General features: G+C 36.5%; 1 protein-coding gene and 1 long non-coding RNA gene across 2 annotated transcripts; both read left to right on the forward strand.

The window, feature by feature from the left end:
* The first annotated feature begins 5,877 nt into the window (after positions 1-5,877).
* On the forward strand, positions 5,878-12,094 carry LOC121386131. The gene is made up of 3 exons (XM_041516931.1): positions 5,878-6,190; positions 8,825-8,930; positions 11,191-12,094. The coding sequence occupies exons 1-3, from the start codon at positions 5,878-5,880 to the stop codon at positions 11,237-11,239; spliced, it is 468 nt and encodes a 155-aa protein (XP_041372865.1). The 3' UTR covers positions 11,240-12,094.
* A 30,556-nt stretch (positions 12,095-42,650) lies between these two features.
* Positions 42,651-52,446, forward strand: LOC121386960. The gene is made up of 4 exons (XR_005959747.1): positions 42,651-44,209; positions 48,248-48,508; positions 50,692-50,797; positions 52,159-52,446. It is a non-coding gene; the product is annotated as an uncharacterized LOC121386960 (long non-coding RNA).
* The last annotated feature ends 19,643 nt before the right edge of the window (positions 52,447-72,089 follow it).

Below are 72,089 nucleotides of genomic sequence, written 5' to 3' on the forward strand. Positions count from 1 at the left end.
ACCTCGTAATCATTTTAATTTTAATACTAGAGACCTTCAACATCTTATTGACCAGCTTCCTACTCGCTTCATTGTTATTGGGAGAGTTTAATGGGCATTACACTTTGAGGGGATGCGAGGATATTAGAGGACAACAATTGCATGAGTTAATTTTCAAAAATGACTTACTTTTATTCAATTATAAAAATCTTACATATTTTCATTCTGCCACTGGTTCTTTCACTTCTATAGACTTAACACTTTGTAGTCCTTCACTTTTTCTCGATTTTTCCTGGAAAGTTGGTTCAGACCCTTGTGGTAGTAACACTCTCCCATTATTTTGGAGAATGATGGACCTCCATTCCTTGAAAGGGCTCAAAGGTGGAAGTTGGCGATGTCAAATTGGGGTCAGTTTCAACATCGTTGCAGCACTCGTCTGCAACAATTTGTCATTACTGATGCTGATGAACCCATGTCTTTGTTCACTTCCATCTTGAAGGACATTGCAGATGAAACTATTCCTAAGACTTCGGCAGTGCCAAAGCGTTTCAATAAACCAAGGTTTACTGATACATGCAAGGATGTACTTAAAGAGTGAAGCAGGTTTCTTGACAGGTTCAAACGTGAACCTACTGGTGATAACCTGGATGCTTATCGTATTGCTACGGCTAAGGCTTGTAGAGAGATAAGACAGAGCAAGAAATCATCTTGGAGAACTTTTGTCTGCAAGTTGAATTCACAAACATCTGTCTGGAATAGGATCCATAAAATCAAAGATAAACAATCCAGTAATACAGTTCATCATCTCTCTGTCAATCATACGGGTGTCACATTTCATTGTGACATTGCCAATGCATTGACAGACAACATTTCTCATAACTAATCTTCTGCTTTCAGTACACATGCTTTTACATCTGTCGGCAATAAAGCTGAAAAACAGTCCATTAGTTTTTCATCTGAAAATGCTGAAGTATACAACAGGCGCTTCTCCATGGAGGAATTGCAGGATGCTCTTTGTCAAGTCCATGATACTTCAGTAGGACAAGATGATATCTATTATGAATTATTAAAGCATTTACCTGGACCATCTTTGATGGTTGTTTTGAATAGTTTTAACAACATCTTAATTTCTGGTGACTTTCCTTCTGACTGTAGGAAAGCAATTATTATTCCTATCCCCAAGCCTGGTAAGGATCCAACCAATCATACTAGTTACCGTCCTATCACCTTGACAAGTTGCATTTGTAAAATCATGGAACGAATGATCAGTCGTAGACTTGAATCCCACAAATTGCTTACTGATGTGCGATGTGGGTTCAGATTTAGACGTAGATGGTTGATCATCTTGTTAGATTTGAAACGTTTTGCAGGGAAGCTTTCATCCATAATCGGTGTTTTGATTGGGAGAAAGTTTACAATACCACGTGGAAGTATGGGATTTTAAACGAACTCCATGGCATGGGCCTTATAATTCGACTTCCTTTTTTTTATTTCTCAATTTTTAAAAGATATAAGTTTTGAAGGGTGGGGTCGACATTGTCTGATATTCACCCACACGAGATGGGTGTACCTCAGGGTAGTATCATGTTTGTGAAAATTAACAATATCACCCAGTGTTTAACACCTGGTGTGGATTGCTCATTATATTTCGATGATTTTCAGATGTGCTATAGATCGTCCAATATGAGTATCATTGAACGTAAGTTCAGCTTTGTTTGAATAAATTTCAACAATGGGCAACTGACAATGGCAACAGTTTGTATGCATATCTGCCAGAAAAAGAGGTCTCCACTTAGATCCACAGTTGTTTTTCCATAAAACTCCAATTCCAGTTGTGGAGGAGACCATATTTCTGGTGGTTATATTTGATAGGAAGCTATCTTTTGTGCCTTATCTTAAATATGTTAAAAAGAAGGGCTTAAAAGCTCTCAATATTTTAAAAGTTATTGGTAATGTGGAATGGGGAGTAGACCGCAAGATTATGCTCTGTCTGTATTGATCTCTCGTGAGGTCAAATCTTGACTATGGATGCATTGTGTATGAGTCGGCATGCAAGTCTTACTTGCAGATGCTAGATCCTATACACAACCAGGGACTTAGGCTTTGTCTTGCTGCTTTTAGAATATCTCCTGTAGAGAATTTGTATGTTGATGCACACGAACCTTCTTAGGGTGCTAGGCGTGCAAAGCTTTCTCTGCAGTATGCTACCAAGATTAGATCAGTATCAAAACATCCTACACATAACACACATATATGAAGTTGTTTGATGCAAGGCCGAATGTTATTCATACTTTTGGTCGCTTTCCAACATTGATTTAATTGACACTTTGGAAACTCCTTCATATTTTGTTTTACCACCTTGGTGTATTTCACCACCTAAAATCGTGTTTCTTCTTGGGCATCTGGAGAAAGATCGTACAGATTCTGTTGTATATAAATACTTTTTTCATGGAAATTCAAGCCATGTATCGTGATTATATTCCTGTTTATACAGACGGATCACGGGCTGGGAATGTTGTGGCTTGTGTCATTAAAGCCTTGGAAGAAATAAACGATTCAGTTCATCCAAATTTATTATTTTTACCGACCCACTTTCGTGTCTCCAAGCTTTACGTAATATGAAGCTGGATCATCTCTTAATTGGGATGGTGATACGAAACTGTGTCTTTTTATTCACTGACAATAAAGAAATTGTATTGTGTTGGGTGTCCAGCCATGTTGGCATCAGGGGTATTGAAAAGGCAGATTCTGCTGCCAAGTCTGCATTGGATTTGCCTCATGCCAGGGTTGGTGTGTCATATATTGATTTTAAATATAGTATGAACCAATTTATCTTTTCGACTTGGCAAAATGATTGGGATGGTGCGGTTGCAAACAAGCATCATGCCATCAGGCTGGTCTTGGGAGAGTGGCAGCCCTCCTATACGCAATGCAGGAAGGATGGAATATTTTTGTGTCGTCCTCGCATCGGCCATACTTACTGGACACATTCATTTATCTTGAAGAAAGATCCTCCATCTCAGTGTGTGCACTGTCAGTGTCGTCAGCATTGTACGCCACATTTTGGTGGATTGTAAGTATCTGAAGTAAACTCTAAAAGATATATTTGGTCAGAGAAATGTGATGGAATCATTTCGCTTCTATCCAGAATTTTTATTTTCAATTTTTACGTGATACTGACTTTTACGCTAAATTTTAATTTGATCTATCTGTGATATTTTTATTTTTACACAGTTCTTTACACTGTGTTTTTATTTACGTGTTGAAGTTTTATATTGATGTTGATAATCACTTTAGTTTTGCCTTTACCATTGTTTGACACTCAATAACCGATGTATTTTGCATGCTGGGGTGTCATTAAACATTCATTCATTCATTCAGTCAGTCATCGATTCAAAAGCACGGAGAGAAGGCAGTCAAGAAATCAGACGAAACCAGGTATTGTCATAGCTGTGTGTCACGTGAACAAAAGCTTGATATTATCAAGCAGGAAAGCCTGTTAAAAAGCTATAGACATTTTAAGGGTGTTTTCATAGTGTGATATAATACTCCAAGCGAACAACGTGAACTCTAAAACTTGTCTCTTTTTTGTTAAAGCTGCATTGAATCAGGTGGAAGATATGGGATGGTACATATCTTCACTCAACTATGTATAAACGGAGTGTTTCCTTGGATAATTGGTATATTGTTTTTAGTTGCCTCCACTTGTGATTCCTTATCGGCAGGTGTATATTTGGTAGGTAACCAGACAAGGCAATTAATTACTGCTGTCTAGACACCAAAAAATATGTACTGTTATTATTAACATCACAGGTATTGTGAAATAACCTGTCACTCCTAAAATGGTGTCGGACATGACAAAAAAGAAACAAAATGGCTGCGCCCAGTTAAGAGGAATAATCACGTATTGTATTAATTCTAAAATAGCCCGTTTTTCATTTCTTAAAGTGCCAGTATGTGTTGTTGGTCTGCGAATGCATGTTTCCAACAGAAGGCTCATATTTGACTTGATTTTTCCATCAACCAAGATTCTTCCTCGTACAAATCCTGACCGTTCTTTTTTTATTTCTTTTTCCTTTTTTCTTTTTTAAATATTTATTTTCCCCAGTCCATTCTGACCATGTCAAGGTGGGGGAGTCTTGAATTAATGGCCTTACATTAAAGTGATATAATTTATATACAAGTAGATATATCCAATTTGTGGTATAATAATGTTATATAGGTCATATATAACAATTTGATACATAATTGTAGTTGTAATGTTTCTGTATAAATTAAAGATAATAATTAAATAATAATCAAAACAAATTGCTATGACGCATAGAATGGACTGGGAAATATAGGAGAAGAAGAAAGAAAAAAATACAATGGTTAAAACACATAATAAATAATTGATAAATAAATAAGTAAATAAGTAAATAAACAAACAAACCAACCAAATAAATAAACAAATAACATAAATAAATAAATACATGGGGGGGGGGGGGGGGGGGGGTAAATATATACTAGCGCGAAATGAAAAAGACCTGGAATTTGAAAGACTTCTCCAGCTATTGTTAGGAAATACGTTTCAGTCAAAGAGATTAAGCCATAGTGTCCATTGTTCATTAAAAAATTCGTAACTGTAATTCTTGTATAAAATAAATCTTTCTATTTCAAACTTGTTTCGCAAAATATTGATTGCTGTGTACTTTCATACAATAGATATAATATTTAATGTTGATAATCAACCAATTTACAAAGTTACTATTTTCGTTATTGATCATACCAAACATAACAATATTCTTTATGTCTTGATCACCGAAGGTAAATGCTCATTGTGTTTCAAACATACAAATGGACACAACAGAGGCTGTTAAAAATACAGTAAAACCCCTCTAAACCGGACACCCTCTGGACCAAGTAAAATGACAGGTTAAGTTTTGTACTGACTATAGAGGGTCCGGTTTTGAGAGGTTTCACTGTAGTGTTAAATTACATAACGGTAACGGTTTAGTCAATAGCATTTCCGTACACACAGTGACTTGTTTCCATTGATGTCCAGTGTGTAGACTGATCGATCGATGTTTTTTATTGTAAAAAAGTCTGCAGTTTGATTTAGCAGAAAAAATAAAGACATGAAAGCGGGACAGAAAAACGCAGTGAGAACGCATATGATACAATACAGGTATGTACATGACATATGCCATTGAGTGGTACCCAAACTCCAACCAGGACCCAAATGCCCGTGTTAAATACTGGCAGATAATTCATACAGGTTTTGGCCTATACATCTTGCCATTGGAGAGGAGTTTTACCGACAGCAGTAATTTTTATGTGGCAGCACAAAAGTGCCATTCGTGATGCCCCAGACCAACATCAGTTTATATCTCACTGATGGCAATGACCGTTGTTGCCGCCATTAAGTTAGAGACGAGACCTGTCTATGGATGCAACTATACATGTATGAGCAACACGGAATCAGTTGATCATAGGCTAGGCATTTAATACTGCAGAATGTGTGTTACTTTGTGGGGGCATGACGTATTCCAGTGACATAAAGCACCCGACTGGTGAACAATCAATCTAGGATGTATCCCTTTTGATGGGACCACTGGGCTATTTCCCATTCCAGTCAGTGTACAACAACTGATATAGCAAAGGTTGTGGTATATATGTACTATCCTATCTATGGGATGGTGTATAAAACAACATCTCTTGTTGCTAAATGAAGATTAACCCATAGAGTGGCTGTAGCAAGTTTTCACTCACATTATTTCTGTGGTATGCCATATAACAGTAAATTAAAAATGTATACTTAAGTAAGCGCATTATTAAGTTTAAACATTTCTTTCTTTTCTTCTTTTCTTGAACCTTTCAGCTCCTGTGTACAGCGTCAGCATTGAAATATCTGGATCAATGACAGATTCAGTTAACATAGCAGAAGGGGAATCGGTTGTTTTTACGTGTAGGATAATTGGTGCCAAACCAGCTCCCAGTGTCTCCCAAGTCACGTGGTACATAGAGGTGTCACCAGGCAATAACGAGTCACTGCCAGGTATTTCAGGAAACACGACCACCTCAGACAGAACCACATCAATCAATCTGACGTACACGGCTCGTAGACAAGACCAGGGCCAAGAGGTGTTCTGTACTGCAACAAACAGCTTGATGGTAAACCGGGGAGTCCCTGCTGTTATCTCAAGTAACACAATACAACTGAACATCCAGTGTAAGTATAAGATGATTTGCCCTGATTTTATTACGATATATTTTGTTCAAACACACCATTTAACAAACGAGTCTATAGGCAAGTGTCATATAAAGTTATGAAACAACATTGAAGGATTTCGTACTAAGAATAATTACATGCACATGCACATGTATATACATACATACATACATACATACATACAAACATACATACATACATACATACATACATATATACATACACACACATATATATATACATATATATAGTCAGACCTTGTTACAATGACCGTCGTTACTACGACATTTACACCATCCGACCACAAATTGTCAGGAACGAACGTGCATCAATGTGATTCTGTTCATTACACCGGAATTCACACCTTCCGACACCGACAGAACAAACGTGCAACCAACGTTTAAAAACACCTCTTTACAACGGCATTACATAATCACGGATGCCGTAGTATGTTGGCAGTACACACAGCCATTTGGCATCCTTGATCTCGTCGGAAGCCGACAGTGTCACATGATGTCTGAGTTACTGTTGTCGGCTAACTCTGTAGACATGTATTGCTTTTGAACATAAGCCTGTCGTCATTCAATTAAAGGATTAACTTCGAATAATCAACTCTACCAGTTTTATGACATTTTGTAAACGAAGTAAGTACAAATCGATTTGATTGACTGTGGATGCGCTTTGATTAATAATAATATACTTAGTATTTAATGATGGTCTGTGATTGTTATTAAAATAAGGCTTCTATATGTATATTATCATACAGGTTACGTTTGCTGAATACAAAATACATTTTAAAAGAAATGTAGGCTGACAGATTTAGTCGGATTACGTATGCGACATGGCAACACTCGGAAATGACTGAATGTAGCACAAATGCTGCAAATCATTGCCGTATTAGTATAGGCTCGGGGGGGGGGGGGGGGGGGGGGGGGGGGGTAGTTTGCGAACATGACTATTTTAGAAAGTTATCTGACATGTTCTTGTCCTATATGCAAAGGCTTTCAGAAAACATTTGGGTAAGACTTTCAGGTTAAGTACATTTTGCCAGCAGAGCACATTTATGGTTTTCGGTTGGCTGCCAAAAGTCTAAAATGAAGATATTGAAGTTTAGGTAATAAATAATTATTTGACACCCATGGATGATTCGTTTTCATTTATTTCAATTGTTTCGGTGTTACTGACTTTATCACGTACCATAACTAGGACACCACGGTCTACTTTTCACGCATGATTGCACATTAAAGGAAATCCTTCTGCAGGCATAGCTTCCTTATAAATTCGAAGAGGATCATCAAACCTTGCATGCATGTACAACTTGGGATGGTGTGTATAATTAGGTCATAAGGGATCATCAAGCCTTGCATGCGTGTACAACTTGGGATGTAAGAACAGCATGGGGTGGCGGTGTGTCGCATACTATTCCTAATTCACTGTGAACTACTTTTCACGGTCTACAGCAAATCATTGTCCGGACCATATCTTGCATACAGATGCATACAGGGCCACCAAACCTCACATGTAGGAACAACTTGTGATATCTGTGCGTCGCATACTATTACTAAGTTACTGTGACCTATTTTTCATGCTCTACTGCACATAACAGTAAATCCTTGTCTAGATCATATCTTGCATACAGATGCATACAGGACCATCAAACCACATGTAGGAACAACTTGGGATGGTGGTTGGTCAAAAACAAGCCGTTTATACATCCCAGTACAAATATTTCACATTATTAAAATTGGTACTCTTCTTCACAAAGTTATGGCCCTCGACCTTTTGAAGTAGGACAGCGTGTATGGACAGTAGGGGACATGCATTACTTCAACGGTACTCTCAGAATGTCTGTTTACATTAAATTGATTGTTGACTTTAATTATACTAACCATTAATTTTATTCGTAAGACTAGGATGATTAGGTACAGTTGTAAAAGTCATCACGTTTGTGTGGTTTAAGACTGAAAGTATATAGAGGCGTATCATGTACCTCACCGGTACTCTTGTTGTTGTTTTTCTTGTTGTGACATTAATTTATAGCAGTAGTGTGTCCGTAATGATGGAGAAAATCTGTAAGTTAAAATTTCTTACCTTTACTAATTTGTGTTCAGACCCTTTATTCTCAACTCTCTGACCACAATTTGTGCTAAACACAATGAGCTTTTTAAGTTTAAGTGTCTGTGAGCAGAAAATTAACATTTTACAATTTTATTTTTAAAACATCAATCAAAATATTCGTGCTGGGGTGTCGTTAAACATTCATTCATTCATTCATTCAATCAATATAGCAGAAACCAGTTCATGCAGCACAGAGCTCGTTTATAAAATTTGACTGCAGTATCACGAACGTACTGAAGTAAACTGAACATTTTTCATTTTAATCAGATACAGGACATGTCCGTCAGTTGGCCTCCATCATTGCCATCGTGGGAATCGTCATTGTTGCGGAATTATCACTGTACAAATAGTGATCCAGCAAAATGGCAGTGTATCTACAGACGACACTCGTGGCAGCAGTCACGTGTTGTCAAAACGTCACTCTGATGTGTGCATACATTGGTGGTTTACGTATGTGTAAAAGTTATTGCAGTGAATGGTATTACTTTGTTAATTGATAGTGTTGTATATTTCTAGATGCTCCAGAGCGCATGTCTGCCTTAAGTGCAGGTGCTATATCGGGAACTGTGATCGCTGTTGTTCTGGCTCTTGCTATTCCTACTGTGTGGATACTTTATAAGAGGTAATTAAATCATATCTAATTATATGTGTAATCAAATTTTGATAACTCGAATTTGAAAGGGGCGACGAAATAGTTTGATTTTCAAAAGTTCGTATATTGTTGAAAGGCGATTAATATATAAATGGCAGTTCACCCCAACCCTAGCTGGCGGCATCTTCCGGCTCCTTTTCTGTATGTTTTAAATATAAATAAAGAAATAAAGAAAACAGATTAGTTACAATGTCAATAGGCTACGGGGGTCCGAGTGACGGGTCAGACGACTAGAAATCGTCTCCAAGCAACTCATCTGTATGTTTGGCGACCATGTATTGTGCCACCTATAAAGAATCGCCGCGTGGTAAACAGGCACCAGTGGTGTACACCGAGTACATACTAGGGGAATCGTCGATGGTCTCGGGTAATGTTTTTTTATGAGTCCAGAATCACTTCTTCGATCAGTCGTTCCAACCAGTGCACCACAACTGGTCAAAGGTCGTGGTATGTCTATCTGTGCAGGTAAAAGATCCCTTGCTGCATTACCAAAAATGTAGCGAGTTTCTTCTGATGACTACAAGTCAGAATTAACAAATGTTTGACATCCAATAGCTGATGATTAATTAATCAATGTCTTCTAGTGGTGTCGATAAATAAAACAAAATGTTTCCTCGATAGGTGTGTTCGCGTTTGGACGTCCAAATGAACGCCAAGCAAACGTCAACCTCAGGCCACATGACATATTTGGTGGCGGTTCAATTAGGATGTGGGGTGGCATCACTATGACTGGCAGAACACCACTCCAAATTGTTCAAGGGAGGGTCACGTGTCAGTGCTACTGGAATAGCATACTGACACCGATTGTTGTCCTGTGTGCTCACCAGTGCTGGTCGACGGTTTGTGTTTCAAGATGGCAATTCTCTGGCCTACCGTGCACATATAGTAAATGACTACCCTCAGAAGAAAAAAACGTTACCAGAATGTCATGGCCAGCGATAAGCCCTGACATTTCCCCCATTAATATATAAAGTTTGTTTTATTTAACGATGCCACTAGAGCACATTTTTTTTTTTTTTATGTTATCATTGGCTATTGGACGTCAAACATATGGTCATTCTGACACTGATTTTTAGAGGAAAACCGCTGTCGCCACATAGGCTACTCTTTTATGACAGGCAGCAAGGGATCTTTTATTTGCGCTTCTCACAGGAAGGATAGCACAAACCATGGCCTTTGTTGAACCAGTTATGGATCACTGGTTGGTGCAAGTGGTTTACACCTACCCATTGAGCCTTGCGGAGCACTCACTCAGGGTTTGGAGTCGGTATCGGGATTAAAAAGTCCATGCCTCGACTGGGATCTGAACCCAGTACCTACCAGCCTGTAGACCGATGGCCTAACCACGACTCCACCGAGGCCGGTCTCCATTAATATATAAACATTTATTGTATTTTGGCATGTGTATTCTATTCTTTAAAAAAATACTTGCAACATTTATCATGCCGCTGCTGGTGTCGTGTACTAAAGAAATCACTTCGTTCTTGTAGATTATGTCTTCTTCTTATAAATATGGTGGTAAAGTGCTCGCCTGATACGCAGTTAGTCTAGGATCGATCCCAGTCGGTGGCCAATTCGTCAGTTTCTACTTCCAGCCAGTGCACCACGACTGGCATATCATCAGTGTGTGCTATCTCTGGTGGATGGTGCATAGAAAAGACCCCTTGCTATTAATGAAAAACAAATGTGTAGTTTCCTCTCTTAACATTATATGTCAGAATTTCCAAATGTTTGATATGCAATGGTCGATAATAAATAAATCAATGTGTTTTAGTGGTGAGTTTAAACAAAACAACATTTTAACAATATATATGACCGTGTGAATTTGACTTCAAATAAAGACATGCAAGCATTTCATTATTATTTTATTATTATTATTATTATTATTATTATTATTATTATTATTATCATTATTATTATTGTATATCAATGTGTGTGTGTGTGTGTGTGTGTGTCTGTGTGTATGTGTGTGTGACACAAAACAAGAATTGAGCAATTTTTTTTTTTTTTTTTTTTGTCATTAGTGAAATAAATTGTGTTCGTAATTTGCTACGGACAACGTCTTGATAACTCATTAATAATTTATTATCCTCTATTTATTTCGGTTATTTCAATACTAATCTATGGTATCATACCACTTTGATATTTTTTTTTATTATAACACAAAAGAAATATTACAATTTGTGTCATGTAACATTAGGAATAAATTATAGATTATATTTATTTCCAGGAAAATAAAGAAGAAAGCTGAAGATGTGCAGAACGAATCTAATAACTAACGGAAACCAAAATCAAGTTCACAACCCTACATGTTTCCGTAATTAGCACCTGAATATGGAAGACAGAAACATGCTAACGCTAGAACTCCAGTTTTCTTGTTCAATTGGTATGAAACTGTATCAGTAAACAAGGCTCTTTTTTGTTGGGTGTTCCAGTATTTTACTCCTTTTTTTTTTATAAAATTGCAGCTGAAAGTAGACTAAAGTTGAAGTACCATAGCTAGAAGTGCAGTATTTCACTAGTTGTATATTAGTTGTCCAAAATAACAGTTGTTTTTTTGCACAAAACGGTAACTGATGAATTAGCTTGTAACTCTGTAATTAGTTTTAAACTCATAACATTTTTACAAACAAAACGAGCTATACAAATTACCTGATCCCACATACAATATGTGTATAAATAACACGGAAATATCAGAATTGTAAAGTGCTTACATTATATGCAGATTAACGTTCAGTACGAGTATAGTCCGTCCCATCCTCCTACAAACAGGTGTTTTATTATTAAGTTAAATATTTTGTTCTACTAATAAATTAAACAGATTTGCTGTAATTATTTTGGGCATATAGGTGAATGTATAATGTGGAAGTTAATGAAAAAGCAAGTGTGTAAGCTGCCATTATTCAACTTTGACACTTCATCTGTAAGATGGTTTACGATGTTTAATGTTAATCTATATTGCAGTATAGTATTGTTTTATATTTTCTTTATTGTCATTTTCTTGATCATATTTCTATATCTATTTTTAGTTTACTTTTTATTTTTAACTTTTTGTTGTATTTTATTTTATTTCTAATTGAAGCTATTCTATTTTATTCTATTCTATTCTATTCTATTTCATTTAAAATATTTATTCTATTTTAGTTTTTCCCATAAATAAAACCATTCGTACAACAGTTTGTTTGTTCAAGTATCTTTTCTTAGTTGTTGGTTTGTTTTGGGGTTTTAAATTTCTTTATTGAGCGGCGTGGTTCGTGGGTGGGGGTTTCTTTTCGTGTTTTATTTTTGTTTTCTTTGTTCACCTTTCTTTTTAAAATAATAGCATACTCAAGTTATAAACTAAGAGCTGCATGATTACAATTTATTTCACTGTGTACGGTGCATTCCCAGTCAGTCTAGGATCGGCCCTCGTCGGCCCAATGGGCATAAGTGGTATATCAAAGACCGTGTATGTCTTTTTCTTGTCTGTGGGATTGTACGTATCAACGAGCCCTTGCTTCTAATGGGAAAATGTAACGGGTTTCTTTTCCAGGATAATAGGTCAAAATTACCATTACTTAAATTGAATGTTTCATACCCAATAGCTGATGATTAAAAAATCGGTATCTTCTACTGTTGTCGTTAAACCAAACAAACTTTAACTTTGTATTCATAAAAACAAGTAAAACGTGTTATTCTTTGTGTTTCCTTCACGTAAGTGTCTTACAAAATAAGAAAACAATACTTTTGACACTTTAAACGAAAACAAGGATGTCTCAAATTGACTTAATTTTAATGTTTTCAGTACCTACATTATACAGCAAATTATGTCACCATTCAAGACAACATCATATGAATTATTTCACTATTGAAGAGCCCACTCTTGCTCCTTTTTCCTTGTGCGCAAAACTAATTTTGATGCAGAATTTTCAGTATGTTTTATGACATTGAAATAGCATTTACTGAGAATGAAAACATGTAAAGTCATCATCTGATATTGCTCATTGCGCTATTTTCCTTTCAGCCAATGCGCCACGACTGGTATGTTAAAGGCCATCGTATGTGCTATCCTGTGATGGATGGTGCATATAAAAAAGATTCCTTGCTACTAATGGGAAAATGTAGCGGGTTTTCTGCCTGTCAAAATTACAAATGTTTGACCAGAACTTGACAAAACATTTCTATCTGGTTATAACTATTTAATATCAAGGTTAAGCTTTAACTTAAATGGTCTGTCCAGAATTTGCCGTCATTGTACCGTTTCTGACTAATTTACGCATATTCAAATGCATTTATTCAGCTTTAAGGTTTCGAGCACACGGTACAACTATTTTGCTCATAGATAAGTATGCCATAAATGCAGGTGTACCTCTTTAATATAGACATGGCGTGTCCATACTATGTATGAATTGGCACACACATACCACTACTATTTTACAGGAAACAGTACTTCTAGTTATCCAATAGCTAACTTGTGATGCGTTTAAATTGTCATATTACATGAAAATACATTCAAGTTTTGAAACTATATATCAGTGGTTACATGCCACTATTAGACATATATTATAAATGTGCACTAAAATGGAAGAATTCCATTACCTATATCAATTTTCTTAATGTATATAGTTAGATATGTCGCTGTTACGTGTGTTCATTCGACAGATTTTAGATGGTTTTCGTTTTAATTGTTACAATTTGTGAACTTAGTCCAGAAGCCAAGTTTTCATTTCATTAGATATTTTTCTCTCAATCCTTGATGTAAATCCTTTTAAAACCCGACCCCGTCATAAATAGCTACCCCTATTATTATCATCCAGCAAATGCAGGTTCCCAAAATAAACCAGCCTATGGCTCCTGGACTAGCTACATCTATTATTATTATCCAGCAAATGCAGGTTCCCAAAATAAACCAGCCTATGGCTCCTGGACTAGCTACATCTATTATTATTATCCAGCAAATGCAAGTTCCCAAAATAAATCGGCCTATGGCTCCTGGACTAGCTACGACATTTCACCGTTCATTTTTTCTTTAGCTAAATAGTGTTCGTATTTTTGTGCACATATTTTAAAATAGTTTCCAAACTATATAATGAATCGTTACATGCCATTATTTGACATACTATTATATTCTAATTCCATATATGAATTGCTTTCTTAATGTATATACATAGCTGTGTCACAGTTACGCATTTTTTAGATGGACTTTAGATGGTTTACGTGTTTTATTGTTACATTTTGTGAACTTAGTACTGGAACCAAGGGTTAATTTTATTACATGTCTTTTCTCAATACATCCAACATGATGTAAATCCTTTTAAAACCCGACCCTGTCATGAATAGCTATCCCTATTATTAGTATCCAGCAAAAACAGGTTCCAAAAAGAAATCAGCCTATGGTTCCTGGACTAGATACGGAAGTTTACCTTTTATAACCGGCCTCGATGGCGTCGTGGTTAGGCCATCGGTGTACATGCTGGCAGGTGCTGGGTTCGGATTTCAGTCGAGGCATGGGATTTTTAATCCAGATACCGACTTCAAACCCTAAGTGAATGCTCCATGGGTAGGCGTAAACCACTTGCACCGACCAGTGATCCATAACTGGTTCAACAAAGGTCATGGTTTGTGCTATCCTGCATGTGGGAAGCGCAAATAAAAGATCCCTTGCTGTCTGCCGTAAAAGAAAAGTAGCCTATGTGGCGACAGCGGGGTTCCTCTTAAAAACAGTGTCAGAATAACCACATGTTTGACGTCCAATAGCCGATGATAAGAAAAATATCAATGTGCTCTAGTGGTGTCGTTAAATAAAACAAACTTTACTCTTTTTTTTACCTTTCATTGTTTCTTTAACTAAAAAGTGTTCGTATTTTTGTGTACATATTTTAAATAGTTTCCAAACTATATATATGTATATGAATCGTTTCATGCATGGATCATTTGACATGTATTCTAAATCCATATACGAATTGCTTTCTTAATGTATATAGTTAGATGTGTCACAGTTAAGTATTCTTTAGATGGACTTTAGATGGTTTACGTGTTTTATTGTTACACTTCGTGAGCTTAGTCCTGGAGCCAAATGTTCATTTTATTAGATTTGTTTTCTCAGTCCATCCAACTTGATGTACATCCTTTTAAAACCCGACCCTGTCATGAATAGCTACCACTACTATTATTATCCAGCACATGCAGGTTCCTACCTCCCCCCCCCCCCCCCCCCTCCAAAAAAAAAATAATAATAAAAAATCAGCCTTGACTCCTGGACTAGCTACGGAATTAAACTTTCGTTATTTCTTTAACTAAATAGTGTTCGTATTTTGGTGTACATATTAAATTAAAGAGTTTATTTACCTATATGAATTGCTTTCTTAATATACATAGTTAGATTTTTCAAAGTTACGTATTATTTAGATGGACTTTAGATGGATCACGTGTTTTATTGTTATACTTTGTGAGCTTAGTCCTGGAGCCAAAGGCTTATTTTGTTCATTTTTATTATTTTATTTCATCCTAGTTGGGGTCAATATTTTAATGTGATTTATTTATTTATTTATTTGTGTTTGCATATTCCTTTAAGTGTACACCTTTAACAAAATTAATATGTTAGTGTGACCGGGATGAGGTTAATATTCATAAATTGTATCGAAATGGACTGTACAGTACAAACCTCATGAATAAACATTGTCATAAGCATGGATGAGTACTTTACTAGAAATGAAAAAAAAACCATCTGCATTGTTGAATATTGAATATATTTACAAAAACAAAAATAGAAGTACATATTTGAAATTGCCAAGGATTGCAAACGCCCTTACCCCCATACCCACCCACATCCCGATTTTTTTTTTAATTAATTAAATTTAAAAAAAAATTAAATAATGATAAAAAAAAAATATATATATATATACTCTTCAAAAGAAGAAACGCAAAACCACATTGTCGTAACATTTGGAGAATTGATTTAATTATTGAATGGTGAGTCCGATAATTACCAAATGTTGCAGGATTGTTCACAATTCACTCTAGTCCATTGTGAGTAAGTGATAGGACACACCACCAAGGTCAAGGTCATCTGGAGTCAATACCGGGTGTGGCCTCCGCGTGTGTTGACAACTGCCTGGCACCGCCTGCCCATTGAAGCAACCAGAGTACGGATGACGTCCCGGGGGATGGTGGCCCACTCGGCCTGCAAGGCTGCTGCCAGTTCGGGCAGGGTCTGGGGCTGTGGTTGTCGCTGTCGGAGGCGTCGGTCCAACTTGTCCCATAGATGCTCAATTGGGTTCAAATCCGGTGATATCGATGGCCAAGGAAGGACATTAATGTTGTTGTTCTGTACGAAAGCCGTTGTGAGACGTGCTGTGTGAGGCCTGGTGTTGTCATGTTGGAACACTGCGTTGGCGTTGGCCATAACTGGAACGATGTGTGGCCGGAGGATCTGGTCAATGTAGCCCTGTGCATTCAGGTTGCCCTGCACGTGGACCAGGTCAGTTCTGCCAGTGTGTGAGATGGCTGCCCACACCATGACACTACCCCCGCCGAATCTGTCCACTTCCTGCACGCAGTTTGCCGCATAACGTTCACCACGACGCCTCTACACGCGACATCTTCCATCATGACGTCGGAGCAGAAATCGGGACTCGTCACTGAACCACACCTGTCTCCATCGCAGTTGAGGCCATTGTCGATGAATCTGGCACCACTGCAGTCGGAGTCGACGGTGTTGTGGTGTTAAGATGACACCTCGAACTGGACGTCTGGCACGAATTCCTACCTCACGTAGGCGGTTCCGTACGGTCTGGTCGGATATCCTGCGCAAACCTGGTATTGCTGCGGCTGTGGAGGTGGCAGTAGTCAATCGTTCCCGAAGGTGGCGTACCCGGATGTAGCGGTCCTGCCCGGGGGTAGTGACCCGTGGTCGACCGGATCTAGGGAGGTCACGTGTTGATCCATGTTGCTGGTAACGTTCCCACAGTCTGAAGATGGTGCTTCACATGGAATGCCCTGGCAACGGCCGTTCTGGATTCGCCTGCGTTTAGTCGGCCGATGGCATTGTTTCTCTGCGGTTCACTGAGACGTGGCATGTCCTGGATTGTCAACTGTCGGCCAGATACAGAGGCCAGGCAAGCGAACACCCTGCACTTTTATACTGTCGGTGTTCATGTTGCACGTGCAGACAACGCACGTGCAGTGGTGACATGGTTTGCAAGTGGCTGCGTTTTTCCGAATATTCACATTTTGGAACTTTATTGTACAGTAGCTGCGTTTTATCGAATGTAACCGTGGGAATGTGTTTGGGACATGCAATGACCTTATATTCACAAAGCATGAACCGGAAGGAAACATAAAATCGGAGTTATAACCCATTTGTACCCTTTTGCGTTTCTTTTTTTGAAGAGTATATATATATATATTTTTTTTTTTATCTTGAATAGCTATCCTACGACATAACTCAGCACAGAAACAAAACGTATCCGGCAAACCCAGGTTACCCCGAAATCGGCCTATGGCTCCTTGACTATCGCCAGTATTTACCTTCCATTGTTTCTTTAATTCTGACCAATGTTTATTTCAAGATCACGAGGGCAACAAGGTCAAAGTGAAGGTCAAAAGGTCATCACACTTTAACTTACATCTACCCAGAAAATAATGTCATTCTCATCAGATTGGACCAGTGGTTACTTACGTATGGACGTTCAAATATAGGGTCCCTCCCAATTTTGGTGACTTTTGTCAAACTGTAGCACCCAAACCGCTGTTCCGAATGAGCTCACCTGAAAATTAAGCTTGTTCAGCCAAAACCACCCAAGAAACAAAATTCAAGACAAATCTGAGGGGGAGGGTTTAAAAATTGCTCTTTTGTGAGGTGATTTGACACGGTATGACCCTATTGGGAAATGAAATGAAGTTAGGCTAGCACAAACCTTAAGAAAATCAGAAATACACTGGATGTCTAATACTGAAGAAAAAAAAATTCAGTCGTCAACAATGGCAAAAAAAACACTAAAAAACCCACTCAAAATATAATATATATTTAACACCGAAACTATCAAAGTATATATTGTTTGAGTGTTTTGATATTTCTGAAACTACGAACAGTCTTCACAAACAAGTGGAGAGATATTTTAGAAATTTTGAATTGATTTTTTTAAAAATCAAATTGTAAACAATTATGTCCAGATTTCAAATTCTATTTTCCCAATAGTTTTGATTAGTTTATTCTGAAACTTGGTACAAGGAGCCTCTGGGGAGGTTTCCACGCACTAATAGCGACACGATAAATCATTTTATTTATTTATTTATTAAAAAAGTCTAATTGAAAATTAGAAAGTCTGCTTTCACCATGAATGCTGATAGAATAGCTATGGAACTTAATACTGCGATTCTCTTACAATATCAACAAACTAACAGAGATATAGTTTGGAAGTTTACAATTTTAACACTCAAAAGTATCTTTGAATTATCACCTACTAACGACAAAATTGAAAATAAAATAGCGTAGCTCTCTTGACTGATATAACTCTTGTTTATTTAAATAAGCAACTCATCTCAATGATGTGTTTACTGTATATAGATATTCCAACAAACATGCTATTAGCTTTTGATTAATATGGTTTCCAATTGTTACACGTTGTTTTAACTTGTGTGTTCCAGTTTGTTACTTCGTGTTTCTTGAAATAAATTTTAAACTTCAGTAGTGTTTGTCTTTTTGTATGATTATATCTAGAAAACAACTATATCTTTATTTAAATATGTTTTGGTGCCGGGGTGTTGTTAAACATTATTTCATCCATTCATATCTTGCTTAAAGAAAGTACATGTATCTAAGAACAGTGATACAGTTATCGTAGGCTTCGTACAAATTAAAGGGGGCCGGACTAGCCCAGTGGTAAGGCACTCGCTCGTTGCGCGGTCGGTGTGGGATCGATTTCCGTCGGTGGGCCCATTTGGCTATTTCTCGTTACAGCCAGTGTACTACGACTAGTGTAACAAAGGCCGAGGTATGTACTACCCTGTCTGTGGGATGGTGCATATAACAGATACCTTGCTGCTAATCGACAGCGGGTTTCCTATCTCAATATCTGTGTGGTCCTTAACCATATGTCTAACGCCATATAACCGTATATAAAATGTGTTGAGTGCTTCGTTAAATAAAACATTTCGTTCTCTTTTTTTTTCTCTCTTTTTTTCGTACTAATTAAATATATCCTGCATATATATAATAATATTTCCATATGCTTACCATTTGTGACTCCCAATAACCGATATGTATTTTTGCGCTGGGGTGTCGTTAAACAAGCATTCATTCATTCATTCATATATCCTACTGTATGCTTTTGGCGTTTATGTTGTTGTTTTTTCAATTACGAATGTCCGGATGTCGTTTTGCCACTGTCCCTCTACACACTGCGATTGTATTTGCGTTAGGTAAATTTGTCTTTATTATGGGCGAATCCAGGACATAATTTGGGGGGGGGGGGGGGGGGGGGGGAGGAAGGGGCACAGTGGCTCGTTAAAAGGGCGTCTTAGTAAAATATTTAATATTTGCAGTTAATATGGATGTGTTTGTGTATAGGCTATATCACAGTGTACGAACTGAAGTGTACACTAAATGACTAGCTGTTGTTTTCTGTAGCGCTAGCGGCATTAGTAAAGGTTATTATATGAGCTTTGAGGCCCGTCGGAGCATTTTTTTTTTTTTAAACGTGTGGTGCGCTAATATTACAAATCGTGTGTTTTTACTCGTATACCACTCGCTTTCGCTCGTGATGTACGAGTAAAAATAATTCGTAATATAAACGGTCTCACACCCCTGCGTGTGCTGTAACCTCAACGTGGTGCAGGGGTGTAACATTCTCTTTGAGAATGGCCAATACAGCACAAAATTGAAGTTTTTAGTAAAATTCAGTATCCGTAAAATTCTGTGATATTTGTGTTTTTGTACTGTTCTTTACACTGTTTTTGTTTAAGTCTTGAATTTTTATATTGATGTTGATCATCACTTTATTTATTTGCATTACCATAGTTTGACACCCAATAGCCGATGTATTTTTCGTGCTGGGGTGTCGTTAAACATTCATTCATTCATGCGGTCTCAGACGGGAACTCGTTTAGTATATGTAACGCTCTGTAACGCTAGACCATAGGCCCCCAAAATATTACATGCCGTTTGGACTCCCCCCCTCCCCCCCCCCCCCGCAAGTCATGTGGTGGGTGTAATGTCGTTTTAACGTACTGTTTCGCAATTTGGGGAAGCACAGACATGGATTTCAACTCGATTTATAATCCTATGTTGAGTGTATACGTCTAGCGATAACCAACTAGGCCTATGTTAAACATTGTCGCTGTGACAGAGCGTTTATGAAAAAAAAGAAAAAGAAGAAGAAAAAAACCCCGCAAAAAAACACAACCCTGTGCGTTACATAACGGTGTTATATACGCCCACCCACCCTGTAACGCCACATAACATTTGGACCTACCCCCACCTACCCCTACCCACCCCCTAAAGCGTTACGTAATATTTGAATGGTCCCAATGTGCATTTTGAAATAGTGTCTTAAAATAGTCTTAAAATAGTATTGGATCTGGCGGAGGATGTATCGCACAAAGAGCACATGTAATAATCTGAAAAAGAAAATGAAGGGGATAATATAAGAATGATGTTTTTTACCAATTATTTCTAGACGCACATGGCGATCACTAGTTATGTGGAGACAACTACAGCAGTTGCTCTCATCCTACAGTTACGCTCATCATTGTAGTTACCCGTATCCCTTTTTTTTTTTTTTTTTTAAAGGGATAAAGTGGTTTCAGTGGGGTTTTAAAAAAAAAAATGTTTTATTGGTTTTATTGTCCCCAGAAACATAAGCAAGGTCAAGGTTGGGGCCTTGAATGATTGCTGTACATGGTATTATTGTATATACATAAACGATACATAATTAAAGCTATACACTCGTATATAAAGCACTTATTAAACAATATGTGTATACATATGCATGTGTGTGTGTGTGAGAGAGAGAGAGAGAGAGAGAGAGAAAGGAGAGAGAGAGAGAGAGAGAGAGAGAGAGAGAGAGAGAGAGGGAGAGAGAGAGGGGGGGGGGGGCAGATAGGGGGGGGGGGCAGACAGACAGACAGATAGACAGACAGACACGGACGTGTGGAGCAACAGGGATGAAGCCGAAGATAGACGAAAGGGAACACAAACGGCGTGAGCCCTATGCACACATACATAGTATTCAATATTAAGATGAAACAGATAGGCTTAACATGATACTGTAAAACAGGATATTAGCAATGCAAAAGCCTTACATAACTGAAGAGGAAATATTCTGGAGACTAGGAAGAAGAGTACTAGAAATAGAAACAAAGAGTGAGAGAAGAAGAAGAAGAAAAAAACTTTCTTGAAAGATAAATAAGATCACCGTATCCCTTTTGTCAGATAATCACATCCCATCTGAAGCTGACTAGACAGTTACCTACATCATCGCTTCGAAGTTACCTTTATCATGCCTAACTTACGGATTTCATTATCAGCCGAATTATACAACTTATCCTTAGTGCATCGATTCAAAATATATTCATACTAAGCCAGCTGCCGATACGCTCTATTAAAATGTGAATGTAATGCTTAGAAATACGGACATTCACATCGATTAATACTCATCATGTGCGCCCTCAGCCATATTGGATGCGAGTATCTACAGTTACCCGCATGCGGTTATCCCCTGTGATAGGTATCTACAGTTACCCGCATGCGGCTATCCCCTGTGATAGGTAACTACAGTTACCCGCATGCGGCTATCCCCTGTGATAGGTAACTACAGTTACCCGCATGCGGTTATCCCCTGTGGTAGGTAACTACAGTTACCCGCATGCGGTTATCCCCTGTGGTAGGTAACTACAGTTACCCGCATGCGGTTATCCCCTGTGATAGGTATCTACAGTTACCCGCATGCGGTTATCCCCTGTGCTAGGTATCTAAAGTTAGCCGCATGCGGTTATCCCCTGTGCTAGGTAACTACAGTTAGCCGCATGCGGTTATCCCCTGCGCTAGGTAACTACAGTTAGCCGCATGCGGTTATCCCCTGTGCTAGGTACGTTCCTTTCAGTTTGCGGCGTTGGTACAGCGCTTGGTTCTTGTGCAATCAGTTTGCGGCGTTGTTACAGCGCTTGGTTCTTGTGCAATCGAGATTTAAATTTCACCATAATCGGCCTTGCTTTATTCTTTGTAAATTTGCCCAAGCGATGTGCAATGCTGATGTCGTGCCTACTTATCTTCACATCGATGCCAGAGGCGGATCCGAAGCGCTTGGTTCTTGTGCAATCGAGATTTAAATTTCAAATGCCCTCAAAATGTTCAAATGCCTTTTTTGTTTGTATAAAAGATGTTTTGCACGTAAGCATTGTGCGTGTATGCGCAAGTTTGCAGATGTGCGTCTGTGTTACCGAGTCTCAATGGGGTTCACCAGATTGTCTAAAGTGAGTAATGAGCGCCTTAAAGAATGAATGAATGAATGAATGTTTAACGACACCCCAGCACGAAAAATACATCGGCTATTGGGTGTCAAACTATGGTAATGCAAATAAATAAAGTGATGATCAACGTCAACATAAAAATTCAAGGTTTAAACAAAAACAGTGTAAAGAACTGTGCATAAATAGAAATACAAATATCACAGAATTTTACGGACACCGAATTTTACTCTAAACTTCAATTTGTGCTGTATTGGCCATTCTCAAAGAGAATGTTACACCCCTGCACCACGGTGAGGTTACAGCACGCGCAGCGGAGCGCCTTAAAGTTGCGTGACCAAAGTTGCTTAATGATAGCCTAATAGTTTTTGTTTTAAAATTGTATATATTTTCAATATTACTAATGAACAATAGGCTCTGTCAGTTTTATGTATATCTGTCCTACCTAAACAGCTGTCTCTAGAATAGTGCCCTTTACAGCTATAATTTACAAATGTCCCTTTGTATAGTTTTTATGTATAACTGCCCTACCTAGAATAGTCCCCGTTCTCCAGCCCCCGGTCAACTCTAAAAATCACGATTTATTGATTGAGATCTAAGAGTAACGGGTTTGAACTCTTCTAAATAATGATGTTTGTTATAAAACTCCAAAAGAGGAAGTGATCACTTTCTGAAAATGGGTAAGTTTGCTATCAAGATGCCAAGGGGGGGGGGGGGGGGGGGGGGGGGTTGGAAACTAAAGATTCTTGGGTTATAATACTATGCAAAATAATGCTTAAAATAGTTTTAAAATGATTGTTTAAAATGGCTAATTTTGTGATTCAGATTCCAAGAAAAGGCATTTAAAGCCATCCATTTTTTTTAAATGACCCTGGGGAGCATGCCTCCGGACCCCCCCCCCCCCCCCCCCCCCCCCCCCGCACACATACACATATCGTGTCATGCTTAACGACCCTGATCATTAGCCCATTCCACTTTTTAAAAGTGCTCCGACGGACCTTAAATCTCATATAGTAATCTTTATTAATGCAGCAAGCGCTACAGAAAACCACAGCTAGTCATTTAATGCACAGTGCACTTCCGTTCGTACGCCGTTTTTTTGCCCCCCCCCCCCCCCCCGAAAATATGTCCTGCATCCGTCCATGCAGTCAGTACATCCACCACGACGTATACAGTTTAACCCGTTTATAGCCATGATTAATAAATCAATGTGTTCTAGTGTTGTCGTTAAGCAAATCAAACTTTAACAATTAGGAGCGTTGACGATACACTTACGGAACGGCGTCTGAAAAACCTCGCTATAAACATTTTGTAGATGCGCTGCTGCGCAGGACAGGAAGAATGATATACTTGTTGGTGTAGCCGTGTTTTTAAAACGATCAACTGAAAAGTAAGTTGGCATAATAATAAGATAAAACACAATGCAATTAGCATTTAATTTTATGTGTTAGTGAAAGCGTGACTGCTAAATTATGTTCTTGTAAGCCAGAAACATGTAGCAATGAATTACAAGTGACCAAATTACAGAATGGGGCCTACACTAAGACTGGCAAGGTCGATGACTGGGTGTTGGTAAAACGCGGACTGGAACGCAATAAAATATACAGTTGAGTATTGTAATGTTGAGACCTTAAGGTTTGACTTGATCTGAGGGTTGAAAAATTAACATGAAAGCCATGGTCGGCAGCAGGGTCAGTTCTTACGGGCTCTGCTCAAATTCAACTAGCCCTCCAATTTTCACATTCAAGTTTAACTGCATAGCCAAATTCAATTTTAACTAGAATGTTCTTTGTTGAATAATAACCATGTGCTCATCGTATATTGACCGTCTGCTTCCGGAAACCGATCAATTGGCGTGCAACTTCGTAATGAATAAATTTTTAAAAAATCACATGTTAAAAAGTTTTAAACCCATAACTCAAATAACACTTTTTGAACAAAAGAAATTCAATATAAATAAAAAAAAAATCTTTACAAATTAGTATTGAATTATACACATTAAATTTCATTTTAATACAGGGGTGAAGACATAACATTAGAATAGCTAAGGTATGCAGCTTGACTTGCGTTGTATCTGAAGTAAAAGAAAGAAAGAAAAATATAATGCAGTACAGAGTAAAGGAATCTTTCATATGTGGCCATGTGGGACAGGGCTATTCCACCCGAGGGTACATACTCTATAAGCCTCGTCATAATCATGCACCCGAGGGTGGAATAGCCCTGTCCCACATGGATACATAATGGAGGATTATTTTTCTCCCATGCAATAGATGAAAAACAAGCATTTTGGGAAAACGTGAAAAACTTAGCCTACATTTTTTACTTTTGTCTTACAATAAAATAATCATAACCATTGAAAGGACGTACCCAAAAATGGTTTATACTAGAAGTCTAAACCGAAAATAATAGTATTATTATGACAGCAGGTTTCCTTGTTTTTATAAAATAATATTAACAAGGTGAAACCTAAAAGCGAGCGCAAGTGAGATAAATTAAATACGTGTCAGTGTCTGTGTGTGTGTGTGCGGGTGCGCGTGTGTGTCAGTGTGCGCGCGCGCGTGGCTAGGGGCGTTCGGTTCCAGGTGGGTGATTAGGGCGGAACATAGCCCAGTGGCAAAGTGTTCTCTTGATGTGCGGTTGTTCTAGGATCGCTCCCCATCGGTGTATCCATTGGGCTATTTTTCATTCCAGCCAGTGCTTCACAACTGGTGTAACAAAGGCCGCGGGAATGTACTATCCTGTTTGTGGGATGGTGCATATAAAAGATCCCTTGCTGCTAATCGAAGAGAGTAGCCCATGAAGTGGTGACAGCGGGTTTCCTCTCTCAATATTTGTGTGGTCCTTAACCATATGATGACGCATTATAACCATAAATAAAATGTGTTGAGTGCGTCGTTAAATAAAACATTTCCTTCCTGGTGGGTGATTAGTTAGTACCACTCATGGAATGAGTCATGCGTGTATGCTGTATTGTATATATATATATATATATATACTGTTATAGTCAATATATACAATACATACATACTTGTATGTTGTATTGTATATACTGTTATAAATAGTGAATATATACAATATATACGTACGCACATGTCTCGTTCCATCGAGTTATAGTGTATTAATTACGTCACACTGTTTGAAGGTGTCACTCCTCTTGATAAGTATTCCATGGAAAAAAGCAAAAAAAGAAAAAAAGAATCAAATTGGCAGTCGGCGAAAAACTACAGGCTTTTTCTCCAAGAGATCTCAGCGAAGTCGAGATAGATGACATGGTTACAATTTAGTATTTGAAAGCTTGTTCGAAGGCTTCCACCCCTCTTGAAAAATATTCCATTAAAAAAAGTAATAATAATAACAAAAAAAAAAAAAAAAAAAAAAAAAAAATGAAGAAGAAACTTGACAGTCGACGAAAAATAACAGGCTTTTTCTCCAAGAGATCCAACCGATCTGCGGATTACGTTTTTGCCTTAATCTATTTACAAATATCGTTGTTTAAATAAAAAGCCGATAAGAGGAGACATTCAAGTATTTCACTACAGGGTACATTTACGATGACAACGTGATTTAAATCGACGAAACCATTTTTACTTCAGTAAATCGAAGCACAAGAACACGGAAGTGACGTTTTTTTTGTTAGGACTGATAAATTAAAATGTCTTGTTTGTTTCTTTTTGCTTCTTCTTTTTCATCTTAATTTTTGTTGTTGTTGTTCGACTTTTATATTAATGGAATCCCGATATGCCGAGGAACAAGAGAATAGAAGGCACTGCTTGAATCAACCGATATACGGCACTTGCCCTATTTATGAAACCAAAGCCATACACGAAATAAAAATTTTAAAAAAGCCAGAGGGTGGGTTGGTGGGGACCACATCTTTGGCCCTCCAGTTATGTATACTGACATATTGGCCCATCTTCGTTCTGACAAGACATATTAGGGCTGTTTACGTTTGGGTGCCCCATCCCCTCTTCCCATAACTGATGACTTTTATAATAACCCAAGGAATATGCACACTTTAACAGCAATTTGTGGCATTTTCAAACAAACAAAAAAGTAAGAAAAACTAAGTATTCTGAAGAAAAAGTAGGACAAATAGGACAAAGACCAAAAAGTACGGAAAAGTAGGATAGCTGGACAGTCTGTAAAACATTTGCCAATCAAGCCAGTACAACACAGTGTTTAAATAAATTATAAATTCATGTGTCGTGGCAACAACTGTTGGAAATCAAATTTGAAGCTCCCCCCCCCCATCCCCAATCTCACACACTCCGCCCATTAGTTATCCTACTGTCACACAACATGTACTCACAAAGCTTTATCTGTTCTAGAGGCATAGGCAGATAAAAAATAGTAATACATATTATAAGACAACCCATGCCTACAGAACAATAATAATAATACAAAATAAAAATTTAATTTAAAAAATGTATATATATATAAAAAAGGGCAAATATATATATATATATATATATATATATATATATATATATATATATATATATATAACATGAAACTAAACCACAGATTGCAGTTCACACAATGTGTTTAATATTTATTATGAGAATACTTCCTAACATTTTCTTTTTTCTCAAAGAGAGGGTCTTTACATATTAATCCCCATGCAGTCTGGTACAGGTAAATATATTTATTAAAAAATGTATCTTTCTGTGGCATCCATCTTCAAATCATTATCCTCGAAACTTGTACAGTCAACTGAACAATTAAGGATTACCATTTGATGGGCGGTGTCAAACTGAATCCCAAGTCTTGGAAGTCTGAATTACTCCTTAGCAGCAATATGTCAAACACAAAATAAACAATAAAATATTGTATTAAATGAAATTGCTGAAAGTGTTTCATTTTCAGCAGCAATTTCACCCCCTGCCCCAGTTTTTCTTTCACATATCAGTTGAAACTGTTCTATTATTTCTATCATTCTGTTCTCAATATCAAGATGTAATTTGTTTAATAGTTTGTCTTCAGAATCTCATTTTCGACATCTAATCAATGACTCCACATCCATTGGTCCAGTTGCTGAAATATATAAAACAAACATGTTAAGTATTTCACATCCATTTGAAGAAGTACATTAGTGTGTAACTTAATTACATATTGTTGTATTAAAGTTTAATTTAATTTTAGGAACACATTTTAACAGGAAACATAATCAATGTGACTAAACAAAGTATAAAATTAAAAAGTATAGCAGTAAATTAAGAAAAGTAGTAAACAATGTATTTAACTATGATGATGTTATTTGATTTCTATTAGAAAGTTGCACAAAGCTACATATAAGATGACATGTGGAAGAAGAAAAATGCCTATGCTTTGCTAAAATTTGGGATATAAAATAATGATAAAAAACAAAACTACTGTCTCCAAAAGAAAATCATATTTAGGTTAGGTAATAAAAACAAAACAGATGTAAGTGCCTCATCTAGGTGGTTATGGGTTTGAAATGTTTTGAAATTAGGGTTAAAGGCATTACATTTCAAGCACATGACCATTTATAAACAGCAGTTCTTTTACTATCATTTATCTAAACATTAAAACATATATCTATTTCCAAGATTTTAGGGTACATAAGTTTAACCTCAGTACCCTCTGGCAGAAACCATTAAGTTGAACATTCTAAGAATAACAATAAAGGAATAATAAAATGTCTTACCAGTATTTATTATAAATTACCCAAGATTGGTAATTGATCTACTGTCATCATTATTAACACTTGTCAGCAGAAGTATATATCTACTATGATTATAATTCAGTTGGAGGAGACAATTATTTTAACTAATTTTAATGCTATCTATACAAAAAAATGTTACACATCGAACAAAATTATGATGTCTAACCTAATGGCGTTCAAGCAAAGTTGGGCCCGCGGTTTTTGAACCGCGAAACATGATTGGTCCAGCGCGGTTGTCAATCACGCCGTACGGAGGGGTCAATTATTGAATGGCGGGAGGGAAGCGTGTGACGTAATCTAACACGTAATGACCAGCGCTGATTATGATAATGCAATCGGGATGACGTCACATTAATTACGTCACATACTTCAGAGGCTTTCACCCCTCTTGAAGAGTATTCCATTAAAAAGTATAATGGCAGACAGCAATCAATTACAGGTTTCTTGTCCGAGGTAGGAGATCTCAGCGATGTGGATATCAGGGCCGTAGCTTGGATGTTTTGGATGTATTTTGTGTTGTTGTTGTTTTTTGTTTGTTTTGGGGTTTTTGTGACTTTTTTTTGGGGGGGGGGGGGGGGGGGTGGGGGGGAGGGCAAGTTAAGAATAGGATTTGCTTTAAGTTTTTACATGATTAGTTTCTCTCCCACTCCCCACGGTAGCTACGGCCCTGGATATAGGTGACATGGTTACAATCTCGGATGTGGAATATGCCATTGTAACTGGGGGTTTTCACGATTCCTGTCTTATCAAAATGTCAGGAAAACAACTTGATAATTAAAAGTAGGAGAGTAATTTATGGTAATTGTTAACAACATATTGGGCTATTTCTCACAACTGGTGTATCAAAGGTGGAGGTGCATATAAAAGATCCCATTGCTAGTAATCGAAAAATATAACGGATTTTCTCTCTGAGACTATATGTCAACATTATCAAATGTTTCACATCCAATAGCCGATGATTAATAAATCAATGTGCTCTAGTGGTGTCGTTAAATTAAACACTTTTTTAACATGATTCGGACTTTAAAGCGTTACGTAATTGTTGAACGGTGCCGTATATATGTTTATGTACATAATAGTTTGTAATGGCCACACCTAGGTAAATTACTATTAGTTTTAATTCATTGCATTGTGTATTGTGATACTAGCTGTATGTCAGTGAAGAATGGTCTAGAATCGCCAAGTAATTTGCAATGTGCATATCTGACTAAAATAGCAAAACGCTGAACTGTATACGCCTTTTTGTGTCACACTGTGGAATTTACTAGTTATTTATTTCTGAACCTGTCGATTTCTAAGTTCATGGGCGTACATGGTGTGTGTGGGGGGGGGGGGGGGTTTCGATGGGTTCGACCGAACCACCCCCACCCACCCTGAAATCGCTTTTTTTTATAATTTATTATATCTGACATTGATATCTCACATTATTATATTTACTCAACATAGAAATATATGCCCAATATCTCTGCAATCTCTTTTGGAACCCCCCTTTTCAAAATCCCTGACATTATTATATTTACTCAACATAGAAATATATGCCCAATATCTCTGCAATCTATTTTGGAACCCCTCTTTTCAAAATCCTATGTACGCCCATGAAGTTGCACATACAAATACTTGTTATTTCCAAAACACTTTTACTTTTCTTCTTACGTGTAACCAACTGCAATTATTTATATTAAAACAAACCCAACCTCCCCTCCTCCAATAAACCAAACTATTTTGTTGGAGGATGGGATGGACTAAACCTCGTTCGCTGTATTGTTAGTGATGTTTTTGATAGACGTTTTAGTAATAGAGAAAGTAACTATACGGCAATGATTCATCTTATTTATAGATCTACTTAGCCAGTTATTTGGCACGTTTTTTGTGTTTTTTCTGAATCGCCGGTGTGCATTGTAGAGTTAATTTCTTACTTTGACAGTTGCCGCCATTTTAGTTGAATGAATGAATGAATGAATGAATGAATGTTTAACGACACCCCAGCACGAAAAATACATCGGCTATTGGGTGTCAAACTATGGTAATGCAAATAAATAAAGTGATGATCAACATCAATATAAAAATTCAAAGGTTTAAACAAAAACAGTGTAAAGAACTGTGCAAAAATACAAATACAAATATCACAGAATTTTACGGACACCGTATTTTACTCCAAACTTCAATGTGTGCTGTATTGGCCATTCTCAAAGAGAATGTTACACCCCTGCACCACGGTGAGGTTACAGCACGCGCAGGGGCCATTTTAGTTGAGGACATTACAAGGACAGGTCAAAGAAGCGTTAAGCAAAATGGTTATAAATATAATTTATGAATTTTGACCAGCAATAAACATAATTGAACAATACAATGACTAGAAATAGTGTTCAGATTTAATATCAGCGATAAATTAGGACATTCGTGTAGTTTGTCAGACTTATTTTGATCGGTAACATTGTATTGTCGTGTATTTTTGAATTTTATATAAACGACCGCCGTGTATATTGACTTGGCAAACGAGGGCCGACTATATACATGGCAACTAATAAAACATATTATTTCATGACGAAAATAACTGAATACGCTGAAATAAAATAATAAACAGTCGGAATATGAACTCACCATTAATTATTATTATTATTATTATTATTATTATTATTATATTATTATTATTATTATCAGGCGCGTGTGCATGGAATTTAGCATGGATAGAGTCTAGACGGCCACAACGCTATAATGCTTGGTTCAAAAACGGCTAACATGTTTTCCAGTGTCACCAATGTGGCATACGACCAGTTAGTCGTTTTTCGTTAAACGTTTGCAAACTATTTTGACTAATTCGCAAAGTGGTCATTCAGTTTAAAGGGACAGTCCTGAGTTTGCTGCATTGTAAGATGTTTTCGACTAATAAAATATTTCTACGATTAAATTTACATATTAAATATATTTTCTTGTTTAGAATATCAGTGTCTATATATTCAATATGTTTCTGGTCGTCTTAATATTTGTAAGAAGCCCAAACTGGATGTTGTCTTCAAATAATTTGGTACGTACGAAAAAAAAGAAGAAGTATTTTAGGAAATAAAATGAAATTTAACACTGTACAAATATTAGAACGATCAGAAACACGTTTAATATACATTCACTAATATTTTATGCAGAAAAATATGTTTGATATGTAATTACAATCGTTAAAAAGTCTCTGTTAGTCGATAACATCTTAAAATGTGCAGCAAACTCAGGAATGTCCCTTTAATGTATAGCGTTAAAAAAAAAAAAAAAAAAAAATGAGCCTACTGTCGCATGTATTGCCATCCAAAGGTTGGCTTAATTATTACTTAACCCAGTTGAATCCAGTTCTACGTGCAGGGACAAGTTCAGCCTGCCGTTTGTGCGTGTGTGCAAGGACGTTAAAGGGACATTCCTGAGTTTGCTGCATTGTAAGATGTTTCCGACTAATAAAATATTTCTACGATCAAACTTACATATTAAATATATTTTCTTGTTCAGAATATCAGTCTCTCAATATTAAAAGCGTTTCTGGTCGTCTTAATATTTGTAAGAAACCCAACCTGGGTTTTGTCTTCAAATAATTTCGTACGTACGAAAACTAATAGTTTAGGAAATAAAATGCAATTTAACCTAGTACAAATATTAGAACGACCAGAAACACGTTTAATATGCAGCCACTAATGTATGCAGAAAAATATATTTGATATTTAATTACAATCGTTAAAAAGTCTCTGTAGGTCGATAACATCTTTAACATTGCAGCAAACTCAGGTATGTCCCTTTAATCTTGCATTTTTATAGCCCCCCCCCCCCCCCTAGATATAACACCGGCCCATCCACCCCAAAACGGTAGTAGTAGGCTAATAATAATAATAATAATAATAACTGTGTATTATTATGATTATGATTATGAATATTATTATTATTGTTGCATGTTGGCAAAGTCACGTCGCGGTGGGGTGGATGGGGGCGGTTGTTACAAAAACATTACATAAATTTAGAAGGGAACCCGGGAGTCGTCTCAGCGTTACTGGTATAAAACATGTATTTTGAGTTTATTGCCCCTTGCAATTTTGCGCATTTGAAATTCAGAAAATGTACTGTTCGTACAGTACTTAGTATGTATTCTTCCTGTTCCAGATGGTTCGGTAATATGGAACAGTCGAGTACTTATTTACCGCCTATATACATGTTTTGCTGTGATTATAGCCAGCCCTCCGTTGCGGTGGCTATATACACGGTCGTCGTATATATAGTCACATCGTATATAAACACCGTCTAGTTCAGAGTATTTTTTAAAAATGTAACAATTCCTATTCCAAGTCAGCTTTTATAAGGTGGAAAATGAAGGTGTTTGTTATCTAGATGTTTAGAGTCTTTTGCATACGACTAACGATAAATTTACCTGTAGATGCAAAGGCCTAACTAGTCGGGATTGTCGACGTTTAACATGCTTCTGTTAATAAAATAAATTAATATATAAGCTTATTATCATTCAGTACATGTTTTTCTTAATTTTTATTAACTTATTTTCATTGTTTTTTTGTTTTTTTTCTATTTAACCTACGTCGCAGAGAACGGTCAAGCGTTCTCGTTACACAAGCTTGGCAAATTGTTTTGACACTGCGGTTATTCGGGGGTTGCCCATCACGTGACTACAAAAATAATACGTCACACCTCTTCGCCCCAAAGAGCCGCTGTTTCCTGAATTATGGACCGTTGACATAATTCAATTATTTTTTACAAAATATCAGTAATAAGTGGGTAATGTTATTTATGTAGATGGAATAAAGTACTTTTAGCGACAAATCAAATGTATACATTTTCAGATAATACTTTCTTAGGTCAACCATCCGTGACAGAGCACCTTTAAAATGCCAAGTTGCCTTACATACCTGTTACCTCAGTTGAAACTGAAAGTTTAAAGAACTAATATTGCAGTAACAATGAACATAACCAGCTGGATATCACTAGACAGTGCTATGTTAAAAAAAAGAGAATGGATTGACTGCATAATGAATGATGAATTAAAAGTAAGTAAGCTTTCAAAATGGGTCTTTGAATTTTGAGAACAACGGTCTTGAACGTTTGTGAAAAGTTTGTGAGTTTTTAAGTGAGAAGTTTGTATGAACCCTGGTACTACATGGTGTGGGATCCCTGAGATCTATGTATGTGTCATGTAGTTTCCTTGGATCTCATCTTCCATACCCATCCCCAAAACCGACATGTCGCATCAAAGTCTTGCTTATACTTGCAGGTATGGCCTTTTTAAAGGTCACCTTTGGAACTATTCTGGTTATTTTTTTCACGACAGTCAACACTGTTAGAGGTAAGGATTCAGTTTAATATTTTTAATAACCGAGCCAAAAAAAAATAAAAAATACCAGCAACAAAAACCAAAACAAATCCTTGCAGCATTTTATTCTTACACACTTTTCAGTAGTTTAAAGTGCATCAGGATGGTATTTGTATTCTTGTAATATTGTTCAAACAAACAAATTATACTAAGGAAGGAATGTTTAATGACACAGTTTAAACAACAACTAAAATAAAAGTAAAATGGTCAGTTTTTCTTTTTAACTTCAGGTCATTGCTATATAACTGCAATCATTTTGCCTGTTGAAGTACAATGGCAAGAACTCTGCTGGTTTCATTAATATTTAATGAAACATTGGAACTACACTTGTGTTCAATGAATATCACATCTATACTTTAGCAAAATTTACCTTTCTCATTCCTACTCCATAGAGTTTTGTTGGTGGCTTTGTGTATTGTTTCTCAACATGACTGTCAAAGATAGTACCTTTTCTGGTAGAACCATCAATTTTTCCCAAAACTATGTTGACAAATGTGTTTGCAATTGGTCAGTTAAATGCGTAGATCAGAGCATAACCATCAAACATGTAAGGTAAGCAAACATGTCAATCTACACATTATCACTCTATAAAACATTGGCTTGCCACAAGCATTATTCCAGTTTATCATGCAAAATCAGATTAACAAATGTTGTTGTTGGCATATTCATCCAGATTGGAAACTATGACGCAGCTATATAGACAAAATGTTTCCTCTACACATGAAGCATATTCTCGGGTTGTGGTTGAACGCTATTAATGGTTTGCTATCTTGGTCATTCTAGAGACGAAGTTTTGATACCATTTGGGTTGTCATCAAATACTGTGCAGGACATACTATACTTCAATCACACTGAACCAGTTGATAATGTGTAGGGTGATAAGGAGTCATTGACAAGGCCAGAAAGGATAGGAGGCTCTGGAGGTGTGTCCACCTATCAAGAATGTCTCAGCTACATTTGAAAATAGCTAATTTCTAAACATACTTTCTAAACATTCCATAATTTGACAGTCATCTACATCTTGTTTAAGGAGATTGGAAACATAATTTGAATATAGCAAAAACAACGTAGATATGTATTCCAGAATATACATGATCTGCGCTGCTATGTATTAATCATAATATGAAACCTGTTCGTTGTATGGCAATTGCTCATGTTGAATGATAGTTTAATCATAGATACCAGTTTAAGATATGCCATTTTCATTGTTGCTAGAATAACAGTGATATTGTCTTTAATTAAATAATAACATTATACGATAAATATTGATGATATTCAACCCATACCCCCCCCCCCCCACAAACACACACACAACAAAATAAATAATAATAATGTTCCTTAATTTGTACAAAATGACTTTAAATTATCTTAACACGATGGGATGTCTACCATCTTTGTAAACCTTAGCATTAAGCATGTGTCCTCATTTCTAACAAATGTTCCTGAAATTATTTTTGCCCAGTTGTTTAGAAAGAAAGATGGGATCTGTTTAAATTCCTAATAATATTACAAGAAGCACATTTCATATCATTCTACACCAACGCCAAAGATTAAACAAAGCATATATGTATAAATGTATATTTATATTTATATTTATATTTTCATAAACATATTTGGAATTATAGTGTGCATACTAGAGCTGGAACGATTCACTCACGTAATCGGTGCATCGAATACAGACTATCTGCGATACGTATTCGTTATTCGGTACCCAAATAACGAAATATATTCGAGGGTTGTTTTGGGTTGTTTGCTTTTCTTTTTAAATATTATTAGTTGCTTAATATATAAATTTAGAGAGATCACAGTTTGCAAAAGAGTATTGTAAGCAGTCTATTATCCCTTAACCAAGGTATCATGAAGAAGTGAACTCACAATGGCTAAATTACACCAGTCACGTTATTGTTTTAAACTGACATGCGATAGTACACATGACATATATTAATAATGTGTTAAACGTTTCGTCATTGCTCTGTCTTAAACGCCAGCAATATGGGTTTTTGAAAATACTTCAACGGACTTTGTTTTCCAAAGTTGTCTGAAACTGTCGCGAATAAAAAAAGCCATGCACTTTGTCGTTTAAAATATGTAATAACCCGACGGATGAGTAATTATTATATTACATGTATGATGTATTATTATTATTAATGGTCAAACTAGTTATAAATATTCCACAGGGTCAACGCATGTTATACTGGTAATTAACTAACCAGCAGGAGAATTCTTCAACAAACGTAACAGCAGAAATTACTGCAGCCTGAATAACCGTCCAAAATTTATTTTGGCAAAACCATGTGCGATGCCCAATGAAGTAAGAGTTGACTGTCTATTGCAACCTTTAAAATATAGGCCTATCATTCATTATTCTTATAAAAAACAAGAAAGAAAAACTCTTGTCAAGTCGAAAAGATATATTAATATATTTAAAATCTCTAATGTGTAAGTGTAGCAGTATCAGATTTTACACTTTTTTCAGAATACAGGAAGGAAAACGTAACAGCTACGGGTTGGTTCAGACGATTTATTCAGTGTCACAACAAACTGGATGAGAAGACAAGGGAAAATACCCTACAAGAACAATAAAACAACAAACATATCACATCATAGAATACATATAGAATTCATGTACATGTCATCAAAGTAAAACACCACAACAAACGTATGCATATAACATTTATATCACAATTTAAGCAAATGTATATCTTTAATCATATTCATCCCATCATAAAAATAATGTAAATTGAATTACCCTGCTTTAAATCCTAAGTATTTAACGCCAAACTATAAAACGCATTCGATAACATAAAGCAATGAATGAATGAATGAAAGTTTAACGACACCCCAGAAAAACATAAAGCAAATGCATGTAATAAATACACTTGATGAACATGCCAAATACAAATAGGCATATACCACAGTTATACATGAAAAACTGATATTTGACAAACATAATACATAAAACTCATACCAGGTAGATGACACCTGGGTGTGAGATAAAGTAGATTCTCCAGCACACAAAAAGAGAACAGGGTGATCTATAATTCAAATAAAAGACGTATAAAGGAACCCCTTCACAATTACCCAGTTAATACATCACATATTGTTCAACAAGATGAACTAAAACGCATACACATACCCAAATAACATGACATTCGGGTTGTAGATCTATTTTAAGCAAGCTATCACAAATAAATAGTTATACAATGCAAGTTAATCTATATACCCAATATAAATAATCATTACTTTATACATTCACAAAGCTATTAAACAAAAACTAGCCACAATAATGTCTAATGTTGTTAACTAGCAATGTATGTAGGCAAGACATACATATACTAAATAAAACAAAATACACAGTATAACCTTTCAAGTAATTTTCACCTTCAATTAATATTTTCAGTTCTAACTTTAAAAATGAAAACTGGCCTGAAAAAAATCTTAGCAGGAGAAATGCTTAAGAATAAACCTGAACCCTAGAGACAGGTTGTTTTATTCCCTGATGGCAAGTAACGTGAGTTAGTCCAGTGTAAACTGAAATAAACGATTACCACATTTACCAGTTACCAGTCTATTGTTTGACATAACCTGGCGGAGGATCAAATGAAACATAAGTTACACAATAAGCTGACAGCAGGCAAACTGTAAATAAAAGTTACATTAATTACAAAAGCTGATAGCAGGCAATATCTGCACACAAAACATTAAATACAAACCCTAACTAAAACAAATGCCACATACTTCCACATAAGTGACAAAGAATATAGTTATAAATGCCTACTTAAACTGCTGTAAATAACATGTGGGTATTTTGGGTTTTGTTTTCCATTCTGGTCTAACTTACCTGTCACTTCGTGTGTCAACAAGCGTCCGACTTTGCTACATGTGATTTTTCATTTTCATTTTGTATCATTTCTAAATAATAAAATCCTAGTTTTAGAAAAAAAGAAAAAACATTTTCCAAAGGGAATGACGGCAAACCAAGTAATGCAGCGCTGCATTTGTCTTGTCATCGACACTGATATTTTAGGGGCATAACGGCAAGTAAGGCGAGCAATTGCCGCTGGTGCCGTGGTGAAATTTGAACCCTGCTGCCTATCATCCTTTCAACTCTGCATTGTTTCAGAGATACGATTATGATATCGGAATTTTCTTTTGTCATCAGATTGCATACTCTCAACTATTTAGGCAATATTAGCATACCTCTTTCACGTTACAAATCAAGCCAAGCATGCTATGGTCAGCAGCAGTGTTGGTCTACGATAGAAGCCAATTATAAAATGATTGGAGCATCACTTAAATTGTGCACCAATGCTTGCCTATCTTCCTCCAACTGATGAAGCCTCTGGTGAACAAATAAACCCTTTAGAACCATATCCACAAACATTAGATCCAACTGTATATGGTTGATCATGAGAAGTGACTTGAAAATATCTTATACCCACCATTGTCACTGATACATTATTGTCTCCAGATGCGTTGCTAAAACTTGATAAGATACTCATGTGAAAGTCAATATGCATGTAGAACACACACATGTAGTTGCAACAGTTCCAAATTGGTATGTAAAGTGTTTGGTATGGGAATGTTGTCAGGTTTGTTTCAGTGATCAAACGATGCAATTGATTTGGCAGAAAATGAGAGGATGAAGAATTAATAGTAAATCTAGGCACAAGATAAAAAATATGGCATTAAAATTATCAAAATGCATTGTGGTACAACATACGTACACTTTAACTATAGTTTACTAACACATGGTTTCTAACTAATAGACTGAACATTTGGTTGTGCTAACAGAGACATTGATGATATGTTAACTTTGATGACGTCCTTTCTGGTAACAGAGTATCTTAATGTTTAATACATATTCACTATTTCTACTGGTGCCTCAGATAATTGTTCAATTATTTATCTTGTAAAAAAAAACATAATTGATATTTCTATATCATGCCTGGTTACAGAGCAATAGCACTTTGTTGGCTTTGACGTTCCTTGTAGGCCATATGGTGTCCCTTGGAGGCCATATTGAATATTGCATTTATGGTGTCTAAAAAGATATATTTGGACAAACAAATGCGATGGAATCATTTCGATTCCATCCAGAATTGGTTTTGTAATGTTTACGTGATACTGACTTTTACTCAAAATTTTAATTTGATCTATCTGTGATATTTGTATTTTTGCACAGTTCTTTACACTGTGTTTTATTTGACACTTGAATTTTTATATTCATGTTGATCATCATATTGTTTTTTCCATTACCACAGTTTGACACCCAATAGTCGATGTATTTTTTGTGCTGGGGTGTCGTTAAACATTCATTCATTCATTCATTCATTCATTCATAATGGTGTCTACTGCGTTCTTCAGATAATTATTTCATTGAATTGCTTATATTTTAGAACATACAAAAAGATATATAATTAATGTTTTCATCATCCCTGGTTACAAATATATATCACATTGTTGATTTTTAGACCCAATGTGATCTTCTTGAATATTTTAAATTGCTCAACGGTGACACCTGGATATTATTATATATGCTCTAAAGATAAATAAACAACATTAAAATAAAAATAACCGAGAATTGCAGATTAGGCCAAAAATCGCCTCTCTGGTGCTGGACTAGTAAGTTTATGATTTAATTCCATGGAATTTTGTTTTATTGAGTACATTAAAAACCTCTATGTTGTATTTGCAGGTGTGTCTCTGAATATGACTGGTTCATCTTCCCATGCAGTGCTCAATGAATCGTTTACTTTCACCTGCACTGTCACAGACGCTGCTAATCTTAAGGATGGTGTGGATTTTTATATCAATACAACTCCACCACTTGCTCCAGTAGGTTCTCTCTACCAGAATATGGCTACATGTTCAGTGTTTAATACTCCAATTACTACAAGATACACTATAGCTTGTGGAAGTGGAACAAACAGTTCCTTGGCTACCACTAAGATCTATACGTTGGTGATCAGCAGTGCTACATTCAATGATAATACAACCTGGTGGTGTCAACTGGCAAAAAGAAAAACAAAAAGCAACATTTTTACACTGTCTGTTTACAGTAAGTGATGTCCATTACTTTTGGTGGGGAGGGGGGGGGGGGGTTGGTGTGTTCGTCCTACCCCCCCCCCCCCCCGGCATTGATAATATTTGTTGTTGATTATTAATTAATAGTGAGTGAGTGAGTGAGTATACATGTATTTGAGGGCCCAAACATGTTTGTGGGTGTTCGGAGGCATGCTCACCCAGAATAAGTTTAAATATCACATGTTAATACAATATAGACCGAATAGTGAGATGTGGTGTGTCCATTAAGGCGTTTTTTTCTTTTTTCTTGAAACCGACCCTACCTAAAAAAAATGGCTTACCCTGATTATTTTTCCCTATTTAAAAATGTTTTATTTTCATTTAAAAAGCAGGCATAACATTCTTCCGCGGATTTGAAAGCTATTTAGGTCGTTTCTATGAATCGTCCAAATCCGAGGAGTTTTTCTTTCTTTTCTTTTTTTCTTTTTTTTTTTGGGGGGGGGGTGGGGAGGGGGTGTAGGTACCTATAGTTTGTAACTCAGATGGTCTAAATACATTGTTCTCAATATTTATAATCTGCTTTTGTGCCGTGTTGGGTTACTTCACGCATTAGACCTGTAATCGAGACCAGCCACTTGTAAAAACAACGGGCTTTGGTTCGACACTATAGCAGGCTATACGTAAAATCACTAGCCATTGGATGGGCATAATGAAATGAAACAGATTTGACCAATCACAAGAGCCATAATGATTGCACTACTTAAAGCTTTTCAAGCGTCTGGACATTATTAATTAGGCTAAACATGGTAAAATTATTGGCTAAGGAAGAGGAATCGCGAGTTCAAGAAATCAACAAATTAGTGAAAAATAAGTTTAAATGGACATGGCTTGAAAAAACGGTGAAACTTGACATCAAAATCGGAAAAAAACATTGGAAACATTGTTGACAGCTTGGGCAATTTTGTTTAGAAAATGTGACATTCTTGGTAGGGCACTGTGTGTTTACTGTAATGACTTGATTAATTACGGTTCACGAGGGTGTGTTGCACTCGTAGAGCATGCTACCAAAGTAAAGAAACATTCCTGGTAAGGCATTGTGTGTTTACTGTAATGACTTGATTAATTACGGTTAACGAGGGTGTGTAGTATTTTTCGTGAAATTGTGTCCTTTACTAAATTATAATTACAAACGGGTTGGGGGTTGAGGAATGTGGGAATTTAAATAGTGACAGGTTTAAAAAAAAAATACTTTGTTGAAAGGAGTGCTGTAAATTTGACAAGTTATTCCAAATAAATATTGTTATTTTTATACATTCCTCCATTTTGTGCATATATCTTTCTATTTTTATTATACAATTGTTTATATAACTAATTTGTATGTCATTTCTCTTCCTCGAAAATTGATGTAAGGATTTGTTTTTTTAATTTGTAAATTGGTGTTTGGTTTCACTTTGGTGATGGTTGTGTGCTATCTACAAGCATTTCTGCTAATACTTATTTTCTCCAAGATACTAAATTATTAGATTAGCTATAGTGTAGCGTGAAATTATGTATTTGTATATGCTGCTTTTTGTGCTATCTATTTCTGCTAACACTTGTTTTCTTCAACATGCTAATAGTAATTTATTTATGTATAAAGCTGGCTAACATATCTACATTGTACTGTGTAGATGATGCCAAAAGCATCAATATTAAAGTATAATAAATATGTATGAACCATGTGCTACATAACATCCCCCAGCTGTGGTCTTATCCCACACTCAAATGTTGGTGGTCTTAACTTTGTTTTACGTATATACTTTTCAAGCATATCAGATTTTTAAATATAAATGGTATATACATTTGAACATTTGTGAAAAGAACATTTAAATAAATCAATCATATGAGCAACTTGTACATGTATAATATACATCCAGTAGTCGAAATTCGCAAAAGCTGTTGCAAAATTGATTTGCGACAGCATATTGCACTCACAAATTTATTTTTTTATAAGTTTTCATTTCCATGTCACTCGGAACAATTGATTTCTTATAGTGTTCTTAATGTTATTCAATATAATTAGTTTTTTTTTCTTCAGTATTTTCTTTAAAAGTGCCGCTGCAAAACTACATGTACATGTAATTTGCGACAGCAATCATGTGCCGTCACAAAATTGTTCAAATTTCATGGGCTATGCATGTATACCATTCATATTGTAATTGGTTAATTAATTGGTCCTGGTTAGCGTCATTTAAACAAAGTAAGTTAAAAGTAATTCAGGCACTTGTCTTTGGCATTATTTCAGAACACAGTCTTCCTCTGAGTTTTGCGCCTGCCCTTGTCAGTGCCGCCAAAGAACTTGCAAAAGACCCAAGAGCCTTATATCATGTGAAGTTGGACAGAAAGACTGCAGCTTACAAGATGACATATGGAATTGGAAACACTTTCACTCAGAAAACTGTTGATGCCCTCCAGATAAGTACATTTTCCATGAATATTGATGAAAGCACTAGCAATAACAACAAGAGGATCCTTGCTATCTTGGCTAGTTATTTCTGTATCAAGCAGAAAAGAGTGGTGGTGGAACATCTGAAATCAGTTGAACTGATCAAAGTAGACACCAAATGTGCTCCATGATACAGATGCAGTGTTTTCAGAACTGTCTATTCCTTGGAATAACTTGGTATCCATACTTATGGATTCCTGCGCAGTAATGCGATGCTCGAAAAAAATGGCTTGAGGTGAAGATCCGGCAAGAAAAAGCACCACAGCTACTTGACATTGATGGAGATTAATGTCACTATATCCACAATGCTTGTAAGAAGTGTTGTGGTCCATTCGAGGGATATGTTGAAGGATTGGCAACAGATCTTCATAACGACCTGAAGTGGTCTGCAGATCTCAAACAGTTGCTTGTTGAAGTTTGTGAAATGCTTGATATTCCTTTCACTACACGGCAGATATTCCTGGCTCATAGATGGCTTTCGTGCTATGATGTCACAGCAGCGAACAACATTATGATGTATGCTTTCAGAGAATTCTATTATGGCTTTCTGACCACTGAAGATAAGAAACTGTATAAGTCGCCTGTCCATAATCTACTATTAATGAGAAATGTTTCTACTAGTGGTATGGATAGGATGAAAGAAATCTGGCATGAACTCAGTAACAAAAAACTAACAGAAGATGGACAACTGAGAAAGGAAACAATCATTGAGAAAGTCATTGTAAAACACAAGCAAACATAATTGTGCGCATCCTTTTATACCGCTGTTTTACAGTTGCTGAAGGACTTTGTCTTGTTATTTCAAAAGAAATCGCCAATGATTCATCTGCTTCATGATGCACAGGACCAGCTACTGAGGGATTTCATGGCCTGCTTTGTGAAGGCTGAACTTGTGGTACACAAATCAGCTGCACAACTTAAAGCTATGAATCTTGGAATTGATGAAGGCCAATCTTCTAGGAAGTCAGATATGTTTGTAGGAATAAAAGCTGAGATTTCCTCAAAAGAGCCAGCACATCATATATTCAATGTACTACACAGATGCAAAAAAGCTACCCTTGGATAATGCCATGCTGAGAGCTGTTTCTGCCATTGATCCAGATGCACGGGGCCACAATGAGACTGTGAAATGTATTAAAACCCAGAGAGATAGTCTTAGACATTTTCTCAGTGATGAAGATGTTGAGAAGTTATCTTTAGAAGTGCACAGATTTCAAGTAGATACTTCTCTTCCTTCTTCGAAAAAGCTTAATGTTGGAGAAAACCAGAAATATCCTGCTCTAACCAAGATGATCATGCCAGTTTTGACATGTTTTCATGGACCCATGGTCGAGTCATCCTTCAGTTTGATGGGGAACATTATTGACCCCAAATCCTCGAAGATGAATGTCAGCACCTTCAATGCTATACAGACAGTGAAATATGGACTGAATGCTAGGCAGACACCTTCTCTTGAAATGTTCCACAAAGAAGATGTGCTACACACCAGAGTGGACAAGCAGCTATGTCTGAACATGAGGAGTGCTGCAAAACAGCAAAAGCAGCGATGGAAAGACCTAGTTCTTTTGAAACAAAAAAGACTTGACACATTTAAGGACAATTTGACCTATGTTCCACCAAGCAGTCAGGCCAGACTATCAGTTGCCGAAGCTGAAAAGATTGCAAGAATACAGCACCAAAAATCACAGAAGAGGAAGGCCATAGAGAGATTACATCATGTATGTGCCGAAAAGAAAGCCAGAATGTAACCCATGTGCATTTAAATATCTTCATGCATTTATACTTTCTGTAACTAGGACATTCACCACATTGAAATTATTTGACATTATTTGTCATCTAATAGTGGCATTTGCCATAGTTTGACACCCAATAGCCGATGTATTTTTCGTGCTTTGGTGTCGTTAAACATTCATTCATTCATTCTAATAGTGGAAAATTGTGAACAATCATCTCTGATGTACATGTTTCTTTTAAACAATTACTGGATTATATTGATCAACAAGAGAACTTCTACTGCTTAACATTTGTTGTTGATCAACTGAACTAAAGAACTGCCTACATATTATTTCTGATGTATCAACAAAATAACTTTTACTACTTAGCATTTATTATTGAACTGCCTACACTTAACATTTGTCATTGATTGATCATCTAAAGAACTTGCTACTACAGTACTTGTGATTGGTTTATCAACTGAAGAACATCCTAGTTCTTACTCAACTAAATTGGTCCTGACAATACTTGTTTGTCACTTTAAGGTATGGTTAACTCAGTTTTACTGTCTGCCTGTCTGTATTGTTTATTCGGTGTTTGTAATTTTGAAAACTTAATGTGATGAATATTATGAATTTATCTTTTAAAAATCTATTGTTCTGTTCTTTTTTTTTTTTACTCTAAAGTGCCAAGAGAGAGCCCCTGAGAGCATCATTTTTTTTTTTTTATCCTGGGGGGGGGGGGGGGGGGGATCCCCCCTTCTCGACCCTCCCCCCTCACGGCCTTTGACCGTGTGCTGTCCACTTTGCGCACAGTTCGCAAAGCTTTCAGCTAATTTCATCAAGTGTCATTGTCATGCCTGAAAAAGAGTACAAATGTTGTTTTTGTAAAAACTAGACTGGCCCTACCTGATATTTTTTAGTCATGTTCCCAGAATCATTTTTAGGTACAAAGCAGAATAAAATTTTAGTTTCTTGATTTGTTAAACTCTATATTTGATTATTCATTTGTTAATCTGTCTATCTCTTTTGTAAGATGTAATATGTATGTAGGATGCATGTTCCTTGTATACTAAGCATATCTGAAATTACTGAAAAAAAAACAATACCAAAGGATGCTGTGATGTTGGTGTAAACAAATAACTCCATTGAAAGTGAAAATGCTGAAATTGAAGTAAATGGTAGGAGTAGCCTGTTTGGTGGCCATGGGTTTACCTTCTCAGTGAATCAGTATCTATGCCAAGTGTCAAAACCATGGATGTAAATTATGAAGGCTGGGTTTGTTTTTTTTAAACACAGATGTTTAACACCAAATGTAAATTGTGCTGATATGTTGTAATAAAACTATTCATTTTCTTTCCGTTACTTCTATAGAGACTGCAGAACTTATTTTGCAATGTGAGGTTTGATTAAATACTTGAGCCAAGAACAAACTGTTTGGGTTTTTGCTACTCACCCCAAAACAAACTGGCCATAACAAAATACTTTCCAAATTATAATCTAGAATTTATTTACTTAAATATACTGAAACTGGAAATTTTAATATTTGTACAGTTAATACTTTTTAAAATAAAGGTGGGGGTTTTCTCTTCCTTTAGTTTTTTTTCTTTTTTGTTGTTGTTGTTGCCTAACTAGACTATTTTGGACAAATGTAGCAAAAACCCAACATTTTATTCTGCAGTGACTGTAAAATCGTATAAAAGTTATAGTACTTTTACTTTTGGGGGGAGTATGTTGACTACATTATGATAAATTCTAGCATAGCATTGAAAAAAGCCACACTGTTGGACTGAAAATGTAAATACCAGATAGTTACTATTTATGTACTTATCAAATACCGTACATGTACATGCCAAGTAATTTGTGATCATATATTGAACATGAAACAAGCCATGCGTGAATACTGCATGTAATGCATCTCTTGAAATTAATGTTGAGTGAGTCATAATTATTTCTTGTTGCATCTGGTTTTAGAAATCCACATTTGTAAAATACCAGTATTTTGTTTCTTTAATTTATAATGTGTTATACTCTTACAGCCTTCGTAGAGAAAAAAAAAGTATAATGTCTAAAGCGGTTTTCAATTTGTGTTAATTTTATTATCAGTGGAAATCATGAAAAGCATTTTCTTGGTATGAACCATGATTAAGATAATTTACAGTGGACTTTTCTTGATATAAGTACTGAAAAGTATAAAATTTAGATACTGGTATGTCAAACACATTTATAATAAAACAAGCTCATTGAAGACAGAATTCCAATCAGATTATGTCATTTTGTACACACAAATTAAATTATTTACATTAACAAATTATAAATGTTGCAATACAATACCACTATCATTTCTAATTTTATAAAAAGGTGCATAAAAAGCATTGTTATATTTCTACTTACATGTAAAATAGAAAAAGAAAATTAAGAACAAAAAACAGTATATTTAATATTTTAAATGTCCTACCTTGATATTTGTGTTGCATTATACGTTTCCCCACTGTGGTTTTACACAATTATACACATGTATTCATATACTTACCTTATGTGACACCCATGTGTATGTTTGTGTTGGGTGTCATTAAACGTTCATTCATTCATGCAATCATTCATAACAGGCTTTCCTACCTGTTTTACTGTTCCTACCGTTTTGCATCCATCCTGGGGGTTTTTTCTTCTTCTTTTTTTCACTTCTTTTTTTTCAAAATAACTAGTTTCTCCTACCTTTTCCTACTTATTTTCTTTTACTTTGTTGCATGCAATTTTAAAATGCTGAGAATTTCACTAAGTGTGCATATTGCTTGTGTTTTAATTTTTATAAGTCTGTTTTTCTTAAATTGGTAACAAATGAGGCTCTTTTTTATGACACAAGGGTGGGAAATTGGTTCAAATAGCAAATCAGACATGTCATTTCATATGTAACACCATATATGATGAAAAACCACAGCAAGTATGGAGATATACTAATCGAAAACAAAATACCACAATGATTTAACATTTAACGAACTCCAAACATTTTATATTTCATTTCTACTAAAAGGGTCCTATTTGTTTCAAACCAAGTAAGCAACACATGGATGAAGACGGCTGTATGATAAAATGTTTAGGCAAAATTAACCATATAGTTTTGGTTTTCTTAGCAATACAGATCAAAATGGCAAAACCTTTGCCTCAATATCTCCACAAACAGCAGCGCCCATATGGCACAGATATTTAATTTCAGTACTTCACTTTCAACTTATTTCCGTGCTTATATCCAATTAAGGTTCAAGCATGCTGTCCTGGACACACATCTCAGACAGTGGGTTAGTTGTTAATTGTTAGTGGTTAGTGAGAAAGAAGAGTGTGTAGTGGCTTTACACCTACCCTTCAGTCATTAAAACTCGCTCTGAGTGGGAGCCGGTACCGGACTGCGAACCCTGTACCTACCAGCCTTATGTCCGATTGCTTAACCACGAAGCCGCCTAGGCCGGTCAGGCGATTAAAACACGCCTATCACGAGTCAGGTATCTTATGTTATCAGCGGCCTGACTCGGGTCAGCAGGTAGTTATATAAGTGGACAATTTAGAAAATTTTAATATTACCCCCCCCCCCCCCCCCCCCTCCCACACACGCCAAAAAAAGAAGAGAAAAGTGTTCTTAGAGACGCACCAGAAAACAATTGTATTATATTATATGTTCAAAGGAATTTTGTCATATATGGGTGCTTTATTTTTAATGGGCTGACAGTGTGACACATTTTGAGGGAGTGTACTATCTCAAGGAAAAGATATATTTTGTCAAAGAAATGTGATGGAATCCTTTTGATGGAATCCAGAACTTGTATTACAATTTTTAGGTGATGCTGTCTTTTATTCTAAATTTTAATTTTATCTATCTGTGATATTTGTATTTTTTTACGCAGTTCTTTACACTGTTTTTTTAATTTATCTGGATGTTGCGCATCTGTTAAATTTTGTATTTACCATAGTTTGACACCCAATAGCTGATGTATTTTTCGTGCTGGTGTTTCGTTAAACATCTATTGTATTCTATATTAAATATTTATTATAAAAATCATTGAGAGCTGATACCTTTAGTAAATGTAGGAAAGATTAACATTACAGAAATAAGAAGTTGAAAAATGCCAATCGTAATCAGAACTTGGGCATGGCCAGAGGAGGGATGGGTAGAAGGGTAGTTAAGATCAAACGACCTATACCTATACCTTACGGCTCTATAAAAAAACCCTAACTTCTGATGTACCAGTCTTGTGTCCATTGAATTGTTTTTTGGTTAAATTATTATATGACACGTCTTTAATCTGATATTTAGTATGTAAATAGAACCATGAAAAAAGTTCAGCTAGGTAGTATCCGAAAAATAAGGGATATAGTAACACTTTTTAAATCCAATATAATTTGACAATTACTCTATAATGCATTGAACAACATGTGCTCTTTCAGTCCTACTTTGTCCTACTGTTTCTCTCTATTTTCCTACTTGTTCTATATGTTTAATGAAGTCAGCTGACCGAGTTGTAATACGTTTTGTTTCAGCTGTTATTGTGATAGTTGGCTTAGATATAACAATCTCATTTTCTGGTTTGTCAGATGGCCCAATCCCAGGCAGTATTAACTTCAGTTCTACTGCAAGTGTCGAAGAAGGACACGATCTGACTGTGGACTGCACTGTTGACTGTAACCCGCCATGTGACTACTCCTGGACACTGGGTGATAATCAAACCACAACAAGTCCTCTGTTAAATCTGACAGTCATCAGCAGGAATCAGGACGGGAATGTGTACAGCTGTACAACGACAAACATTGTTCTACTTACATCTATAAGTAAAAACTTTACGCTGACAGTCACTTGTAAGTATTTTGTTTTACTTGTTAAACGTTAAATAACATTGAATTGATTTGTACCTTGATACTTTAAATGGTATATAATATATTATATTGACACCTGATAATAGGATCCTGCATATAAACTTGGCAAACCAAAATGGTGATCTTTCTGCTTGTTTTATTTTGGAAGAAGTTTTTTTTCGTAATTTTTAGAGTGTGTGTGGGGGGGGGGGAGATATTGATTTTTGTTTTACTAGCCGTCGGGATTAGCCCCAAAATATTTACTTGCCCGATAGTGAAAAACTCCTACCAACAGGCGTAAGCCTATCGTATTCCAGAAGTATTTATAATTGTATAGTGTGTATGGCAAATATGCAACCGTATTGAAAACCATATGCCTATTGGTTAAGATGATTTACTAAATCAAGTAGGGAACCCATCCCCTCATCATAGTCCATTCACGCTCATATTGAAAACCATATACTTACTGGTTAAGATGATTTACTAAATCAAGTAGGGAACACATCCCCTCATCATAGTCCATTCACGCTCGTATTGAAAACCATATACTTACTGGTTAAGATGATTTACTAAATCAAGTAGGGAACCCATCCCCTCATCATAGTCCATTCAAGCTCGTAGTGAAAACCATATACTTACTGGTTAACATGATTTACTAAATCAAGTAGAGAACCCATCCCCTCATCATAGTCCATTCACGCTCGTAGTGAAAACCATATACCTACTGGTTAAGATGATTTACTAAATCCAGTAGGGAACCCATCCCCTCATCATAGTCCATTCACGTTCGTATTGAAAACCGTATACCTACTGGTTAAGATGATTGACTAAATCAAGTAGGGTACCCATCCCCTCATCATAGTCCATTTACGCTCGTATTGAAAACCATATACTTACTGGTTAAGATGATTGACTAAATCAAGTAGGGAACCCATCCCCTCATCATAGTCCATTCATGCTCGTAGTGAAAACCATATACCTACTGGTTAAGATGATTTACTAAATGAAGTGGGAACCCATCCCCTCATCATAGTCCAACTTTAACTCATAGTGTAGGGGCATATGTAGCTAAGATAGGTCCCGTGGGTATGTCATGTCAATTGTGTGAACCAATGGTATTTATCACTATTGCATACAGATTCGGAAAACAATATGGTTCCATTTTTAATGAATATCAATATCATTTTGCGGTCACCAATGGTCACGTCTATAATCTGATCAAGTTCTAAAGTGAAATAAGGTGTCTCTGTATAGTCTTTAAAATATTGACATGTAACAAAACCATGAGTAAATGATTACTTTGTTGTTGTTAGGGCGGATATAGAAATGTTAAAAGTGTGGGGGGGGGGGGGCGCAACATATTCTAACTGCTAGATGTTATGTCAAATTCACGACACAATGTGCACAGTTTCTGTAAAAAAAAAAGGGTATTTATTGTCTCTCAAAAATAGTCTGTTCAGTGTAAGTCAAACGTAGGGGGTGCGTACACCTCTCTGCTAGTGTGTACAACGTGGGCATTGACTAAGTGGAAGTAAGTTTGCTGAGATATGTGTGCAATCTTGTCACTGTGAAATGGGTAGCAGTGTCTTTCAGACTAATTGGGGGCCATATATAACATTTATTTTTCAAAATCAGGGAATGTTTCATGACCTATCCCAACTGTTTGTACATTTGATCATTACACACACGCGCGCACGCGCACGCGCACAGGCACACGAACACGAACACACCTCTCCGCATGTTCAGATAGTGGCTGCAAAAACTAGTATATAACAAAATGTATGGGTCTGCTTAGTATTCATTTTGGCTTCATAGTATGCAGGGATTTTGACTGGAACTTACTGTTTAGGTGGGTTTGTAATTTTAGTTACATGTACGTACTGCAACACAACAGTTTTTATCAGTCACAATCTTTGTTATGAACACTGGACATTGTAAACCGATGAAGGACCTGTCTGCCTGGTTTATTAGTAACGTTGTGGGTATCGTCATTGTTGGGAAATTTTTCTTGTACAAATAGTGAACCAGCAAAACGCCAGTGTGTCTACAAACGGCACTCGTGGCAGCAGTCACGTATCGTTGAAACGTGCCTCTGATGTGTGCAGACATTCGTCGTTTACGAATGTGTAAAAGGTATAGCAGTGAATAGCATTGCTATGTTAATTAATAGTGTTGTATATTTCTAGATGATCCAGAGCGCATGTCTGCGTTAAGTGCAGGTGCTATATCGGGAATTGTGATCGCTGTTGTTCTGGCTCTTGCTATTCCTACTGTGTGCATACTTTATGAGAGGTAATTAAATCATGTATAATCATATGTGTAGTCAAACTTTGATAACTCGAATTTGAAAGGGGCGATGAAATTGTTTAATTTTTAAAAGTTCGTATATCACTCCTCAAAACTGAAACAGTGTTGCAGATGGATGATTTCATTCAATTTGGTAATAAACGTTTGGTGCACTGTCCCATCCCAAACATTTGCAATGCCTGTTGAAAGGCGAATTAATATATACTGGACAGTTCACCGCACCCCTAACTGGCAGCATTTTCGGGCTCCTTTTCTGTATGTGTTAAAAATAAATAAATAACTGAAGAAAACAGCTCGGTTACACCAGGCTACTGGGGTCCGAGTGACGGATAAGTCTGTTAAAAATCGGTTACATGCAACTCATCTTCATTCATTTCAACTTATTTTCGTGTTTTTATCTAATTAAGGTTCAAGCACGCTGTCCTGGGCACACCTCAGGTATCTAGGCTGTCTGTCCAGGACAGTGGGTTAATTGTTGGTTGGTTAGTGAGAGACAAGAAGGTGTGATGGCCCTTACACCTACCAATTGAGCCCTTAAGAACTCGCTCTGTACCGACCAGCCTGTAATCCGATGACTTAACCACTGCGCCACCGAGGCTGGTGCAACTAACCGGCATACTCTGCGACCACGTATTGTGCCATCGTCAACAAATCGCCACATGGTAAACGGACGCCAATGGTGTACAGAGCGTAGATACTGGGGAATCACTCTGGACCTCTTGGATAGGCGTTGTTGCGTTTGGAGACGTCAGAATGAACGCCAACCATAACATACTGACACCAATTGTCCTGTGAGCTCGCCGTGATGGTCGACAGTTTGTGTTTCAAGATGACAATGCTCGGGCCCACGATGCACAGTCAGTAGCAAAACCTTATCAGAATGCCATGACCAGCAATGAGCTCTGATTTCCCCCATAAATATATAAACATTTATTTTATTTTGGCATGTGTATACTATTCTTTAAAAAAAACAAAAAACAAAAACTTGCAACATTTAGCATGTCGCTACTGGTGTCACGTACTAAAGAAATCACGTCATTCTTGTAGATTATGCTTGCTTGCTATAGATATGGAACAAAAAATTAGATTGGGCACAACTTACGAGGCCCTCTCCTAATAACATACAATAATGAAATTATGGCAATAACTTGTGTTCATCATTTGCTAAGGAGAAAATTTTCATAACTCTTTAAAAATTATTATGTCCTATTTATTTCGGTTATTTCAATACTAATCTTTGATATCATAACACGTTGATATTTTGTTGTGGACATAACACTAAAGGAAATATTACAATTTGTGTCATGCAACGTTAGGAATAAATCACAGATTATATTTATTTTCAGGAAAATAAAGAAGAAAGCTGAAGATGTGCAGAACGAATCTAATAACTAACAGAAACCAAAATCAAACTCACAACCCTGCATGTTTCCGTAATTAGTACCTGGAGATAGAAGACAGAAACATGCTAATGTTAGAACTCCACAGTTTACTTTTTCAATTCGTATGAAACCGTATCAGTAAACAAGACTCTTTTGTTGTTGTTTTTTGTTGTTTTTTTGGGTGTTCCACTATTTTATATATATATATTTATTTGTTTTAAACTAAAATTGTAACTGAAATCAGACTGAAGTTGCAGTGCCATAGTTAGAAGTGCAGTATTTCACTAGTTTTACAATAGTTGTCAAAAATAACAATTGTTTGTTTGCATCAAACGGTAACTGATGAATTGGCTTCTAACTGTGTAATGAATACTATTAAAATTCGTATTGTTTACCATTTTTAATATTATTTTTATTTATCTTGCAGTATATTATTTTTTTATATTTAATTTATTTTCATTTTCATTTTTCTATTTTTATTTTTACCTTTGTATTTTATTTTATTTTGTTTAAATTTAAATTAATTTTATTTTTAATTGAATCAATTCAAATGAACTCAATTCTACATTCTATTTTATTTTAAAAGTTTAGTTTTGTCCATACATAGAACCATTCAGTACAACAGTTTGTGTTTGAGGAGGTGGTTGGTGGGTGGGACCTTTTCCTGTTTTGTTTTTGTTTTCTGTGTTTATCTTTTTTTAAAGAATAACATACTCAAGTTATGAACTAGGACCTGCATGCATGGTTACAATTAATTTTACTATATCCTTTGCATTCCCAGGTCTGTCTAGGATCGATCGCCGTCGACCTAATGAGCATACGTGATATATATGTTATGGGATGGTACATATAAACAATCCCTGGCTTCTAATGGCAAAATGTAACCAGTTTCCTTTTCTGGACAGTATATCAAAACCCAATAGCCGATGATTAATAAATCGGTGTGTTCTACTTTAATTTTGTATTCCTAAAAACGAGTAAAAAGTGTTATTCCTTCTGTAAGTTTCATGTAAGCACCACAAAGCGTCTTACAAAATACCAAAACAATACATTCAAAACTTTATCCGAAACGAAGGATGCCTCATACTTGACGTCATTTTAATGTTTTCAGTTCCTACATTATACAGCTGATAACAGAAATTACGTCACCATTCAAGACAACATCATATGAATTATCTCACTATTCTAGAGAGTCAACTCTTGGTCCTTTTTCCTTTTACCCCAAAACTAATTTTGATGCAAAATTAAAAACAAAGTTGATGAAGTTGAAATAGCATTTATTGGAAATCAGTATATGTAATGTCATCATCTGGTATTGTCCATTGTGATAAAGTGTTCACTCGATTCACGTTCGGTTTTGTTCCAGCCAGTGCACCAAGACTGGTACATCAAATGCTGTGGTATGTTGCATATAAAAGAACCCTTGCTGCTAATCGAAAAGAGTGTGCCATGAAGTGGCGACAGCGGGTTTCCTCTCAATATATCTGTGGTCCTTAACCATATGTCTGATGCCATATAACCATAAATAAAATGTGTTGAGTGCGTCGTTAAATAAAACTCTTCTTTTGTTTACTATATATGAATGGCACACATACACATACCACTACTATGTCATACTATATATGAATGACACACATATACCACTACTATGTTATACTATATATGAATGGCACACACACACACACACACACACACACCACTACTATGTTATACTACATATGAATGGCGCGCACACACACATACCACTACTATGTCATAATATATATGAATGGCACATACCATTATGTCATAATATATATGAATGGCACACACACACACCACTATGTCATACTTTATATGAATGGCACACACACCACTACTATGTCATACTGTATATGAATGGCACACACACTACTATGTCATACTATATATGAATGGCACACACACACACACACCACTACTATGGCATACTATATATGAATGGCACACAAACACACACACACACACCACTACTATGTCATACTGTATATGAATGGCACACACACTACTATGTCATACTATATATGAATGGCACACACACACACACCACTACTATGGCATACTATATATGAATGGCACACAAACACACACACACACACACCACTACTATGTCATACTATATTATATAGTATGACATAGTAGTGGTGTGTGTGTGTGTGTATAATATATGAATGACACACACACACATCACTATGTCATACTATATATGAATGGCACACACACTGTCACGGGGATTCTATAATACCCGTAACTGAATAAAACACGATTGTCGAAATATCTCTCCTAACTGTATATCTATTAGATCTCTCTGTATCGAGCAGTATATACCCGCGTTGGCTCGTCTCTAGGTATGATCAGAGATACGATCTTATATAAAGTATATATTATTATAGCACGTTTAGTTCACTAGAAAACACAACAAAAACACAATACACTTTGGAATCTGTATTAACCTACGCTGACAAATGTACAGCCGCAGTAGTTAATTAATAACAACAATAATAACAACCCAGAACTGATCACTTAATTAGTTAATCTCTAGGAGTTTAGTTTACACAATATGCTAATCACTTCACCGTGCCACAACACCCACACGTGTGATAATTGAGAACCGCTTCCAGGGGAACTTAATTAATAAAGGAATTACAGCTCTATTCCTAACTGGTTAATTTTTAATTAACCCTTACTACTCATTCAGTAACCTTGTAACACAGAATTAATACTGGTACCTATCACAATAAAGACAATAACCTACAGTTTACCTAGGTCTTCTAGGATTACTGGCTAAGCTTTATATTACCAAATACTCGTATAATGTTAGAACAAAAAGTCTACGATTTACTTCGTCAGATGACTGAAGACACTGTCTAAAGAATATTGGTATAATACAGTATTAAAATATTTAAGGTCACATCAATCACATCAAGGTTATACAACAGAGCAGAAATAAAATATTTACCAGTCCAAACGGGCAACGTTCCCGGGAAGCCTTCCTTTCTGGTTCTCTCATAACTCTAAAACACTAGCTATTTATTATAAATCGAAATATCGCCTGGGGGTAAATCGCGGCACCGAATCTTATCATCTGATATTCCACCTCTCCCAGAGTCGGTATATTTCTCTCTGATCGTCAGTATGGCTGTCGCCAACCGCGAGCAATCTCCTGGCCATAAACATCACTACCGGAGATATTACGTAACTACTAGCCACATGGCCTCCACACCTGCTCTGGGTGTGTATTAGGCGTACTGATCGAGGACTGTCGCGCAGAAGTATTACGTAACAAGTTGCCCACCTAGCTAAGTGCAATGAACTGCACACGGCCCTCTAACACAATTAATATCGCCACAGGCAAAAAGAAATTAAGAGCATGTACCGTCACACACACACATACACATACCACTACTATGTCATACTGTATATGAATGGCACACACACACACAAACACACACACCACTACTATGTCATACTGTATATGAATGACACACACACACCCATACCACTACTATGTCATACTGTATATGAATGACACACACACACACACACACACACACACACACACACACACACCACTACAATGTCATACTGTATATGAATGACACACACACATACCACTACTATGTCATACTGTATATTAATGACACACACACACCACCACTATGTCGTACTGTGTATGAATGACACACACACGCATACCACTACTATGTCATACTATATATGAATGACACACACACACATACCGCTACTATGTCACACTCTATATGAATGACACACACACACACATGCCACTACTATGCTATACTGTATATGAATGACACAAACACACATACCCCTACTATGTAATACTGTATATGAATGGCACACAGACACATACCACTACTATGTCATACTGTATATGAATGGCACACAGACACATACCACTACTATGTCATACTGTATATGAATGGCACACACACATACCACTACTATGTCATACTGTATATGAATGGCACACACACACATACCAATACTATACTATACTGTATATGAATGACACAAACACACATACCCGTACTATGTAATACTGTATATGAATGGCACACATACACATACCACTACTATGTCATACTGTATATGAATGGCACACAGACACATAACACTACTATGTCATACTGTATATGCATGGCAAACATACACATACCACTACTATGTCATACTGTATATGAATGGCACACATACACATACCACTACTATGTCATACTGTATATGAATGGCACACATACACATACCACTACTATGTCATAATGTATATGAATGGCACACATACACACACACCACTACTATGGCATACTGTATATGAATGGCACACACACATACGACTACTATGTTATACTATATATGAATCACACACACACACACACACACACACACACACACACACATACTACTACTATGTCATACTGTATATGAATGGCACACACACACAAACCACTACTATGTCATACTATATATGAATGGCACACACACACACACCACTACTATGTCATAATATATATGAATGGCAGACACACACTCACCACTACTATGTCATACTATATATGAATGACACACACACACCACTACTATGTCATACTGTATATGAATCACACACACACGCATACCACTACTATGTCATACTATATATGAATGGCACACACACACACACACACACCACTACTATGTCATACTATATATGAATGACACACACATACCACTACTATGTCATACTATATATGAATGGCACACACACGCATACCACTACTATTTTATAGCGAACGATACTACTAGTTTCCCCAATAGGAAACTTGTAATATGTTTAAATAATCACATTACATAAAAATAGCATACATTCAGGTTTTGAAACTATATATCAATGGTCACATGCCACTATTTGACATATATTCCAAATGCACACTGAAATTGAAGAATTTCATTACCTAGATCAATTGTTTTCTTAATGTATATAGTTAGATGTGTCGCGGTTATGTGTTCATTAGACAGACTTTAATGGTTTATGTTTTTTATTGTTACACTGTGTGGTCTTAGTCCGCGAGCCAAGGGTTCATTTTATAATATGTTTTACTCATTCCATCCACTTGAAGTAAAATCCTTTTATGCATTTGTTGCATCATTAAATGCAGAAAGTTATCAAACGTTATTTGTTAGTGTGACCAGGCCATGGTTAATACTCAAAATCGAAATGACACTTACATGTACCCCATGAATAAACTTTAACGTTGCCACAAGGAAACCGAATGTTTTAGAATTAGTATTTTACAAGATATGGAGAAATGTCTACATTATTGAAAATGTCTGGGTGTAACCTTGGTAAACAACAACCAAGAAAAAGTAAATATCTGAAATTGGTTGTATGGTACCTACCTCACGTGTAAACGTTTCCACACGCAAACCAAATGTTTTAGAATGAGTACAATGAATGGAGAAATATCAACATTAAAAATATAAACAAAGAAACAAAAAGAAAAGAAAGAAAAAGAAATAAACGTCTGGAATAACAAACTCTAGCAAATGCTATTGTGTTTATTTTTTTTTTATTGATTTTAATGTTCCCCTCTCCAAAAAACCCCCCACAACAACAACCCCCCCTCACCAAAAAAACAACAACCCCCCCCCCCCCCCCCCCCCCCCCCCCCCCCGAAAAAAAAAAGACCCTACTATGTCATGAATAACTACCCCTATTATTATTATCATCTGATTCCCCCAAAATCAACCTATGGCTTCTGGACTATCTACGAAATTTTACCTTTCATTGTTTCTTTAACTTAATAGTGTTTGTATCTTTTGTGTACATATTTTAAAATAGTTTCCAAACTATATATGAATCGGTGCATGCCACTATTTGACATATATGCTAAATGTCCGCTGAAATTCAAGAATTTCATTACGTATATGCATTACTTTGTTCATGTATATAGTTAGATTTTTTATGATACATACCTCATGAATAAACTTTGCCACACGCAAACCATTTTGTTTTTAGAATGAGTATAAGGAATGGAGACATTAAAAATGTAAAAATAAGGTACAAAAGAAAGAAAAAGAAGTAAATGTCTGGAGTAAAGAACGGTATCAAACGCTCCTGGACTATTTACGGAATGTTACCTTTCATTTGTTCTTTAACTAAATAGTATTTGTATCTTTTTGTGTACACATCTTAAGATAGTTTCGAAACAATGTGAATCATTGCATGCCACTATTGGACATGCATTCTAAATGCGCACTGAAATTGAATAATTGTATTGCGTATATCAATTGCTTTCTTGATGGTTTACGTTTTTTATTGTTACAATTTCAGTGTTTGAAATAAGCACTTGTCCATTTGTCCTCACAAGTTAAAATCTGCTTGGACAAACAAAATGTACCTCAATGGTTGTCGAGGGGACAAGTGAAAATGTTCAATGCTGTTTCATTTTGAGCAATCAAAACTAATGTCATTGCACTTGAATAAAATTAACAATTTATTTAGACAAGTGAAAGTATTAGCGCATAAGTAGATTTGTAGATTATTTTGTCCGGTTGACTAGTGAAAAGTTCTGCTTGTTTCTATCACTGACTTTGTGAGCTTAGTCTGTGAGCCAAGGGTTAATCGTATTTTGTTTATTTATTTTTCATTCTACTTGACGTCAATATTTTAATATTTTTGTTGTTTTTCAGATTCTTTTAAGTTCACACATTTAACAAAATTACTATATTAGTGTGACCAGGAAGGGGTTAATGTTCATAAATGGCATGGAAATGGACTGTACGGTACAAACCTCGTGAGTCATTGGTGAGTATTTTACAAGAAATGGAGAAACATCTGCATTGCTGAATATTTGGATGGAACCTTTTTTACAAAAATAAAAAAGAAGTACATATCTGGAATTGCCAAGGGGTGCAAACGCACCCAACCCCCACCCCCAAAAAATAATACTAAAAAATAAATAATAATAAATAAATAATTTTAAAAATCATGAATAGCCATCCCTAGACAACATAACTCAGCAAAGAAACAAAATTTATCCAAAATTTTAAAAAAAATTCCAGGTTACCCCCAAAATCAGCCTATGGGTCCTGGACTAGCTCCAGAATTTTACCTTTCATTGTTTGTATTAATAAATAGTGTTCGTATTTGTTGTATACATATTTTTAAATAGTTACGAAACTATACATGCATGGTTTCATGCCACTGTTTAACATGTATTCAACGTGCCACAAAATTTGAAGACTTTCATTACGTATATCCATTGCTTTCTTGATGTATATACCTAGATTGGTCATGATTACGCATTCTTTAGACGTACTTTAGATGTGTTTTTATTGTTACAATGTGTGGGGTTCGTCCGGGAGCCAAGGTTTCATTTGATCTCTCTCTCTCTCTCTCTCTCTCTGTCTCTCTGTCTCTCTCTGTCTCTCTGTCTCTCTCTCTCTCTCTCTCTCTCTCTCTCTCTCTCTCTCTCTCTCTCTCTCTCTCTCTCTCTCTCTCTCTCTCTCTCTCTCTCTCTCTCTCTCTGTCTCTCTCTCTCTCTCTCTGTCAGTGTTTTAATATGTGGGTGTAACCTTCTGGCAAATCCATTTTCCCTCCCAAAATAAGCCTATGGCCCCCTAGCAAGCTGCAGTATTTTATCGTTGATGGTATCTTTGATAAACCCTTTAACAAAATAATGTTTTTATCTCTTGCATAGTTATTTTAGTAAAAAAAAATATTAGATTAGATCAGATTAAAATAAAATACGATTATTGTTGTTACAATGTAGATGTTTTAATAAACAAGTAAAGATTAAATTCAAATAGTTTACAAATTGTATTGCCACACTCAGTTATAGCCACTCTAATACCGATTTATCCGGTGTCCGTCCGTCAACGTGTATTTTTATGTATGTCTTCTAGAGTTTACAACTGATTGATCGGAAAAGTGATACAATGATCATCTTGGTCAATCTGCACTAAAATATTAAGGAGATATTTCGCACATTTTCCATTTTTGGAACTTTCGTTTTTATAAAAATAAAATAAAAAATAATATATATAGATTTAACACTGAAACTATCAAAGAATATCTTGTTCTAGAGTTTTTAAATGATATTTCTGAAACTCAGAACAATGATTCCCAATGTCAGTCTTCACAAATTAGTGGATAGATATTTTCGAAATTTTGAATTTATTATTTATTTATTTATTTATTAAATTGTAAACAATTATGTCCAGATTTGAGAGTGTATTTTCCCTATAGTTTTGATTACGTTATTCTGAAGCTTGGTACAAGGATCCTCTGGGGAAGTTTCCACAAACTAATAGCAAGCCGGTAAATAGTGCTATTCATTTTTATATATATACATATATATATATATATATATATATATATATATATATATATATATATGTATATATATATATATATACTCTTCAAAAAAAGAAACGCAAAAGGGTACAAATGGGTTATAACTCCGATTTTATGTTTCCTACCGGTTCATGCTTTGTGAATATAAGGTCATTGCATGTCCCAAACACATTCCCACGGTTACATTCGATAAAACACAGCTACTGTACAATAAAGTTCCAAAATGTGAATATTCGCAAAAACGCAGCCACGTCCAAACCATGTCACCACTGCACGTGCGTTGTCTGCACGTGCAACATGAACACCGACAGTATACAAGTGCAGGGTGTTCGCTTGCCTGGCCTCTGTATCTGGCCGACAGTTGACAATCCAGGACATGCCACGTCTCAGTGAACCGCAGAGAAACAATGCCATCGGCCGAATAGACGCAGGCGAATCCAGAACGGCCGTTGCCAGGGCATTCCATGTGTCCCCAAGCACCATCTCCAGACTGTGGGACCGTTACCAGCAACATGGATCAACACGTGACCTCCCTAGATCCGGTCGACCACGGGTCACTACCCCCGGGCAGGACCGCTACATCCGGGTACGCCACCTTCGGGAACGATTGACTACTGCCACCTCCACAGCCGCAGCAATACCAGGTTTGCGCAGGATATCCGACCAGACCGTACGGAACCGCCTACGTGAGGTAGGAATTCGTGCCAGACGTCCAGTTCGAGGTGTCATCTTAACACCACAACACCGTCGACTCAGTGACGAGTCCCGATTTCTGCTCCGACGTCATGATGGAAGATGTCGCGTGTATAGGCGTCGTGGTGAACGTTATGCGGAAAACTGCGTGCAGGAAGTGGACAGATTCGGCGGGGGTAGTGTCATGGTGTGGGCAGCCATCTCACACACTGGCAGAACTGACCTGGTCCACGTGCAGGGCAACCTGAATGCACAGGGCTACATTGACCAGATCCTCCGGCCACACATCGTTCCAGTTATGGCCAACGCAGTGTTCCAACATGACAACGCCAGGCCTCACACAGCACGTCTCACAACGGCTTTCCTACAGAACAACAACATTAATGTCCTTCCTTGGCCATCGATATCACCGGATTTGAACCCAATTGAGCATCTATGGGACGAGTTGGACCGACGCCTCCGACAGCGACAACCACAGCCCCAGACCCTGCCCGAGCTGGCAGCAGCCTTGCAGGCCGAGTGGGCCACCATCCCCCGGGACGTCATCCGTACTCTGATTGCTTCAATGGGCAGGCGGTGCCAGGCAGTTGTCAACACACGCGGAGGCCACACCCGGTATTGACTCCAGATGACCTTGACCTTGGTGGTGTGTCCTATCACTTACTCACAATGGACTAGAGTGAATTGTGAACAATCCTGCAACATTTGGTAATTATCGGACTCACCATTCAATAATTAAATCAATTCTCCAAATGTTACGACAATGTGGTTTTGCGTTTCTTCTTTTGAAGAGTATATATATATATAATTTATTTATTTAATAAGTTTAATTGGAAATTAGGAAGTCTACCGTCACCTTGCATTCTGATCGGATAACTGTGAAACTTAATACTGCGATTATTTTACATTATCGACAAACTGACAGAGATATATTTTGGAAGTGTAAAATTTTAACACTGAAAAGTCTTTGAGTTATGATCTGCTAGCGACAACATTGAAAATTAGATAGCGGAGCTCTCTTGACTGACAGACCTCTTGTTGTTTATTTAAATAAGCAATTCGGATTAAAGATGCTTGCATTTTATATAGATATTCCAATAAACAACTAAGATTAGCTTTAGATTAAGATGGTTTACAATTGTTACATGTTGTTTTACCTTGTGTGTTTCAGTCTGTTACTTCTTGTTTCTTGAAATAAATTCTGAACTTCAGTAGCGTTTGTCTCTGTGTATGATTATACATAACAAACAAATATCACTTTATTTATATATTAGTCAGGCGGATAAGATAGTCCTGCAGCAGAGGCCCCAAAAAGTGAACTGTACCAGGGCCGGAAGTATAACATTTGTCACCATGGTGAAAATTAATATCTGGGGTTCTAGAGCTGGTGCGAACAAGATGGCGGTCATCAATCAAATTGCACATATATAGAAGTACAACACTTAAAATTTCATATTGGTGTCAAAACTGTTTATGGGTCAGTAAGTTCATCAAGATGGTTGTTATGCTGTCAGATAATTGGTTGTCGAACTGTTAAAATAGCTGGCGATAATGGCGGTGTTTTTTGGCATGAAAATCTAATATTTTGTGTTGTCACTAAGACATATGAGACGTTTACGGACCACGTCTTTTGACAGTGTACTGAAGTTGTAATCGCTATCTCAACTAGAGAGATATGATTTTTGTTTACAACCCTTTCATTAGCTAAGATTGCAATTCTGCGTTAAGATTATTTTTGAGAGAAACATCTCTTTCACATTTAATACTTCTCAATTTTCTAATGTATCTGATGGGACAGCCATGTGCGACTGACGAGATGCTATCCCTACAAGACCATAAAACGTTTTTTTGTGATGCAAGTTGTTTGTCATTATTCTAGTAAGCCATTTTAAAATGAACTGAGCACTATGTTTGTTTCAGAAAGTCGAATTATACACTTTATTTATATGCATGATTTGTCAGTGAAATAAATTAGAAACCTTTGTGAAAATGCAACTTTTCCATGGAATTGCCATTTGCAAGCACACGTTTCTTAGTGGCAATGTAATATTGATTATTGTTCATCGAAGCGCAATATGTATTTTCATATAGGGACGCAACATTTGGTAGCCGCCAACTTTTCTTCCTAAAATGATATCCCTTATGTTTCCAAGTTTGCAATCAATTGCATCTGGTCAAGTTTCTTCATCATTAAATTGAACATTTTCCGTGTCACAGCCAAATAATGATATTGTATTGCTTATTCCCCAGCTGGTCATGTCTTGACATTGGACACCCTTTCACAGCAGTATGCACATGTATCCAAGGGATTCACCAGATGATTGTGTTGCATTTGTACATCCAACAAAACAGTTGAGTTAAATTGTTTGGTTCAACATCACTGAAACACATTGATTTATATAAACCATCGGCTTTTGGATGTCAAACATTTTGTAATTTTAACATATAGCCTTAGAGAGGAAACCCGCTATATTTTTCCATTAGTAGCAAGGGATCCTTTATACGAACTATCCCAGAGCCTTTGATATACGAGTGGTGGTGCACTGGCTGGAACGAGAAATAGTCCAATGAGCCCACCGATGGGGATCGATCACTAACAAACAGCACATCAGTGGAGCGCTTTACCAATGGACTACGTTCCGCCCTGTAAGTTGAATCTGAGGACATTAGTAAATACTATGTATTATGTACAACACATTGAGGTCGTTTTCACATAGGGAATCTGAGGACATTAGTACATACTGTGTATTATGTACAACACATTCAGGTCGTTTTCACATAGGTGAATCTGAGGACATTAGTAAATACTATGTATTATGTACAACACATTGAGGTCGTTTTCACATAGGGAATCTGAGGACATTAGTACATACTGTGTATTATGTACAACACATTGAGGTCGTTTTCACATAGGGAATCTGAGGACATTAGTACATACTGTGTATTATGTACAACACATTCAGGTCGTTTTCACATAGGTGAATCTGAGGACATTAGTGTATACTGTGTATTATGTACAACACATTCAGGTCGTTTTCACATAGGTGAATCTGAGGACATTAGTGTATACTATGTATTATGTACAACACATTGAGGTCGTTTTCACATAGGTGAATCTGATGACATTATTGTATACTATGTATTATGTACAACACATTCAGGTCGTTTTCACATAGGTGAATCTGATGACATTATTGTATACTGTGTATTATGTACAACACATTCAGGTCGTTTTCACATAGGTGAATCTGAGGACATTAGTATATACTGTGCATTATGTACAACACATTGAGGTCGTTTTCACATAGGTGAATCTGATGACATTAGTATATACTGTGCATTATGTACAACACATTGAGGTCGTTTTCACATAGGTGAATCTGAGGACATTAGTATATACTGTGCATTATGTACAACACCTTGAGGTCGTTTTCACATAGGTGAATCTGATGACATTAGTGTATACTATGTATTATATACAACACATTGAGGTCGTTTTCACATAGGTGAATCTGAGGACATTATTGTATACTATGTATTATGTACAACACATTGAGGTCGCTTTCACATTGGGTTTTTTGTGCTGAAGTTTTACTAAACATTTATTCATTCATTCTTTTTTTTCAAACATACTCCCACTCACTAATTCATCGATTCGTTTTCTTTTTTCAGGCTTTAGATGTATGGGTGATGGGTGTATAATTACATCAACGCGTTTTCACTGGGTAATAGTTATGCCGGTACCTTCATTTATTATTGTATAAAATTATTTACAATTTGCAGTTATATTTTATTTCAATAATTTTCAAAACATGCCAACTAAACTTAACCATCTAAACCATTTTTCTCAGTCATGTTACACATGTCTTTAGATTTTCATAAAAGTCCTTTTAGTCAGCCATTAGTCAACCTGTAACACACTCGTTGAAAAAAAGAAAACCCACAACAAGGCTGGGATTTATTCCCAGGCACAATCAGAAGTTATACACACAAAAAAACGACACGACTCTACAAAATAATAAACATTAGCAATCACGAATATCACATTTACAACATTATGTTATTTATACTTATATTCGTTCATTAATACATTCACATTTTCATCGTACTTCAATTTAAAATCATATAAAAATATAATCAAGACTATAAATAATAAGTTAAAACGTGTAGAAATATAATCCATATTGAATCATTAACAACATAATATACATGATAAACACATATTTCCAAAACAGACAATACAACAGAAATCGCTGCAAGTGACACGAGCGCAGGTCATTACGCTCGTGCAACACACGCACCGTACGTGATTTAAACAATAAAACAACTACACACCTTCGAAGTGGGCGATGAGTCTCACAGAGATAAAACAACTGTACGTCACACCGAAACTTATAAAAAAAATGACACTTATAAACTATTGTTACGAACAGAATAATACTTTACTTTAACTAAAATGAGATGTTATATTTAAGTACGATTAAAATAACTAGTTTCAATTAAATACCTTTAACTCATTACTACTTTAATTATGTAATTCAAATGAAACTTCTGAATTACTTTAATACATGTTCATTTACTCATTATCAGTTAGTTTACCAGATATGTTTATACAATTTATAATAACAGTGTTCTCGCTGGATGGACAGTAAAGGAGAGCGGCCGCGCGGCATCACACCTTTAAAAAAAAACCCAACTGAAACAACCAAAAACAAAACAAAACAAAAACAAAACAAAACAAAAACACCACAAAAATCAAGAAAAAAAAGCTTGGTTACCATATATCGTTGTGTGTTTGGGGTAATGGATGTCTGTGCCAGTAACAAGCACTCTTACGAAAAGTTTATAAATACCAGTAATATTCCTAATGGATTAGTGAAAATATTAATTAATAATTTTAAAAAGTCACAATTTTCCGATATATAGGTTCCAGTGCAAGAAAGCAAATAGTAAAAACCAAGTACAATTGTTTCGAGGCTTCAAAGCTATCACTCGGACACAATGTTTTAATACTGTACTGTTTTCGTAAACAATTTCCGATCGAGCACGCTCAAACCGAAACACATAACAGAGGAACAACAAACAAACACCAAAACCAATCCTTCTTCGGCAACCATATTATTAGCGATATTTTCGCGGATAGGATAAACATCATTGGAATAGAGGGAGAAACTGTGGAGATAGGTGATCCAGAGGGGAGGCTATATACACAGCCGTCGTATATATAGTCACATCGTATATAAACACCGTCTATTTCAGAGTATTCTTTCAAAATGTAACAATTCCTATCCCAAGTCAGCTGTTATGGCATATTTTGCATAAAATGAATTTGACAAGGTGGAAAATGAAGGTGTTTGTGATCCATATGTTTAGAGTTTTTTTGTGTAGGACTAACGATAAATTTACCTATAGATGCAAAGGCCTAACTAGTCGGGATTGTCGACGTTTAACATGCTTCTGTTACTAAAATAAATTAATGTATAAGCTTACAGTACACGTTTTTATTAATTTTTAAAAACTTATTTTCATTGTTGTTGTTTTTTCTATTTACCCTACGTCGCAGAGGACGGTAAAGCGTTCTCGTTACAGGAGTTTGGTAAATCGTTTTGACACTGCGGTCATTCGGGGGATGCCCGTCAACTGACTTAAAGTAATACGTCACACCTCTGCTCTCCAAATAGCCGTTATTTTTCGCTGAATTATGGACCATTGACATAATTCAGCTATTTTTTTATAAAATATCAATAATAAGTGGAATATACTGGTTATGTAGATGGTTTCATAAAGTACTTTTAGGTTCAAATCAAATGTATATATTGTCATATCATAATCGGTTGGGTCAATAATTAGGTCAACCATCAGTGACAGAGCGCCTTTAAGTTGTGCGTGATTGCGCAAGTTTGCAGATGTGTGGAGATTTTAATGCAAGAACAAAATGTTTGCCTGAAATAAATAAATAGTTAAATAACATGGAAACTGATATGATAAACTTTTTAAATGAAATTTACAAACTAGAGTCATATGGTGTGCAAATTGATAGATCAAGTCAAGATACTGGAAAAGTCAATGAGCATGGTGTTAAATTATTAAACATATGTAAAACACACATCCTCTATATACTAAATGGCAGACTGGGCAGTGATAAGAATGTAGGAAAGGTAACATGTAAAGATAGACTATGTCATGGGCACGCATCATATATTTCTGATCACTAAACATTTCCAAGTATGCGAATTTGACCCACTTTTGTCAGACGTGCATTCTCCCGTAGAACTATGTATTCGTGTATTGGAACACGCTAACAACAATGATATATGTAGCTCGGAAAACAGATTACCATTAATGAGCGAAAGGTTACGTAAATGGGCACCCGAGCAGTGTACCGAATGAATGAATGAATGAATGAATGAATGTTTAATGACACTCCAGCACGAAAAATGCATCGGCTATTGGGTGTCAAACTATGGTAATGAAAAAACAAAGTCATGATCAACATCAATATAAAAATTCAACAGGTAAATAAAAACACAGTGTATAGGACTGTGCAAAAATACAAATATCACAGATAAATATAATTAAAATTTATAATAAAATTTAATATCACGTAAAAATTGTAAAATAATTTCTGGATGGAATTGAAAGGATTCCATCACATTTCTGTGTCCAAATAAATCTTTTCGAGTTGCTGACAAATGCTTACACTCCACCAAAATGTGTCACAGAGTCAGAAGACACTAACAGTGCTCACACTGAGGTGGAGGATCTTTCTTTGAGATAAATGAATGGGTCAAGTAAGTATGACCGATGCGAGCACGACACAAGACAATTTCATCCTTCCTGCACTCTATATAGGAGGACTGCTACTCTCCCAAGACTAGCTTGATAGAATGAAGCTTGTTCGCAACCGCGCCGTCCCAATCATGCTGCCAAGTCGAAAAGATAAAGTTGTTGATATTATTTTTAAAATCAATATAAGGCACACCAACCCTGGCATGAGGCAAATCCAAAGAAGACTTGGCAGCTGAATCTGCCTTGTCATTACCCCTGATGCCAACATGGCTGGGCACCCAACAAAATACAATAACATTATTGGCAATGGATAAAAAAGAAAGAAAGAAAGAAATGTTTTATTTAACGACGAACTCAACACATTTTATTTACGGTTATATGGCGTCAGACATAATATGGTTAAGGACCACACATATTTTGAGAGGAAACCCGCAGTCGCCACTACATAGGCTACTCTTCCGATTAGCAGCAAGGGATCTTTTATTTGCGCTTCCCACAGGCAGGATAGCACAAACCATGGCCTTTGTTGAACAATTATGGATCACTGGTCGGTGCAAGTGGTTTACACCTACCCACTGAACCTTGTGTTTGAGTCGGTATCTGGATTAAAAATCCCATGCCTTGCATTTGGAGTCGGTATCTGGATTAAAAATCCCATGCCTCGACTGGGATCCGAACCCAGTACCTACCAGCATGTAGACTGATGGCCTACCACGACGCCACTGAGGCCGGTTGGATAAAAAGACACATTTTCGTATCACCATCCCAATTAAGGGATGGTCCAGCTTCATATTGCGCAAAGCTTGGAGACACAAAAGTGAGTCAGTAAAAATATTAAACTTGGATGCTATTGAATCTTTGATTTCTTCTAAGGCTTTAATGACTGCACAAACTTCAGCAATAAAAATCGATGCCGAGTCAGGCAGTCGCATGGAAATGATAGTGTCTGATGGAAAGACTGCACCACAAGCCACAGACTTCCCATCCCGTGATACATCTGTATACACAGGAATGTAATCACGGTACTTGTCTTGAATTTCCATGAAAAATTGCTTATACACAGCGGCATCTGTGCGATCTTTCTTCAGATGCACCAGATCAAACACAATTTTAGGTGGTGTAATACACCAGCGTGGTAAAACAATATATGAAGGAGTTTCCAAAGTGTCAGTTAAATCAATGTTGGAAAGAAACAAAAAGCACTTAATGCGAAGACCAAATATACGAATAGCATTTAGCCTTGCATCAAACAACTTCATATATTTGTTATTAAACACCGCATCATGTGTTGGATGTTTGGGTAAAGATTTAATCTTGGCAGCATACTGCAGAGAGAGCTTGGCACGCCCAGCACCCAAACAAGGTTCGTGTGCATGAACGTACAAGCTCTCTACAGGAGATGTTCTAAATGCACCAAGAGAAAGCCTAAGTCCCTGATTGTGTATAGGATCTAACATCTGCAAGTACGACTTGCGTGCCGACCCATACACAATGCATCCATAATCAAGTTTAGACCTCACAAGTCATCTATACAGATGGAGCATAACCTTTCGGTCTGCTCCGCATTCCGTATTACCAATAACCTTTAAAATATTAAGAGCTTTTAAGCCCTTGTTTTTAACATATTTAAGATGGGGCACAAAAGATAGCTTCCTGTCAAACTTAACCCCCAGAAATTTAGTCTCCTCCATTTCTGCCTGTCTCAATTGCCCATTGATGAAGTTTATTCAAACAAAGCTGCAACTTACGTTCAATGATACTCATATTGGACGATCTATAGCAAATCTGAAAATCATCGACATATAACGAGCAATCGACACCAGGTGTTAAACACTGGGTGATGCTGTTAATTTTAACAGAAAATAGAGTTACAGACAGGATACTACCTTGAGGCACACCCATCTCCTGTGGGTGAATGTCGGACAAAGTCGACCCCACCCGGACTTTAAAAAATCTATAAAAAGAGGAAATCGACCCCTAAGGCCCATGCCATGGAGGTCGTTTAAAATCTCATCCTTCCACGTGGTATCGAAGGCTTTCTCCAAATAAAAAAAACACTGAAACCAAGTGCTGATTATGGATGAAAGCCTCCCTACAAAACGTTTCAAATCGAACAAGATGATCAACCGTGCTACGTCTAGATCTGAACCCACATTGCACGTTGGTAAGCAATTTGTGGGATTCAAGATGCCAGACAAGTCTACGATTGATCATTCATTCCATGGTTTTACAAATGCTGCTTGTCATAGCGATAGGGCGATAACTAGTAGGATTAGTTGGATCCTTACCAGGCTTGGGAATAAGAATAATAATTGCTTTCCTCCAATCAGAACGAAAGTCACCAGAAATCCAGATGTTATTACAAATATTCAAAAGAACCATCAAAGATGATTCAGGTAAATGTTTTAATAACTGACAATGAATTTCATCCGGTCCTACTGAAGTATCATGGGCTCTACAAAGAGCATCCTGCAATTCCTCCATAGAGAAATGCCTGTTGTATACTTCAGCATTTTTAGATGAAAAATTAATGGACTGTTTTCAGCTTTAGTTCTGACAGATGTAAAGTCATCTGTACTGAACGCAGAAGATGAGTTATGAGAAAAGTTGTCTGCCAATACATTCGCAATGTCACGATGAAACGTGACATCCGTGTCATAGACAGACAAATGATGAACTGTATTACTGGATTCTTTATTTTTGATTTTACGGATCCTATTCCAGACAGATTTTACTGATGTTTGTGAATTCAACTTGGAGACAAAGGTTCTCCAAGATGATTTCTTACTCTGTCGAATCTCTCTGTGAGCCTTGGCCCTAGCAATATGAAATGTATCCATGTTATCCCCAGTAGGTTCGCGTTTGAACCTCTCAAGGAGCCTGTTTCGCTCTTTGAATGCATCTTTGCATATATCATTAAACCATGATTCATTGAAATGCTTTGGTACTACAAAGGGTTACGTCTATAGAAGTGAAAGAACCACTTGGAGAATGAAAATATGTATGACTTTTATCAAAGCAAGTAATTTTTGAGAATTAAGTCTTCCAATTGTTTTCCTCTAATATTTACATCCTCGCATCCCCACAAAGTGTGGTGACCATTAAAATCTCCCATAACAATGAAGGGAGTAGGGAGCTGGTCAAAGACACCTGGGTTGTTTGTGTCATTTGTTGTTGATGAGAAGCTTTTTTTGCTGACGTTGAGCGTTGTCAATATCAGAAACCTTCTTAAATTTATCTTCCGAATTTAGCCATGTCAGATCTGTCTGAACTGAAACATTGTTTGTAGATACCTTGACGGCAGAGGCATAGGATTTACCTACTGTCATAGGAGTCAGTTTCTCTACAACTCGTCTGGCCTCAGTACAAGGCAGATGCTTTTTCACTTTTATCTGCTGAACTTCCACCTTGGGCACTCTCGCGAGTACGCAAAGTGTTTTCCCTTACAATTGGTGGATATCATGTCATTCTGACATGCCTTGGTGCCATGGTCAAATTGACCACAACGGGCACAGGTCAGTCTGCCATGACATGCATTTTGTCCGTGTCCAAACTTCTGACATTTGAAACACTGCAAGGGGTTTGGAATGTACGGCATAACAGATATATTCAAATAACCAGCCTTAACTGATGAAGGAAGCAAAGGTTCATTAAATGTAAGAATCAGAGTATTCTTCGAAACAAGTTCATTATTTTGATGAACCTTTATTCTCTTGACAGAAACGACACCTTGTGAGGAGAGATTTTCACAAATCTCATCCTCAGGTATTCCCTCCAAGTCCTTTGATCGTATGACTCCCTTAGACGAGTTAAGTGACATGTATTGGAATGTTACACAAAACTGTAGATTTTAGAAGGTTTCTGGAATGATTTTGAGTAGCATATTCTACTAATAAAGACCCATCCGCAACTTTTAAACATTTTTGGGCTCTTCACCCAAGCCTTCCAGCCCCTTTTGTATGGCAAATGGAGACAGTTTGTGCAAGGCCTCATCATCAGACGATCCAATGACAAGGAACCTTGGCCATGTCTGCAA

The sequence above is a fragment of the Gigantopelta aegis genome, chromosome 12, assembly GCF_016097555.1.
Source record: "Gigantopelta aegis isolate Gae_Host chromosome 12, Gae_host_genome, whole genome shotgun sequence".
NCBI lineage: Eukaryota > Metazoa > Mollusca > Gastropoda > Neomphalida > Peltospiridae > Gigantopelta > Gigantopelta aegis.

Bases quoted from the DNA above. Each gene is read 5' to 3' on its own strand.
- LOC121386131 (XM_041516931.1), top strand. From the start codon at position 5,878: ATGACAGATTCAGTTAACATAGCAGAAGGGGAATCGGTTGTTTTTACG. The intron at 6,191-8,824 runs GTAAGTATAAGA...GTATATTTCTAG, and splicing joins AATACAACTGAACATCCAGT to ATGCTCCAGAGCGCATGTCT. The intron at 8,931-11,190 runs GTAATTAAATCA...ATTTATTTCCAG, and splicing joins GTGTGGATACTTTATAAGAG to GAAAATAAAGAAGAAAGCTG.